General features: G+C 33.0%; 4 protein-coding genes across 5 annotated transcripts; all 4 read left to right on the top strand.

Moving 5' to 3' along the window:
* Positions 1-9217: 9217 nt before the first annotated feature.
* On the top strand, positions 9218-12627 carry LOC132720298 (uncharacterized). Its single transcript, XM_060704414.1, has 3 exons — positions 9218-9505; positions 10830-11141; positions 11337-12627. Exons 2-3 carry the CDS (start codon positions 10855-10857, stop codon positions 12625-12627), a joined length of 1578 nt encoding a protein of 525 aa, XP_060560397.1. The 5' UTR covers positions 9218-9505; positions 10830-10854.
* A 17348-nt stretch (positions 12628-29975) lies between these two features.
* On the top strand, positions 29976-32723 carry LOC132720297 (BTB/POZ domain-containing protein 1-like). The gene is made up of 2 exons (XM_060704413.1): positions 29976-30271; positions 30795-32723. Exons 1-2 carry the CDS (start codon positions 29985-29987, stop codon positions 32104-32106), a joined length of 1599 nt encoding a protein of 532 aa, XP_060560396.1. The 5' UTR covers positions 29976-29984; the 3' UTR covers positions 32107-32723.
* A 4111-nt stretch (positions 32724-36834) lies between these two features.
* LOC132720303 (BTB/POZ domain-containing protein 6-B-like) lies at positions 36835-40934 on the top strand. Its single transcript, XM_060704419.1, has 3 exons — positions 36835-36974; positions 38287-38598; positions 38801-40934. Exons 2-3 carry the CDS (start codon positions 38312-38314, stop codon positions 39156-39158), a joined length of 645 nt encoding a protein of 214 aa, XP_060560402.1. The 5' UTR covers positions 36835-36974; positions 38287-38311; the 3' UTR covers positions 39159-40934.
* A 2284-nt stretch (positions 40935-43218) lies between these two features.
* Positions 43219-48327, top strand: LOC132720302 (BTB/POZ domain-containing protein 6-B-like). 2 transcript variants are annotated; one of them, XM_060704418.1, is made up of 3 exons: positions 43219-44136; positions 45740-46044; positions 46598-48327. In XM_060704418.1, exons 2-3 carry the CDS (start codon positions 45758-45760, stop codon positions 47919-47921), a joined length of 1611 nt encoding a protein of 536 aa, XP_060560401.1. In that variant the 5' UTR covers positions 43219-44136; positions 45740-45757; the 3' UTR covers positions 47922-48327. The 2 variants fall into 2 exon arrangements, with proteins under 2 accessions (XP_060560401.1, XP_060560400.1); XM_060704417.1 differs by lacking the exon at positions 43219-44136 and having other exon boundaries at positions 45481-46044.
* The last annotated feature ends 23762 nt before the right edge of the window (positions 48328-72089 follow it).

The following is a 72089-nucleotide window of genomic DNA, read 5'->3' as shown; positions in this document are numbered from 1 at the left end:
TTTAAATATTTTGTGCTTTAACCCGCTTTATGTCAGACACCACTAAGTCATGTGTTTATCACTGTGATGTGCCCAAAAGAAATAATATAAACCAACGTTTTAAAAAGGTAATGGATCTCAGTCGATCTAAGGCCATTTTTCATTAGTATCAGTTTTGTGTCTTACATCAATTTTATACAGAACCTCTAAACTAACCAAAATGTTAATCAGCATAGGATGCTGACCAATTTTTTGGCTCTAGAAAATGATGAGTTTTTTTTTACGAAACATCTTGGCAACATCTTCAATTTTGTCGATTTGGCCGTTCTTTCTGATTCAGTTGTATTCTAATTTATTTAGCTGATGAACCTCAAAACTAATACAATGGCTTATCCGCAATGGAATTAGACAGGGTTTTTTTTTTAGCGGTATATTCCATTACTTGCGTGTGTGTGTTTTTTTTTGTGTTTTTTTGTGTTTTTTTTTTTTGTTTTGTGTGGGTGGGGTTGTTAGTTTAAAGAAAATAAAATGAAAGTTTTATTGATATATTTGAAGAGATCATGTTGAAAATTTATTGCATTTTCTGTCAGTAAATAAATTCTCTTTCAATTTTACATTCGTCTTTGTGTTACATGCGAGTCAATATTTAAGTGTACCTCTGTGAATAAAACCGACAATGAAAATGCACAATAAACTGTTATATTTCAATAACCTACGTACAAATTTGTATAGCTTAAAATGTCACGTCTGCTGTGTTAAAGGAACTACTTGGTTCATAACGCCTGAAACAATAATGTTTTAAGAATTTTGTACTTCACAACAGCAGGTGTCAAGTGCTGTGTGGCAGCCGTAAAAAGTTGCCCCGTACTTCACTTCAGTGTTGTTATATTTTCTGGTCCTTCAGGATCATTGATGCCAACACTATAAAGTGTTGAGAATTGAGTACCGCTCAAGCCGGTGCTAGGGGGCGTGAGGGATGTTGCACTTATTCATTATCCCTCATGTACAGACTCAATCAAACCGAGTCTGCAATTCTTATGTTATTTTGTTGTGATTAATGCTTCTGAGGGATCACTTTGTTTCCAGAATTTTGTACTTCACAACAGCAGGTGTCAAGTGCTGTGTGGCAGCCGTAAAAAGTTGCCCCGTACTTCACTTCAGTGTTGTTATATTTTCTGGTCCTTCAGGATCATTGATGCCAACACTATAAAGTGTTGAGAATTGAGTACCGCTCAAGCCGGTGCTAGGGGGCGTGAGGGATGTTGCACTTATTCATTATCCCTCATGTACAGACTCAATCAAACCGAGTCTGCAATTCTTATGTTATTTTGTTGTGATTAATGCTTCTGAGGGATCACTTTGTTTCCAGAATTTTAAATATTAACATACTAGATAAACCGGGGCACTTAAATCGGAAAACATCGGAACGAAAGTGAAACGATGATCTCATTATATCATGTTTAACTAAACTTCATGGAGTGATCAGTACCATTCCTTGTTGTGCACATCGCCCGCACGTTCCTCTTCGCTGCACAAAATGATGACCAGAGCTTATGATAGAAAAGTATTGTCCGGCCTTCACAGGTCAAACTAGTGGTTGGATTTCAACCAAACTTTTCAGGAGTGACCATACATTGTTTTGGGAGACATATGTTTTTGTGAAAGAAAACCTTCTAGTTTAAGATAATACAGTCATGATGTATCAAATATGTGTGTGGGCGGGGCCTCAATATACAGTTAAATGTGAACATATACATTTATATATGGTATTATTTTTACCAGAGTTCAAATTAGTATTATTTACAATATTTGATGATAATTGATCGATAATTTCTTTGCTGATATGAATATAAGTCAATGCTGCTCAGTTAATATACAAATTATAACTTATTAGATGGTATATTTAACAACATTCTCAGGTTAAAGGTTGTAGATATATATTCTTTAATAGATAAGAAATATTAAAATCATTTTTATTTTAAAATGTAAAATCGATAATTCTTTCTGAAAACTTTTATGAATGATTCAATATTTTACCAAGGTGTCTGTTTGCACTTCTTTGATGCAAAGCGTCTTAGTTATTTGCAAAAAAATAATAGAAGTCGGCTGGCAGTATGTCAATGCCATAAGTATGTATAGATCTAAATAAAACAAATAACGTTGAATTGAATGCAATCGCTTCTCGATCGAAATAATTTAGAATTCGTACGTAATAAGATATTGTGATTGTACTTTAACCTGAAATAAATCGCATTGCTTTTTAACATTTATACAATATTTTTCTATTCAATATTAATTATTTAACACATTTTTCCTTTTGAATGAAGAAAATAAATATTGATTTCACTTTTTTCAAGACAAAATGTCAATAGAAGGTTAAAATTGATGACATGCAAAATTGTCGTGCTTTAGTTACTTTGAATTTATTTATTCATATATCAACCATTTGCTCCTTTAGGTTTTTGCGCCAAATATTAAAATGTATTCGTTGTTTCCATTAACTTCCCAACCATTTAATTACCGCCACATACGTGTTCACGTCTTTCCATGACATCACTGGAAAAATAGAGAGGGTATTTTATGTTAAATATAATGTTTAAAATGCTAAAATTAATTATTATTGTAACAAATACAAAAAAAAAGAGAATTAAATTTAAAATAATAGTATATTAGTGCTCAGTAATGTACTGAAATATAATTTATTATATACTAAATTTCTTTTGCATATCTTTCAGAAAATCAGGAATTTTCACTTATGGTAATAATGAAGATAAAATTTACTGGTGTAGAACCTGATCTTCAATACTGCGTATGGTAACCAGACATGTTAAGATGAAATTAGATTTTCGGAAAATGCTACTATTTTCTATCTCATATGCACGTAGAGCAAGTTTAATCGTGTGTTTAACTATATCTAAATACTAAACCTATTTAGATATATTATGATTTTCGAAAAATACATGATAAGCGGCGGCACTGTCCCTTTAACATTTTGCATTGCGTAACTAGGTGTTTTTTTACATTTAACCAATATGTACATGTTGAAGAAGATTAAACACTCAGTTTAAGTAAAGACATTATCGAAAAAAGGTTAGTAGTTACTTCTCATTACTCATTTTAAACAGATAATTTTAATAGATGAAGTATCTATTTCTTGCTGATTTTGTCTTTAAAGTTTAAAATTGATTTTTCAAACGATTTTCTCTGAAATACAAATAGTATGCAAGCTGTTTAATTTGAGTTGCACGATATGTAATCGCTCATCTAATTGAGTGCCTGGTAAAATATACACATTGTGTTCTTTTAAACATTTCTGTCCTATTTTTCAACATCTTTAACAACTTAACATAACTAGGTCTATGCGTGTTATATATGCCTCTATAGTTAATAATGTAAATATGTTAACGTTATAGCTCATATTGTCATGTTATTCAAGAATTGAGTAAAGAAATAAACTTATAAACTTGATTACTATACAAATTACTAAACATTATAAATCTACAGCAATAAAATATACTTAAAACTTCGGTTTATAGAAAAAGAAACCTAAAACAAAGTGATGCAAAGAATAAAAATAATCTATATTGATGTGTAGTTTATCATAATGCAACTTAATGTTGCCAAAATATATTTTCTTATAGATTATGCACGCGTTACCCCACACACTAGTGCTAGTGATGAAAATACTAGTCAGCAATGATATTTTTAAAAGAATATTGAAGAGAAAAACAAGAATAATATCAAAAATTTTTTCCAAATTTCTTTTTTCCCTGAATCTTGCTTACTGTGTTCGTATGTTAGTCGAGTAAAGAAATTAAATTTCCCTTCTTGGAGACTTGTTTTAAAATATGTTCAGTATTATTTAATTCATAATACATCAAAGGCAATAGAAATTTATATTTCAATTTCTCTTTGTTGCATATGTAACAATGGATTTGTTATTACATTGATATTTCTTGAGAAAGCGTGTTCATTTTACCACGTCTGTGGTAACCTTGGAAACTGCAAGTTTACAATAAATCAAACACGTTAACATATATCTTTATTTTGAATTCACGATACAATTTTAGCGAACATATCAAAAATGTAAAGACTCTTTGAAAAATCTGTTTCGATATGTTTTATTTTTTACAAAAATCATGTTCGTTTTTTTTTGTGTCGAGTTCACAAACATGAAAATCCAATTTTTAAAAGAAATATGTCAGATTATTGTTTGTTCTATATACAGAATTATTAAAAAATGTCATCTTTATATAAAATTATGCTTGTTGTATGTATTAAGCTGTCTTTTACATTCTGTAATACACATTGTGGCTATTTGACACATTTGTGATATACGGTTACCATGGACACTGCCATTTTACAAATAATCTAGAACGTAAACATATATGTTTTTCTTTTTATTTTTTAATTCGTCATTAAATTTTATTTATAATACGTAAAATTTAGGAAGTTCCTTGAAAGAAATTATTCGATATCTTTAATTATTAACAGAAGTCATGTTTATTGTTCTCATCTTTTATTGAATAAAGAAACATTAAAAACTCATTGTTTAAAGAAATATGTTCAAGTTATTATTTGTTTCATACAGACTCATTAGATAATGTTATCTTTGTATAAAATTATGCTTGTTATGTGAATGAAGCTGTTTTATGTACTTGTTTTCATTTTTTAATACACTGGGTTGTACTTTTGACAGTTTTGAGATTACTGTTACCATGTTACTGCCATTTAAAAAAAAAACAAAAAAAACACGCCATTCAATTTAACTTATCATACAAAACATTTTGAAAATTCTATGAAAGGATTGATTAAATTTCCCGAAAACTGCAGAAAATGTCTTAAAATTATTCAATGGCTATTATTTTTCAAACTTTTATTTTCTTTGTGGGATAAAACATGTGAGAAACATTCTAATTCTGAAATAAAATATAAGATTTTAAAGTCATTGTATAGCCTAAAACACATTAAAAGAGATAAGTAACAAATAACTATCGATCAAAGCACAAAACAATTACACAATGTACTTTGGCAGGTAAAAATGTCAGATTTATTCATTACAATAGGCATACTTTTTGTAGTATATAGTTTCAAAATTGTCTATGACAATTATAATTGGATTATTGGAAGAACAAACAAAAGATTGGTATTCAAATTTAAAGTATGAGCTATTCTTATCAGTAAACGAATTAATGGTATATATTTAAAGCTACACCAAATTGAAAATATAGATTGTTCACATGATAACATTCTTTAAACAAGATATAAACAACCTTTACTCTCTTTTTTTACTCTTTTTAATGTTTTAATTTTCTTTATCATTTTTAATTCATTTTGGTATTTGTTTGTTTGTTTTTGCATAATTCAGAATAATATTGTTTTATTTTTCCCTAAGGCTCCAAATGTCCTCTTTAAATTTGCAAAGTCAAGTCAGTATTTCATACATAAAGTATATCTTATATTATACACTTGTATTGTTAAAAAACGTCTTCTATAAGGTTACAAATTGACAGAGTTGCCAGCTGCATGGCTACATAACAGGCTGAGGTCTATGAATGAAGCTAAGTAAGCAATGTTAAAATGTTACTAACCTGACTTCTAATAAAAGTAATTTTTGATCTACTTAAGACATTTACTATTTTTGGTTGCTTGGTTTGATTGTTGTTTATAAAGTCAGGCCCAATTTTTCATAAAATACACCTACTTCCTGTACAGGGTTCTAAATGACTTTAAAAACAATAACGTTTTGTTTGATAAAATAACTACCGGAAAACGGATGCCACATTTTTATACCTTTCCTAGATCATGACCGATGTATTAATTAGTAAATTGATTTTAGACAAATAGTACCGATAAAGTTAAAGACACTCGATACCCTATACATGTACAAATATTTAAAGAACCTCTCGTTGTAACAAGTTGTAACATGAAACGTGTAATATGAAAATTGACAAAGCAGACTAATGCTAACATTAATATACAGAACTATTTATTTATTTCATTTCCAATAGGCTGATAAGCCCATGAGGATAACACATTACAAACATACTATACGTATATGACATGAAAGAGTAATGCATGATAATGATAATAATACATCTCTTTTTGAAATATTTTAAATATAAGAGAAGGTTGAAACTCAACCTTAAAACTTTTCCAGTAGAGGAGAAAGAATTATTCAAAACAATATAATATATATGCAATCATGGAAATTGTACTCCAATTTACAGTCAACATTTATCGAAAACAAAAGAGAAAAAAGTTAACACATTGGCTATTTGTGAAACATCATCATCAAAATAACTGTAGAATTATTCAAATATCATTTATTCTTTTCTCTATTAAAGTTTTAGTATTGAATTTTATATCTTGAAAGGAGCACTATTTCCACTGCGCTGTGGCAACCAAAGAAGAGAAGAGAAATATATAGAGATTTGTACATTATTGCTCGTACATAACGATATTTCTAATAGCAAACGCGTTGTATACATATATTCCAAAATTTCTAAATATAATTTTGTTATCAGATTTAATCAATTCTAAAAACTTAAACATATTCGGTCCATTCCAATAGCAACTTTTTCCGTAAAAAAATGTAAAGACAGCATTCAATAGCAAATGAAATTCATCCTTCAATAAACGACATAAGTTACATTTCCTTTCATTTATAATTGCAATTCTTATTGGACGTACCCCATCTACCTGACTCAATTTGTAACCTGTGTGATAAAACACGCAATCTAGATACAGCTTGGCAAAATTTATTCATTAAAAAAAATTCAAGATGCAATGTTTCTGTAAAATAATGCTCTGCTTGAATCAATTAGTCTACCATGTCTGTTCTGAATAAATTGATACGTTAATTTTTGTTTAACTGAAGATAAAAAATAACTCAATATCACCAACATTTTGCTCTCACCAAGCATCATAAAAACCAAGGGAACATAATAGTTTTTTTTAACCATTGAACACTAGTTTACCTAATGCTCTTCTCGTACAAAAACTAATTTTAACATGCTATAGATCATATAGATATATTTATTTTCGCGTGCTCTTAATATCTTTACTCAGTTTTGAACAATGTTTATATGATGAATAACTTGTAAAGAGGCTCTTCCCAGTTCTCTATAAACGTAATCATTTTGAGTTGTCTTTTTCACACCACGAATTCTTTTACAGAATTGCAAATTAACACTTTCTATTGATATATCATTAGTAAAACCTAATATTTCACTACTATTATTTAATATTGGCAAAACTTATTTATCAAATAAATCGGGTTTATATCGATGTGGTATGTAAGTAAATTTATATAAGCATTTGTTTAACTAAAAAACTGCTTTCTGAGCTTGACCCGCCAGGGTACTTTGAGCTGTGCTTAATGACCCACCACAAGTAAACACTACACCTAAGTATGATAATTTGTTAACTATATCAAGTATTTCACCATTGTCATCATATTTCATTTTAGGAAAATGAAAGCATGTACTTTGTTTTACAAATGAATGTATTATTTTCTATACTGTCTTTTCTTTATGATATAAATACTTTGATTGTTGCAATATACGTCACCAACATTTAGTTTAAAATGTTTAACATAAAAATCACAGAGAGTTTTGTACTATTATTCTATCTCTGATCAACCCAGTAAGCATGCATTTTCTTTTCAATAAAATTGAAATTCCATCCATTTATGATATATACGAGGGATGTCTGGAAAGTTCATATACTCATGTTTTATACTATAACAATACATATGTTGTACAAATTTTGTCAGCACAACTATACATATCTAGCGAACACATTTATAAAAGATTACTGAACTGTGAGTTACATTTGTATTTTAACAGTAGTTACATACAACATATATACATTGTCATGGAGCACTTTGACAACGTCAACGGCGTCAAATTAACTTCATGTTTACAGATTATTCATTTTCTTCCGTTTTCAACAGCTATGGTTCCTGTATGGCGTATACTTAATACATGTTTGTTCCTTTGCCATTACCTTATGAATCTCTTATACTTAAATTAATTTAAAAACAAAGATTTCACTGGTTCCAATACAGTGTGTGTGTGAGATGCCTGTCTTTCCAAAGAATTTTATAACGCAATCTACGATATTTTGGCCAGGCTACTTATGGCCGTCTGGAGCGCTCTTTATCCTAATTCTATCATTACCGCTTGTTAATCTTGTTTAACATTAAAACACAAGTTTCTCTTGAACAATTTATGGCTGAATTTGATTTTAAGGTAACGGCTAAAATCTCAGTTGGTCCCGTATTAGAGTTGCTATGAAGTTAAATAACATTACGTTGCTCCGTCCTTAAATTTGACGTCATTTTACATCACAAAATTAACGCACCTTCATTTCCTAAAACCGTCGTTAACAAGCTGTTTATTTACGTATTACGCCATTTTTTCACAAAATAGAAAATATATGATATATACGAGTATGCTAATATCTCGCATTGAATCAAACGTCAAGAGCATTTAATCTACAATTTTGATTGTCAGAAATATTGAAAGATTGATTGAAAGAAGAACTAGGTATGTTTAAACTAACTAAGACGTACGATATTAAACTTCACCTTGAGGCTCAAAGCATTGCATTTCAAAGTTAAAGCAAACAATGTACTGGTGTAAGTGTTTTTACGATTAAATAGCAAACAATATACTGTTGTTTTAACGATTCGATGAACGAGAAAAACAGGTGTTGGTGAGCGGTCATTGGCGTTCTATGTTTAAACTTAATGAATGCTCTTATTGATGCCTAGGAATTTGATTACTAAGCCTTCATAAATAAACTTATTTTTAAAGTTAAATCTGATTCCGGCTCCTGTTTATACTTTTTAAAGCAGCACGCCTCCAGATTCATGGTTATTTTCGTGAAAATTTTGAAAATGTGTTTAAAAGTATTATTTACTTAAATAACCAAAAGGAAGCAATTTACAAATTATCAATGGCACTTACAGCCCACGTAAATTGCAAGAGGACAAAATATGCAAAAATGGTCCTTACTGCGTTAGTAACGCAGTAGAAATATAGTTATAAATACTGAAAACTGCAGTCATTAATCGCACATAACATGTAAATTATTACTTGAATCTTGAATATTTTTACTTTTCCTAAAATTTTAGTACATTTTTCTCAAATTTGATTTCTTGAAATATTTTCGCTCATCTGGAGGCATGCAGCTTTAATATACAAATTTAGTGTTGCCTTAGAAAGAGGATGTAGTAATAACTAAAATAAATTTCAGTACTTACAACGACATACTTATTACCTATGCATTTTCAGAAATTAAGTATAAATATGATCCTAAACAAATTCATATATAAGCTACTTTCTAGTGTTAAACCTGATAGTTGATATATAGGTCACACATATCTTGATAAACTTGATAAATTGTGAAAACCGATTTTCGAAAAATGATAGTCCCCACTTTCTATATGCAGTTACTAGGTTGTGTGTTGACTCAATAAAACGTCCTTACGGATTTTAAAGCACATTTTAAAGAAAAGGTGAGTGACAATTTATCGTAAATTAAAACAAATGTTTCATTCGTCCTTTTTAGTCTGACTTTAACAAAAAACAAAGTTACCCTCTTACCTAGGTTAACATTTTAAATTTCAAACATTAAATCATTCAAATGATATTAGTTTGTAAAACGAATGTTTGTCCAAACAGCAAGATTTTATATTTAAATATTTTCTTATTGGCTTTGTTTTTATCTTTTCTACTTCTTCTTTATTGTCATTCAAACTGCATCCGTTCATGTGTGTGAAAATTGCAACTTTCTGTTATCAAGACTTCTTTTAACGTACTCTGTAAATTAAATGGGGTCATCGATCTGGAAGACAACAAAAATTATAATGTAAACCAAAACACAACATAATGCTTGGCATCCTTATGTATAAGTTATCTGTCAAGTAAATGCCCCAAACTAGTTAAAACAAACTGACAACAAAATAAAACCAAAACAAGCCCGATGACAGGAATTTAATTACATAAAAATGTTTCAAAGATCTTGTTTAAAATGATTATATACAGTGTTTTTCTACATACACTTCTATAGGTAAAAAACTTAAACAACTTCAAAACAAGATTAGATGTTATGACAAACGATAGGTCATTTTAGTGCTTTCACTGATAAATGTTATATCATAAACATGAGATTTTTGTTTGCTTACCCCGTAAGGAATGTTAAGCGATAAAACCATCAATAAAACGTCACATGTATATGCAATCTTACATAATAAACTATATCATACATACAAACAGATGTCGTTTTTCATGCTTGAAACTCTATTGTCTTGTTTTAACTTTTAAGTGTTATATTTATTGAAAATAATATTAATATTAATAATAACTCTATTTCATTTCTGACAAAAAAATTAACATTACGTTCAACTTATATTTCTACATAAAATCAAAAGAAGTAATTTATGACCATCCCGAAATTAAGACCATCGATCGATTAAGACCATTTTTCAAAAGAAATGGACTTTTTGTTCTTTATGTCAATGGTCACATGATTCACGATTAAGACCACCCTGCATTTCCGCTATTAAGACCACATGATTCAGTTCCATTGCTTTATTTTTTTCTTTATTTGACCAACTTTTAAGACCACTGATAATTGAGTCAACACATATTAGACCACAAGTCTGCTTATAGTTTCTGGTTCAGTTTTGCTAGACATATGGCGTCAAACAAGGTACTTACACTGTTATAATTGGAATATTTTATACATTATACAATAATTAACATGTACTATTGATTAGCAATTGATCGAACTCTTTATTTACTGTATCATAAGCAAATTCCATGAATTTTCTTTTGCAGTTGTTACAACTTCAACAACCACGATATGGAAGGTTTTGTTAACGACCACAAGAAAGACGCTTTGTCTCAGGCCTGGCAAGTGGACAAGGACCTTAAAGCTTGTTTGAAAGAATTGTATGATAAAAAGCTGTGGACAGATGTCAAAATTCACTGCAAAGATCACATCGACGGTGAATGTATTCTTGCACATAAAGTTGTTCTAGCAGCAAGAAGTCCCGTATTTCAATCAATGTTCTTCGGTACCTGTGCTGATGGCAAAGATGAAATCTACCTGGACCAAGTAGATGCAAACATATTCAATCTATTTTTAAGGTAGATTTAATTTTTGATTCAAATTTTTAACAGGTTACTATTGCATGACTCAAAATTTATAAGTATTATGCACATATTTATGAGAACAGGGAAGAAAGATAAGATATAAATATTAAACATGTCAAAAGAAATCAGTTATAATGAGCATCAATAAATTCGACTTTTTCAAACAAATAATTTATCTGTTTTTCACAGGTATCTTTACAGTGATGATCTGACTTTGAGTGAAGAAAATGCGTCGTCAGTGCTGGAAATAGCACACTTTTATCAGGTATTAAACTTAGTAGATGTGTGTGCTGATTTTTTAGCTACCATTATAACGGCCAAGAATGCTTTTGAAGTATTAAATGTAGCAACATTTTATGAATTAACAACCCTGCGCAATGCATGTTATGCATTCATTGACACCCATGCAGACGAAATCCTCCAATCCGAAGCGTTTTTACAGCTTTCAGCAGATCGTCTACATTACATTTTAAAGGGGGACACTTTTTATACCGATGAAAAAATTATTTTCACGAAAGTCATACAGTGGGCGAAAAGAAAATTATTTGAGGAAGGCAAACAGGAATGCACAGGAGCAGAAATAAGATCAATTTTGGGTGCAACGTTCTACTTGTTAAGATTACCAACAATGGACTATGAGACATTAATGGAATGCATCAGAAAGAAGGGATATTTATCTATAGACGAATATGAGGAAATAATTGATTTTATCAATGGAATTCCTTTAACATCAGTGAAAAGCAACTCATGTGTAAAAAGGATACCGAGAGAAGATACTTTAATTCTGTCAACCATGGATGGAACATATTCTATCGGAAACAGTGTGTCAACTTCATTTGAAATGTCGGTGTCACGTGATGTTATTCTCACCAAATTTGTTCTTTCAAAAATATCCAACATATTTCAATACGACCATCAGCTTTTTTCAGCAGAAAATAGTAGAAAAATTCCTATTACGCACCCAAGTATAAATAGTTTCTTTAAAGAATATGAAGGTAATGCACTTGTATTAACATATCCAAATCAAAAACAAGTGCACACTCTTCAGAAAGTGGGTTCTAAAATACTCTCTGTGGAACTTGAAATACCCATATATGTACATTTCACAATAAAAGGTAAAAAAAGGCAGGAATTGAAAAAAGCAGAAGACATCAAGTCAGAAAAGTCCCAATTTAATCCTGTCGATAATACAGATGAACTTGGCAAAGGCAAATTACACGGTCTTGGTATACCAAGTTTGAATGTTAATACTAATGACAGCATTAAAGATAGTGGAACGGAGAAGAAAGATAGTGGAGCAGGGAGTGAAGATAGTGGAGATAAGGACAAATTGTTATATGAACAAAGATTACATGTGTTTGCCAGAAGACATTTCTCAAAGTACCATTCATTTTTAAACAAGGCCATTCCAAAATTATCAAAACTGCCCATCACGTACAAATTGGGAAATTTGGGTTTAAATTTTATTTTCGAAAATTAGCTGAATCAAACAAACCCCCCGCCCTTTTTCTAAAAAAGGGGCCTTTTTTGTATGGAGAAAACAAAGAAAAAGGGTATTAGTGCGCAGTTTTTTGAAATAAAATTTCCCGGGAACCCAAAAACCTTTGGTTTTTTGAAAATATACCCTAAAAGGCGTAAAATTCAAAAATTTGAACATACTTAAAAATTTAAAATTTTTTCCAATTTCCAGGGGTCCAGGGAAAAAGACAAAATTTTCAGCCAAAAAGCATAACAAGGGTTTTATTTTACTCCCTTTTTGGTGGTTATTTTTTTTCCCCCAAAAAATTCCCAAATGGGGAAAGGGAAATTGGGAAGGTTTTTTGGTTTTTTGTAGAACGGGTTTTTGATGAAAATTTTATGTTTTTTTTCTATTAGAACAAGTAAGCTTTGTGGAAAGTCGATTTTTGTCACGTAGTTTTTAATATTATTTTATCTCTAACTAGATCTGGGTCTAATTTCCATTGGATAAGAGCAGTCATGTGGTGACGCCCCTATATTTCCGATAGTCGTTTCAGTAGGCATGATACAACAAAAGAAAATGACTGCAAATCAAAAAAATTAAAAAATAAAAATATTCTAAGAGTGTTCAACAACTTTTTAAATCAAATACTGGCATTATCGTTTTAAGTGTCAGTCATATCAAACAAACCACGAAAGAATTTTATATTAATTATGTAGGGAAAGTGTGAGATAGTTTACAAATGATCCGATATTACATATATTAAGGATTAGTAGATAATAAATTGTTCTAGAAAAAATAATTGTTATTCATCATGTAAATGTTTTCTTTCTCTGACTTATCCTCGAGTAAACCAGGCTAGTAGTTACCGTATACATGTTATTCCAATGTAGTTAAACGGAAATGTTAAGGGGCGGTTCGTTGGCCGAGTGGTTAAGGTCGTTGACTTCAAACCACTTGCCCCTCACCGCTGCGGGTTCGAATCCCGACAGGAACTTTGGATCCTTTCATGTGAGGTAGCTATCCTTCGTCAGTGGTTTTACTCAGGTGCCCGTTCGTGCCTGAAATAATGCACGGAATTAAAATATTGTAATTCTGCTTTTAAATTTAAAAGGTCTGAAATGGCACATCCTGTATTGAAATCTAAAAAACAATTCTATTTGTCATGTTCAAAAGTGTAAGGATAACAGGAACTTACATGCAAATAAATAGAAATAAGTTTAAATTATTTAACTTTTTATTGTTATTATAATTCATCTCTTTTGAACATATTCATCTCCTGGTGTAACAAATTTAATGCAACACCAGATGTCAAATCCACACTCAAGCTTGAGCTAAAAGATACATATACTCCAGTAATTCAAACCCATTTAAGTGCCTTTCGCGATAAGGTAGTAATGAACGATAAGGGCCACAAGTGGGCATTGTAATTATACAAAAATACATAACCATAATCAGATCATCACTTGTCTAAAAAAACATGTAATAAGCTATCTGTTCTTTTTAATCATAATATGAATATATCCTACACAACGGTCAGGGATGGGGGAGAAATGGAAATGTCCTAAAATACTTCAGGTGATCTGAATGTTTAAATATATGTCATACTTTGTGTTCATGAGCGTATTGAATAAATATAAAGTTGATATTCTAAAACACTTTTTGCGCTATGAACAAAGAGCGCTGTGGAAATCGAGAGGCTGCATACGTATTAGCTGCTGATGCGGGTCCTACTTTGTTGATAAGGGAGTTAAATTTAGTCACGTGGTATTAGAAACGGGATATAGGTCAAGTACTGACGATGTAAACATCAAATCGAAAGTAGGATTAATTTAGATCTTGCATAAACCGCGTTTACTATGTAAACTTCAATTTATACTCAATCAAATTAAAACCACAAAACAAGTGATAGACTTATAAATCTTTATTTTTTGGCATAACTGTCTAAGAAACATCAGACCAAATGAATGATTATATGATAAATATAACTAAAACTGGAAATAAGACATAATACATGTTAAAACTATTAATTCCGGTGTAGTCCGAGCCAGCATGCCTCCTTCTTTCTTGGTATTGGCTTACGAGCCTAATCCCCAAAAGAACATGGATGATAGCAAAGCGTTTGCAACCATCCAGTGTTTATGTCCAAAAAAGAAGGGTACCTTGAAGAGCAATACAGTGTTTGTTAGCATAAAGTACTGAAATATTCAATATAAATAACATTTGTACATGTATATATTATACAGAATTACCAGTTATGACACTTAAGCGTGATAATGAAACATTAAATTATAGAGGGTTAAATATGTCGTGTTAAAAATACTTAATTTCAATTTATTATATAAGCAGACTTTAGCAAAAATGATCCTTTAAAGCAGACACCTATAGGAAGAAAGCAGACTTGAGATAAAATATTGCCTACGATAGCAGACACATACATGGATAGTCTACGATAGCAGACTTGAGATAAAATATTGCCTACGATAACAGACACATACGGGAATTATGCAATGGCATACTTGAGATAAAATATTGCCTACGATGGCAAGCATCTAGCAGGAATAGTCTACAATAGCAGACATGAGATAAATAGTGCCTACGATAGCAAGCATCAAACAGGATTAGTCTACGATAGCAGACTTGGGATAGATATTGAGACTTTAGATAAATATTGCCTAAGATAGCAGGCATCTCACAGGAATAGTCTACAATAGCAGACTTGAGATAAAATAGTGCCTACGATAGCAGAGATCTAACAGGAATAGTTTACGATAGCAGACTTGAGATAAAATAGTTCTAACGATAGCAGGCATCTAACAGGAATAGTATATGTTAGCAGACTTGAATTAAAATAGTGCCTACGATAGCAGGAATCTAACAGGAATAGTCTACGATAGCAGACTCGAGATAAAATAGTGCCTACGGTAGCAGGCATCCAGCAGACGTAGTCTACGATAGCAGACTTGAAATAAAAAAGTGCCTACGATAGATAAAATAGTGCCTACGATAGCAGGCATCCAACAGGAATAGTCTACGATAGCAGTCTTGAGATAAAATAGTTCCTACGATAGCAGGTATCTAACAGGAATAGTCTACGATAGCAGACTCGAGATAAAATAGTGCCTACGGTAGCAGGCATCTAGCAGAAGTAGTCTACAGTAGCAGACTTGAGATAAAATAGTGCCTACGATAGATAAAATAGTGCCTACGATAGCAGGCATCTAACAGGAATAGTCTACGATAGCAACCTTGAGATGAAATAGTTCCTACGATAGCAGGTATTTAACTGGAATAGTCTACGAAAGTTATACGAAAGCAGACTTGAGATAAAATAGTGCTTACGATAGCAGGCATCTAACATGAATAGTCTACGATAGCAGACTCGAGATATAATAGTGCCTACGGTAGCATGCATGTAACAGAAGTAGTCTACGATAGCAGACTTGAGATAAAATAGTGCCTACGATAGATAACATAATGCCTACGATAGCAGGCATCTAACAGGAATGGTCTACGATAGCAGAATTGAGATAAAATTGTGCCTCAATAGCAGGCATTTAAGAGTAAATAGTTTACAATAGCAGACTTGAGATAAAATAGTGCCTACGATAGCAGGCATCCAACATTAAATAGTTTACGATAGCAGACTTGAGATAAAATAGTGCCTACGATAGTAAGCATCTAACAGGAATAGTCTACGATAGCAGACTAAAGATAACATAGTTACCACGATAGCAGGCATCTAGCAGGAATAGTCTACGATAGCAGACTTGAGATAAAATAGTGCCTACGATAGCAGGCATCTAACAGGAAAAGTCTTCGATAGCAGACTTGAGATAAAATAGTGCCTACGATAGCAGGCATCTAGCAGAAGTAGTCTACGATAGCAGACTTGAGATAAAATAGTGCCTACGATAGATAAAATAGTGTCTACGATAGTAGGCATCTAACATGAATGGTCTACGATAGTAGACTTGAAATAAAATAGTGCCTACGCTAGCAGGCATCTAACAGGAATAGTCTACGATAGTAGACTTGAGATAAAATAGTTCCTACTATAGCAGACATCTAACAGGAATAGTCACGATAGCAGACTTGAGAAAAAATAGTGCCTACGATAGGAGGCATCAAACAAGAATAGTCACGATAGCAGACTTGAGAAAAAATAATGCCTACGATAGCAGGCATCTAACAGGAATAGTCTACGATAGCAGACTCGAGATAAAATAGTGCCTACGGTAGCAGGCATCTAGCAGAAGTAGTCTGCGATAGCAGCCTTGAGATAAAATAGTGCCTACGATAGATAAAATAGTGCCTACGATAGCAGGCATCTAACAGGAATAGTCTACGATAGCAAACTTGAGATAAAATAGTGCCTACGGTAGCAGGCATCTAGCAGAAATAGTCTACGATAACAGACTTGAGATAAGATAGTGCCTACGATAGATAAAATAGTGCCTACGGTAGCAGGCATCTAACAGGAATAGACTACGATAGCAGATTTGAGATAAAATAGTTCCTACGATAGCAGGTATCTGACAGGAATAGTCAACGATAGCAGACTTGAGATAAAATAGTGCCTACGGTAGCAGGCATGTGACAGAAGTAGTCTACGATAGCAGACTTGAGATAAAAAAGTGCCTACGATAGCAGGCATCTAACAGGAAAAGTCTACGATAGCAGACTCGAGATAAAATAAAGTTGTCTAAAGAATCAGTCATATAAACCATTTACACTACTTATTTCATTCACAATCATTATTCAATCAAAATAGCATTTAGATGAACAATACTTTAACAAGCAATTATCATAGTATTGCAAGCAATCCATAAGTCTCTTAACGTTTGGAACCCAAGCGTCATTCTGTTATACCATTGAATGAATGAACGAATGAATGAATGAATGAATGAATGAATGAATGAATGAATGAATGAATGAATGAATGACATCAATGAACGTAAATCTTTTGAGTTCTAAGTTTGTCTTTATCATAGTAATGTGTTAGTTTCTCTGCCAAGTAAGGAAATTATTTTTATAATTTCCCCTCCGGTTAAACCGGTAGGAACTAAAAAGCGCACAATGTACATGTCTATATCATGAAAACCTGATTTCAACTGAACACAAAAAAATGGTCTCATGATCTAAATGGCCGGAAATCTGGTCCAGGGGACGCTACTACCTTAATGATAAATTATAAACAATCGCAGATTGTGTCCCTGTAACATTTTTAACAAGGTTTCTCGTGACTTGTTTTTTTATCCAAGCCGGATAACGCATATTCATAGTCGTTTGTTAAACTATCTATATAATTATTTGGCAAAATTTGATAAACACAAATTCAAAATTGTAATTATTAGAATATAAAATGAAGATGAAAATGAAGATGAACGACAGACGACGTTCGCAAGATTGACTGACATGTGCTATTAGCTAACATAAATTTAAACTTAGTAGAGCTAAATCAAATTTGTTCTTATGTAGAAACATTTAACCGTATGAAAAATGCTTTCAAATGAGTAAAAAGGTAGTAGAAAAATTAAATGAATTTATGTTTCGCTTGTTTAAAAAGTATGAGGGACTCTTGTATCATTATGAATTTACTTTTAATGTTATATACATGTATATATTTCCATAAATATTGGTATCATGCTTAGAATAAGTACTTTCTTGTTGACAAGAATTACAATAACTGTTAATATTATTTTGAATAGCGCAACAATTGTTTTGCTAGAATGCAATTTTAATCGGAACAAAAACTTACTTTATGATATCGATTCTGCGAAATAGTTCTGTCGTGAATGAGGTACTCCTGTCACCCAAGAGACAGCTCTATAGTTATGAATTAATTTTAAAATACAATTTTTATGCACGACTTTTTTTTACTATTATTAGTTTTATTCTGTGTTTATGGTAGTGTTTTCTTTTCTCACTGGTGTGATTTTATCTCATATTACGGCCAACCATCAATGGGAAATACACGTGAAATAGAATTGATATAAAAATTACGTGATTTCAAGTCAGACATCTGGTAAACATGGGGTAGTTACTACTAAACATGGGCAAACAGAGATGATTAAAATGTTGTAAGTGTTCGAGGTGGTGTTTTCATATAATACTATATAGGCTGGGTCAAAATGATATGCATAGGAAGGTTTCGGTGGCCAAAGTTCTATAGGCTTTAAGTACAGCAAGTAGGAAAGCAAATGATCTGTTTGACTGTTTTTCGGGATTCAGTGTTTCACAGTACAGTATTCTTCGATATTTGATACAGAGCGTACAAAATATCTAATAAGACAACACTATACCTTTTTGAAACTACAATTCGGCGACATACACCGCTCGTAAGTAGCGATAGAGCGATATACCGACGATCCAAAACCGAGGTTAAAACTATGGGCCTTATAATGATGTACAGACAAAACTAATGCAAGGGCTTATCCACAACGGAATCAGGCAAATGGTGTTGTATCGGTTGGCTCAAGAAAGTCGAGTTTACAAAAGTTAATACAATTTACATTAAACTAAGAACAAATCGCCGATCAAGAAACGATCATTTCATGCGGGCCTCTCGAGGCAATTTCACTCGGATCATAGCTTTGTGCCTTACACGCTGCTGTTAAGAATCTCTAAACTTATGTAATGGTTCACCCGCAACAAAATCAGACAAATGGTGTATTAACAGTTGACTTAAGAAAATAGTATTTAATTTTCGAAAAATAGAACAAATTGTCTTTTTTTTAAAGAAAACGGCAATGACATGGGTTTGCTCCAGAAAATGGTGTTTTTATACGAAATTTCGAATACTTAATGTACATAAAGAACAAATCATTTGTCCAAAAAGCGAAAATACCACATGTGTCTCTCGCGTCATTCTCCTTGCGTTTAATATTTGAGCCTTATATTGCTGTAAAGAAGAATCCTCAATTTAATACTATCTACCCGAACACTTCTTCATATATATTTAAATAATAAATACTCTAACCCGTGATGTGCCCATTCGAAATAATATAAAAAAACAATCGTTTTAAAAAGGTAATGGATCACAGTGAAACATTTTGGTCGATTTAAGGACATACAAAAATAACAAATCGCCGATCAAAAAACAAAACAAACAAAAAAACGGCCATGCCATACGGGCCTCTCGATGCCATTTTCCTTTAGTTTCAGCTTTGTGTCCTACATCAATTTCAAACAGAACCTTCAAACTGACCATAAAGTTAATCAGCAAAGGAAGCAGATCAATTGTTTTGGCTCTAGAAAATGGTGAGTTTTTTAACGAAACATCTTGGCAACATTTTCAATTTTGTCGATTTGGGCGTTCTTTACAGATTCAGTTTTACTTTTGTTTGTTTGTTTGTTTATGTTTTACGTCACACCGACACAGTATAGGTGATTAGGCGACTTTCCAGCTTTACTGGTGGAGAAAGACCTCAGGTGCGCTTTCGTGCATTATTTTAGGCACGAACCGGCACCTGAGTAGAACCACGGACGTTCTATAAGCTAGCTGGATAGCTTCCTGTCGGGATTCGAACCCACAGCGGTGACGGGCAAGTGGTTTGAAGTCAACGACCTTAACCGCTCTAATTTATTTAGCTAGTAGGTTAAGATGAACCTCCAAACTAATACAATGGCTAATCCGCAATGGAATTAGACAAATTGTGCTTTTACCGGTAGGTTCCAATACTGTTGTGTGTGTTTTTTTGTTGTTTTTTAACAAAAGATTTCAATACTGATGATTTTTTTTTTTGGGGGGGGGGGGGTTTAAGAAAATAACATGAACGTTTTATTGATATATTTTAAGAGATCGTGATGAAAATCTATTGCATTTTCTGTCAGTTAATAAATTCTCTTTCAATTTTACATTTGTCTTTGTGTTACATGCGAGTCAATATTTAAGTGTACCACTGTGATTAAACTGATAATGAAAATGCACAATAAACTGCTTTATTTCAATAACCTATTGTTATGATATCAAGATCAGATAAGCATTTGCATGTTTAGTTGTACAGTTAATGGGATTACTTCCCTTTACTTGATATTTGTTAATGCTATGTTATATATATGATCATGTCTCTGTGATAACTGAGTCATTCTCACTTGTGCTCTGGTCTTAACAACATGTATTAAATGGTTATAATAAATAGAAGATAAGTTTGAATCTTGTTATCATCCATACAATATAACACCTACATACAAATTTGTATAGCTTCAAATATCGCATCTGCTGTGTCAAAGGAACTACATTGTACTTGGGTCCTAACGTCTGAAACAATAATGTTTTAAATTTTAACATACTAGACATTTATAACCAATAATAAAGAGCTGTTCTCATAATATCATTAAATTAAATATTTTGTACGATTTTTAGCAAGATAAGAGTTAAGGCGTTTACACTTTTTTCGTTTTGGGATCATTTTGCACAATTAAAATGATCATCCTTGATATACGGATTGAAATAATGATCTAAAATTTTGCACAGAAGTCATCGGTCCTGACCAACATCAAAAGGTACACTAAGCTGGAAAAAAACAACATTCTAGTCCCTTCATGTCAGATCTTTCATGTCTCTTTAAGAGGTAATGGATGCTTTTCGAAAAATTACAGTGACGCAAAACGTTTGTTCATGTCACTAGGCTGATTTAATGACAGTCGCAACTTGTTTTATAACAAATATCTAAGCGTTTCTAGTAGGACGTTTAACGAACAAGGATATAATGAATAAACGTGTAAGTGTATAATGTATTCTATATTAAATCTTTATCTCCTATTCCTTTACAAGAGTTATCTACAAAATTAAAACTTCATTTAGTACAAATTTAAAATAACAGTTTAAAATGGGTAAATGCTAATTTGAATTAAACAATATTTTTAAAAATTAACTTATTATAGTGAATAACAACAATAGAAAAAAAATTATTTTGCATAATCATGATATACGTATTTGGGGTCATATATTATAATTGATGTTATTAACATGCAAATTAAGGTAAAAACAATATATTGTTCTAAATGCATTCTCGATTTAATTGAAATATTTTGATTAACTGTCTAAGAATTTGTTGATGATTTAAGGCGCATTAAACAAACATTTAATTTCATATGATAAGTAAGATAAGGAACACCGCTGGCAAAATTACCAGGTAAAATATGATCAGATGGTAGTAAAATTCCGGTTAAATCGAAATCAATAATGTTATGTTGATATTGTTCTATTCATATTTTCAAGGGCGTATTCTATTAACACGTATTCCAGTGGATTAATATTCAGCTGGGTAGACGCGGCCAATGGCTTTGATCGTGTCCTTGTGTAACAATACCCGGTCCACTCGTGGTTATGGTCGCTTACGTAGTAAGGCTTGCACTAGTTCTCGTACAGTTTTGTCATATGTCTAACCTTTGAATTATAGTACTGGGCGTCACACAGTAGTAAGGGTTCTGGATTTCCCTGTAATAAAGAAAATGTTCCCTTTTTTTCGATGAACTCGCCAGTCATGCCTTCTTTAGAGTTGAAGAGCTGTCTAATTTCCATTCCCGGAATTTTTCTTAAATTTGTTTCAGGGTCGAACAGGAATGTCCAGTACCGTACCCTTTGGTAGTAACAATATGGTCAAGATAAATATCTTCATCCCAGCTGTTCTGTGCGAAAAACCTGCTCGAAACAGTCACTCTATTTTCCTTATGCGTTGGTGTCCGAAGTCTAGGACACCATCATGAAATAAGTTTCTTCACATTTAGATTGTCCGTTAATGTGCGGTAAACTTCTAGTGATTCTGGTGAGGTAACACACATTTCAAACGGTATTATCCCCGGTCTCTATCAATGCCGTCCGTGATCGCCCTCACGTCACAAGAAAGATAAATTTTATTTCCCGACCCTTATGTCCGGCCATCGATGAAATGCATTATACCACTTGAAAATTAATGCCTGGAAAACAAAATGTATTTTTAACAGTTTAATATTTTAGTATTGTTAATAAGACGCAGATGCATACCCTACAGACGGTAGGGTATGCATCTGCGTCTTATTAACAATACGATGTTCAGCATAATTCGTTGGAGATATTTTTAACCTGATTAACATAAGCAACATTTTTTTAGTTTTCTGGTAATGGATATAACGTAGTGTTTGCATTGTACATTAAAATGACATCATTTATGAACAAAACGACGTTAGGCTATTTATTTGTAAATGCAACACGGACGATATATATGATTGATGCTTACAGGAACATAACAAAAGTTGGACTATCCCGCCCAAAAGATAATTGTTAACAGGCGACGTGATTGTGTATATATTGCTTACGAGTAGAACAAAACATAAAGGAATTCAAATTTAAAAAATGTTTAAAGAACTTGTATGTAAAGTGAAGTTACAATATCCTTATAAAATCAAACATGACAAAAGTCTACGTAATTCTAAGGGACCACTCGTACAAATATTTTAAAAATGACATTTAATACAAAATAAGGCCACTTAAACTAGAATTTAAAGATATTTTCTTTTTAAATAGTTCCATGTAATTGTGCATCAGAAATGAATATTTTATTCCTTTCTTATAAAGAACAATCACGTTCAAATAATGGTTACAGATATAAGAAAGTAGAGAAGCACTGAATAAGTAGCAAAATGAAAATATAAAATAGTATTACGATTTCAATTAGAAATACTTAATCACTTTAACTGTACTTTTGGCAAAAAGCAATATCCGCAAAAGATGATATACGTAATTTGCCAACTAGTAACTTTTTGGAAGCTATTTGAGGAAACCAGCTGCAAATAAAAAGAAAAATAAAGATAAAAGTCTTAACGGGACTTAAAAAAATAAAGGAAGTTGTTGGTATAAACATAAATATACTTTAAACATCGGTGCATAATAAGGGTTCAATGTTATACGCGGATAAACAAGTAAGACATATGTCATACCTTGATGTGCGCATAATTATTTTTTACGAACAGGCGATGATATTTTGTGCATGCGATACGTTATTACCTTCGATATATTTCAAGGTTGACATTTTTACAGAAATGGAAAATTCAAGCCAATATCAGACTAATCAGAGCAATGAGGGAATGCCTGTTGCACGGCAACGCGACAAGGCTCTGGGTAAATGTACAATTGAACTTTATGAAAACAGTCTCTGGAACGACGTCAAGTTAAAATACTTTGACCACAACAAACAGGAGCTAATTCACATGCATAAACTTGTTCTTGCGGCAAGAAGCCCAGTGTTTCAGTAATTGTTTTTCGGTCCATGTCCAGAAGATAATGAAGACATTGTGCTGAACACTCCCGGAGCAGCAACATTTGATATCTTTCTTAGGTGAGTTCAGGGTGTGAAGACAAAGTTAACAATGTTTTAAATGTAGAAAACTATAATACCTTAGATTTTTTGTAAGGAACGCTTCACACATTTTATTTCGAAATTAAAAGTATCCTGCTTTAAATATTTTGTTCAGATATATAATTGTTTTTGTTCTTTTTTCACTTGTATCAGTTGGTAAAATTGTTCAAATCTACTACATGTGTATAAAATTGAATCAAGGCAATAATAAATTTGAAATGCTTCTGGTTTTATATTCATTATAAATACGTGTCAAATTATGTGTGGTAAAGTATTTCCGTTTGTTTTAAAAGTCATTGTTGCAAATGTTAAACATTATGATATGTTAACGTGTTTCAGGTTTCTTTGTACGGACGGTGTACTTGACCCAAGGCATAGCTCTAACAGTGCTTGAGGTAGCTCATTATTATCAGGTAACATCTCTGGTGAAGTTATGTGCTGATGTTATGGCTAAATGTAGAATTACATCATCTAACACTTGATACGTTATCAATTAGTCGTCGCTACGATTTCCTTTCCCTTTGTAATGCATGTTGCAGCTTTATTGACTAGAACGCTGATGAAGTGATTGACCCTGAAGGATTCCCCAAACTGACAGAAGAGTCCCTGACATATATCTTAAAACGTGATCTATTTTTTGCAGACGAAGTTGTTATATTTAAAATGCCGATAAATTGGCACAAAAGAAATAAGAGAAATACAACCTCAAGCAAAATGAGCAAAATATCAGAAACATTTTAGGTACGTCATTTTTTCAAGTAAAAATACCAACTATGACATCGGAAAACTTATTAAAATGTACTCGTAAGAAGAGTTATTTTACTATGGAGGAGTATGAGGAACTCGTAGTTGTATGAGCAAAACTTCTGATACAACTGTCAGCCACAATTCAAGCTTTCCAAGACTACCGTCTAAGGAGCATGTGTACTGATGAGCATGGCAAAAGATAATGAATACAGGTTTTCAAATAACCGTAAGCAGGGATGTGAAACTGAAAAAGATTGAGCTTGCGAAAATAAATACATGTTTGAGATATGATAAATTGTTCGGCGCCACTAGCCGCACAGTTCAGGTTACAAAAGATGAAATATTTTCAAGATACTCAAGCGTAGTCATTAAACCATATAAAGATACCCAAACAATAATTTTGTTTACTATATTAAAGTTTTTGGTGAAAATCTTTCAGAAGGTGTAAATGTGTGTTTATCAGGACAATTGAATGTGACATGTAACAAAAGCAAAAAAGCAGATAAAAAATTGTCAAAATAAAAAGGGAAGTGAGCAAAATTGATATCTGGTTTTCGAGAACGGTCTGAATTTTATTTCTTCGGAAAAGGCTATGTTATTAATTTTGAAGAGCCGCTTCTTCTTGAAGAGTCAAGATCGCCATATACTTCTAGGGTACACCTGGCATGTAGAACAGCAAGCTCATATAAAATGAAGACAGTTTGTAGTGAGAAAAAAATGTTCATCAAGCAATTACGGTGGTATTTCAGTACGGAACGTATATGGAGAATTTATCTGTATCCGCAGTCTCTGTTTTGAAAAAATATCGAATCGTGAATAATGTTTACAATATACACGCATAGTAAATGTAATTTTGCTGCACACATTGTGTGTAGAACGACCAGTTTACCGTTGTCATTGCATACTGTCTGAGTTAGTGCAAACATTGTTATCCATGTAATATTTATTTTAGGATATATACTCGTTTATATTATGTATCATACTAGTTTTTACAAGATACAATGCAAATGTACAACGTTTCTCATATACTTATATCAAGATCCTTAATATTTCATATAGGTTCATGACTCATAAGTCATGTTACAGTATTAAACAAATTATTTCATGAGAATGTAAATACTGTATTGTGTACATTTTATTGCAATATGCCAATGTCTAGCTTATCATGAATTATGAACTGAAAGTTGACATTTGCAATCATTGATTTCAACCTTCATATTATATTTTCAATCACATTGATGTCAGGATGTATCATATATGTGTTAGTGCTGGGGCATTATTATGCACTTGAATGTGAAAATACCCATTTACATTATAATATAATGTAAAGTTGTTCAAATAAGTATTTATAATATTTTTTGATAATAATTGATCGATTTTTTCTTTGGAGATATAAATCTAAAATTAAATGCTTTAAAGATAATATACAAATAATAACTTATGAGATGGTACATTTAACAACATTCTCAGATTAAAAGTTGTAGATACATAGACTTTAATAAATTAGAAATATCATTTATTTCTAAAATGTAAAATCAATTATAGATGTGTTTTACCAACGTGCCTATTTACACTTCTTTGTTGCAAAGCGTCTTATGATCGGGTGATAGTATGCCAATGTCAAAAAATATGTATAGATCGAAATAAAATAACTTATAGAACGCAATCGCTTTTCGAACGAAAAAATTTAGTATTCATTAGAAATAAGATATTGTGAGTGTACTTTTACCTGAAATTTATTGAATTGCTATTAATTAATATTAACACCTATACAATATTTTTCTAATAATATTTAATATTAATGATTTAAACGATTTTTCTTTTGCATAAAAAGTAAAAATATCGATTTCCCCTTTTCCAGAAAAATGTCAGAAAATTGAAGGTTAAAATTGATGACATGCAAAAATTCGTGCATTTATAACTTTGAATTTAAGATATTATTGCTAACATAAATACACTTCGCTCCAATTGATATTATCAATTCATTTATTTATTTATCACCCTTTCGATTTTATCTTCCAATTGCTCATTTATTTTCCGCGCCAAAATACAATACAGTAACTATAAATTGTTTGTTTGTTATTATTAACTTGTTTTCACGTCTTAAATTTGAAGGATAGGGACCGCATAGTTACAGAAAGAGTATTTAGTTAAAAAAGATTAAAATATGCCATTATTTTAATAACAAATACAAAAAAACAATTATTATGATAGTATTTTAGTGCTCAGTTATGCACTGAAATATTTATATTTATTATTTACTTACTTTCTCTCACATATCTATATGTCACAGGGTGAGAAAAATGTGCAGCCTGACCGGGACTCGAACCCGGGACCCTCGGAATACCGTTCCGCGGCTCTACCGACTGAGCTATCCGGCCGCTTACACATCTTCTCCGCTAAATAGTGAACAGTTCTGAACCGTGACATACTTCACCACAATATTGAAATTCGTCCTCGAATTTCACAAAGCTACAGAGCAATGCTAATTGAACTCTGAGCTATAAGCAGTCACGACCCCACGTTGGGCGCCAAATGTCACAGGGTGAGAAAAATGTGCAGCCTGACCGGGACTCGAACCCGGGACCCTCGGAATACCGTTCCGCGGCTCTACCGACTGAGCTATCCGGCCGCTTACACATATTCTCCCCTAAATAGTGAACAGTTCTGAACCGTGACATATAAGTAAATCAAGAATTTTCACAGATGTTAATAAGAAGCATATTTTTTTTCACAATAATTGTGAATTATAATGAAGATAAAGTTTAGAGGTGTACAACCTGATGTTCAATACTACGGCCGGTAGACATATTAACATAAAATTAGATTTTCGGATAACACTAGTAAAACATATCGCACATGCATGGAGATCAAGTTTAGAAGTGTTTAACCGTATCAGCAAAACTACATCTATTGATATATATTAAAATATATATAATCAAAAATACTTGATAAGCGGCGGTACTTTCCCTTAACCTTTTGTATGCGTTACTAGGTGGTTTGTTTACATTTAACCGATCTGTACATGTTAAAGATTTAACAATAAGTTAACGTGAAGACATTAGAGAAAAAAGGTAAGTAAATATTTTACTGTATCTTTAACACAGATTATTTTGATAGATTATGCCAACTATTTATTTCTTGCTGATTTTGTCTTTAAAGTTCAAAAGGATTCAATTCAATTCACCTGGGCAGCGTTTTACTAAAATTGCGTAAGTTTTTCGTAAGTATTTTCGTAACTTTACGCTTACGTTTAAACTTACGTAAATCGTAAGTGTGTAACTGTTTCACAAAACGTTCGTAAGTTTTTTTCTTAAACTTACGTTAAAATAGTGCATAACTCTTGAAAGAAGTTTTCAGAATAATTCCATAAGGATGCGTTTTAGTAATATTTAATAACCGCAAACATTTTTGAAAAAGGCTAAACTGGTTTTTCGTAGAGTCATCTACGGACTCTCATGAATGTTGCTGAGCAATACGTATTTTTAAGTGCATATTGTGCCAACGGCCATCCATCAAACAGGGGTTTCTCCCGATTTTAGTACATTTATAGAGTAGAAAGGAAAATCCCATATGATCCATCATGGAAGATATTTAAAGGGTTTTTGTTTGTTTTGAGGAGTGAAAAAAACTGTAATGTCCGCAAGTGCAAATATGGATTTTTTCTCATTTTTATATGACCGTAATTGTGATCTTAATAGTGTTTAAACTATCATTTTCTCGATCACTTGTTTTCAGAATTTGATATATTTGTCTGGTCCTTCACAATAATTGATTCGAGAACTTTAAGTGTAGAAAATTGAGTACCGCCCAAGCCGTTACTAGGAGAAGTGAGGGGTGTTAAACTATTTTAATTAACCCTAATGTACAGACTCAATCAAATCATGTCTGTAATGTTCATGCTATTTTGTTGTGACAGGTATTGTTGTGACTGGTGCTTCAGAGGAAATATTTTTTACAGGAAACGAATAAATTCAAGTGGTGGTTAATATACTAAATTATTCAATAAAATATATTTTAATGTGATAAAACATGTGAGGTACATTCTAATTATGATATGAAATATGAGAATTTAACGTCATTGTATTGCCTAAAACACGTAAAAAGATAAGTAACAAATAATTATTGATCAAATCACAAAAGATTGATACATTGTACTCGTACTTTGGCAGATAAAAATATCAGATTTTCTCAATAGGTATACATTTTTATAGTATATTATTTAAAAATTGACTATGACAAATTTAATTGGATTATTGACAGAACAAACACAAAGATTTGTAATCATATTTAAAGTATGAGATATTCTTATCAGTAAACGAATTAATGGTATATATTTGGGCTACACCACATTTATACTATAGATTGTTCACATGATAACATTCTTTAAGCAGGATATAAACAACCCTTACCCTCGTTTTTCTCTTTTTATGTTTTAATTTCTTAATCATTTTTAATTCAGTTTGCTATTTGTTTGTTTGTTTGTTTTTGCATAATTTAAGATAATATTGTTTTATTTTCCCCAAAGGATCCAAATGTACTCTTTTGCAAAGCCAAGTTAATATTTCATATATTTAGTATATTTATGTTATACCTTTGTATTGTTAGAAACGTCTAACGTTTATTGTTAAAAATTGACGTAGTTGCCAGCTGCATGGCTATATAACAGACTTAGTTTAAACATTTCTATGAATGAAGCTATGTAAGGTATGTTAAAATGTTACTAACCTAAGTTCTAATAAAAAGTTATTTTTGATCTTATTAGAACATTTACAATTTTTTGTTGCTTGATTTGATTGTTGTTTATAAAGTTAGGCTCAATTTTTTTATAAATGACATGTTTGATAAAATAACTACCGGAAAACGGATGCCACAGTTATATAACTTTCTTAAATCATGACCGATTTATTTATTAGTAAATTGATATAAAGCCAATAGCACCGATTAAAGTTAAAGGCACTCGATACCCTATAAATATGTTTAAATAACTTCCCGTTGTAACAAGATGTAACAGAAACGTGTAGTATGAAAATTGACAAAACAGACAAACTAAAGATCGTTATTTTAACATAAGTATATATAAACCCATAATAGTAAAGCAATCAAAGCAAAAGTGACGCTATAGAAAATTACAATTGTTAAATTGACATAAGTTTTCAAATAAAATTTAATCGACATTCTTGTTAAAATGGTAAGCAAACACAAAGGATATATTAAATGATTAAGATACGGAGTTTTTTATAACCATTTCTTAAAAAGATCTATTTTTCTATCAGGTAATAGACCAAGATGGAGGCTTGTACTGGAACACAATCGAGTCAGGACTTACCCGCTGCTTGGCAACACGACAAAGCGTTGGGTGATTGTATGATAAAACTCTATGAAAACAAACTGTGGACAGATGTCAAGTTCAAATGCAAAGATCATGGCGACTATGAAAGGATTCATGCGCATAAAATAGTTCTTGCTGCAAGAAGTCCCGTGTTTCAGGCGATGTTTTTTGGTCAATGTACAGAAGAAAAAGAAGACATTCTACTTGATAGTATTGAAGCAGAAACATTTGATTTATTCTTGAGGTAAGGTATTATTGTCACAAAACATCAGACAAAGATATAAGATAATAAAAATTACCCTTAACATGAAATGTGATGAAATCAGTGGATCTGCTGTGAATAATACAAATAAAAACAAAATGCATTTGTACTTGCAAACTCAAATCATTTAAATCGAGTTTGCAGTGTCAAAGTATTGCATGAAGGTCGAAAACTTGCTGTCATACATATTGGCATTGTTCAGTAGACAAACTCCTCAGTATTGCTTTAATTAAAATGCTAGGCTGATATTGATGTTATACATACGTGTTATTACTAAATCGTTTTGCTAAGGCCTAAATTACTTTTATCAACCTACAATTGCCAGGCTAAATGAAGAATATATAAAGTAATGTGCATTTCAAATGTTACGCTAAATAAAAATTGCAAACAGCCTTTAACAAATTAAACTATTAGCATCTTAAAATGTTTAATCCACATTTGATAAAGGTTATTAAATAGTTTATGTCACTGAGAAACTGTGAGTACGAAAAATGATCTGTTTTAGATATACTTATATGGACAAAGTGACCTTAACAGAAGATTTGGCTGCATCGGTTCTAGAGACAGCTCACTATTACCAGGTGACTAATCTTGTGCAATTGTGTGCCGACTTTCTGGCTTCGTGTGTCAGGCATGACAACGTTTGTGGTATTCTATCGCTGGCACAGCGTTATGAGGTCAGTTCTCTTTGTAAAGTATGCTGCATTTTTATTGACGAAAATGCTGATGAAGTGATGGAATCTGAAGGCTTTCTAGAACTTTCAGAAAATGTCCTATCATTCATTTTGAAAGGAGACACATTTTATGCAGACGAGACAAATATATTTAAAAAAGCAGAAGAATGGGCAGAGAAGAAACTGAAAGAAAGTCAAATTGAAAACAATGGGCAAAATATGAGAAAAATATTAGGACCAACATTTTATAACTTGAGACTACCCTCTATGTCACTCGATGAATTTCTGAAATGTACACGTAGGAAAGGTTATTTTTCTATGGAAGAATATGAGGATATTGTTGATTTCATCAACAGAACGCCTGATACAACCGTCAATAGCAATTCATGCATATCTAGGCTGCCAAATGTAGAAACAATATACTGTTCTGATGAACAAAATACTGAGGTTGCAAGTGACACAATGCAGACAAGTTTTTATGTAACTATTCACAGGGATGTGAAATTAAAAGCAGTGGAATTGGCGGAAATATTTCCTTTTTTGGAATATGATAACATTTTATATAGTAATATAAATAATAGGTCTGTGTACTTTAATTCATCGGATTCAGTACAATATGCGTTATCACAATATACTAATCAAGTCATTGAACTAGTTTCAAGCCATCGTCTGTGTAAACTTGAGAAACAAATAGGCCAGGACCTGCCAGAGGGTGTAGAAATTATTATAACAGGAAGTTTGAAATTGTCATGCAAGAAAGAAAAAATCGAGACGGTAGCAGTTGATGATGATGATGTAGATAATGGAAACAATGATGAAGATGATGATTCTGGCAATGATGATGATGACGGGAAGATATATCAGGTATTTCAACAAGATTTGCGGCTGGCTTCCATGGATAAGGCAGAACGCAAAATTACTCTTGAACAGCCGGTAATTCTTGAAAAATCAAGATCGCCGTATATTTTTACGCTTGATCTAAAGAACGAATATTCACGTTCAGTTAAAATGAAGACAGGACTAAGTTCAGAGAAAACTTTCACAAGTTATTATGATGTCTTTGAAGTGGAAGATATAGAGGGAGAATTTAGAGGGGTCCGAAGTCTTTGTTTTGAAAATATATCAAATCGTGATGAGTGTTAGAACAAGTTAAGCAAGTATTTAAAAAAAAATTCTGTGGACACAATGCATCATGGAACAAGCGTTTACACTTTTACTTTTTAGGAATGCGTAAATCTATGTGCAATGTACTTATTGTAAGATGTATGAACATGAAGATCATTAAGCTATGAGTGAAGTTTATTTCAATATTCATAACTAGCTATAAGTAATCATATAACCTCTTTGTTTTTGTTGGATACTAGTTAACCTATCTTATGAAAATAACATAATCATATTTTTCAGGTTGATAAAAGGGATCTTTATGCTTTATTACGAGTCTTTTTTGGGGGTGGCGTGTTATTTGTTGTTATTTTTGTGTTATGTTTGTTGTTTTTGTTTTTTTTTCTAGAAAATGGTTCGCTACTTATATATAATACATTGGTTACATCGTCCCCGAATATTATGAGAGACTGTACTTTCAAGGTCTCTCTTCAATCGATATTGTTAATTTTCACTGTCAGTGGTGATATTTTTTCAATTGTGTTTTTAGACCTCCAAGTTGATTTTCGAAATTTATTATAAAGCAAACAGTTCTTAAATATGAATAGACAATAAAACAGTTATGTACTTGCTGTTGTTGTTTCGATTATTGTTGTTGCTATTCACAGAGCGTCAATACGATTTGGAAGGAGATGAATTAAGATGGTTTTAATTAAAGAAAAAATGGACTGCTTTAGGGGTATAGCTATCTAAGTTAATTTTTACTACCCTTGTTTGTGCCTATTATTTTTTATTTTTAATATTGTGAATTTTTTTTTAAAGTTTTAAAATCATATCCTACCCTTGCGGCAAGAATGAAATTTTTAAAAAAATTATCAATGATATAATAGTGAAAAGAATAAATTTTAAAGTGTAAAGCAAAAAGTAAAAAAAAAATTTTTTTGAAAAGCTTTTTATATTTTGTTTTAAAAATTTTCTATTTCAATAAAAATAAAAAACAAACGTTTCAAACGGCCCAATTATGTAAAAATTTATATATATATATTAAGTGAAATATATGTAAAAATTTTAAAATAAATTTTTTAAAAACTAAACGCCAAAGATTTTCTTCTTTAAGATGTTTGTTTTTATGGAAAATTGCTTTTATTTTGATTTGCTTGTTTTCACAATTTCTTTTTTCGTATATTATAGAGTAATATTTACACAACAATGACAACCAGGACAGTTAGCGCCATGGACCTTTTCTCGAGAGTATTTAAAAAGACATTGAAGCTGTCGTATATTTCAGCTAATTTAACGACCCTTTTAAACAGCAAAACATATATTAAAATCGGCCTTCAGGGCGGTCGGGTTTTCTGGTGGCATCAATTACTGCATTCATTTTGTAATGGAACAATAATTTTTGCTACATACATTGTACATGAGGGATTATATTTTACACAAATGTTCAAACCTATTATGAAGCGGAGCTTTGTAGTTCAAGGTAAAAAAAATATGAAAAGTGTTCGAATATTCAATTTTTGAAGTATTCCCCTTTACCCCTATTATTTTTTCCCTTTTAATTTACCCCCCTTCCCCGTTCTCCTGTCCCCCCCCTGTGCGCTGTTTAACTTTGTGGGCCTATTATATTTATCATTTGTTAGTTTTCTTTGAGTTCCTCGTCAGTTACAAATTAGTTCTTATTATTTGATCAATTGATTGTTTTCTTTGAGTTCCTTGTCAGGTACAACTTTTTTTATCAATTAAATGATTACCTATCCGTGCTTTGCCTTGTGTCCTGTCCCTTTTTTGTTTCGGGTCCGCCTGGGCTGCTTGCCACTGGTACTTGTGGGGGTTGCGTTCATTGATCGCCACCTTTCCTTGTTGGCATTGTTTATCATTCTAAATTGAAATATTATATAATTAGACATTTCCAAGCATGAGACTGGGTATTGTAAGCATTATTCTGGTCAATGTAGGCAATTCAAGTTAAATTGAGGAAATTATAATCTATACGCATGTTGGGATTATAGTAATACTTGACACAATTCTTCACTTAATTTTGGACATAGTATTACATTTATGAACCAAATCTCATAGGTCAAAGTCACATTCAGCGGTCAGAGAAAAATACTTGTCCGTAATTAAACTTCAACTGACATTGTAAAGCATAGTGTAATGCGTAAAATATAGGTCTTTTTGACCATTATTGCATGCAAATGAAACTAGGCAGTCAGTATTATGAGACTGAACATTTGTGACGAGCGAGTCTTTTTACAAATTGGCACACTTGCAAAATTTGACATCATACCAAGATTGTCAGGTAGAAACATATCATGTAACACATGTCGTGTTAGAGACAATAAATCAATGTTATATACGTTCGTTTTATAAGTTATTAAACTGAAATTTTCTAGGATGACGTAATCATATTAGCAGAGGGTGTCAACGTAATATTGTGTTGTCACATAATCAGATATTTGAAATATATGTAATTTATTCAAGCATATCCATAAGAAAATGCAGAATTTTGTCGTGCACCGGGAACTAAGGCATTTTTCGTTAATATTTAGATTTTTCAAGTAACAAGAGTAGATATTTTGTAAATAATTTAATGTTATTTGAAATAATACATTTATATGTTATATATGTAAATTATTATGTACTGGCGTTAAAAATGAAACCTACTTTAAGATTTGTCACGGACATTTGGAACAACTAGTACGGTAGTACGGTAAATGGACATGCCCGCCAAATTGTGAACAGTACATGGTCAATGGGAGTGAACAGTACATGGTCAATGGGAGATAACCAAGATAGGGTCCAAAATAGAACAAAAAATAAAATGTTCAAGTAAAAAAGTGAAAAATAATAACTTGCCTATCATGCAATCAAATAGATGATAGGAAATGTAGAAATTTTTATATTTCAGAAGATGAATTCCACTTTAATCTAACATGTTATCTTTATGCTGAACTTCGAAAAAATATAAAGGAACACATTTAAAAAAGACAAAATATACCTAAATTTATTGTAATTACGAGTTTACAAAATGCAACCGAACGTGTATATTATATACATATATTTACATGTTAGTTTTCTGTTAGTGTACTCCTTGATAGGATGGTGTTTCTTCTTAGTATTCATTTATTTGCAAGATCATGATATTTCAAGATATGTTAATTTATTTTGACGTTAATAGTTAGTATTAATAATTAACGTTTTCTAATTGCTAAAAATATAATAAAACTTCATGATATGTATTTAATATAAAAGTTTTTGACATTGACTTTTTGACTATATCAAATGCTTCTTGTTTTAAGGTACTGTGTACGCATGAGGGTATAGCCCAGATGTATTTTGAAATAAACTCTTGAAACACTTGTAAGAAAATAAAGGGAATAGCAGTAGTAATTAATATACATCTCATTGTTTGTAAGTACTTGAAATATCATATAGTTTTACATGTACAGTTTTAAAAACTTTGAATGAATCATACACATGATATTCTTATCATCATCTCCAAAAATGAAAAGACAATGTGTTTCATAATGGAAAGTAAATTGCTTACTATTTTAAATTAAAGAATAAAAAGAAAAAGTATCTGATTCCATCCATTGAAAAAATTGAAATATACATTCTAGTTTACATTTGATGTTACCTTTTACATTTGACAAAAAAATAATGAATCATGATTATTTTAAAACATTTGGCAAATATAAAATAAGATTTTTTTTTTCGTATTCTTTCGCCTTATTAAAACAATAATTAAAGCAATCGTCATAATTGCGCTATTAGAAAGGGTACTTTACTACAGGTAGCAACTTTTTTTAAAACTCATACTTTAAAGATTGCAGTTTAACAGATTGTCGTTCTGTCAGAGATAATTGGGGTCATAGTCAAGTCTAGAAAGCAGCTTCTATAGGCACAATACCAAAGCTCATGATCGATACCGATGAGTCATAGAATCTTATAAAAAAGTAAAATTGCATTGCATTCGATGTTTATGGCTTGAAGACATATAAAAACAGATCTATCTATGTAATCAAAACGACTAACAAAACTTTCATACATGAAGCACACAAAATTGATATATGCATGTTTTAATATTAGCTTAGATATTTCAAGTAAGCATGCACTTTGTTGTACAAATGAATGTATTAGTTTCTTTGCCGTCAATCATTTTATGATATCAATTATAGCTAATATCTCGCATTGAAATATACGTTAAGAAAATTTAATCTAAAATTTTGATTGTCATAAGAAGGAAGAGCTAGGTTTCTTAAAATTAACTAAGACGTACGATATTTAACTTCACCTTGAAGCTCAAAGCATTCCGTTTCAAAGTTAAAGCAAACAATGTACTGCTGTAAGTGTTTTTACGATTAAATAGCAAACAATGTACTAGTGTTTTAACGATTCGATATACGAGCAAAGCAGGTGTTGGTGAGCGGCCATTAACGTTCTTTGTTTAAACTTAATGAGTGCTCTTATTGATGCCTAGGAATTTGATTCTGAGACGTTTTACTAAGCTTTCATTAATAAACTACTTTTTAAAGTTAAATCTGATTCGGCTCCTCTTCTTGCACTTCTGTTTATAACTTTTTAATATACAAATTTAGTGTTGCCTTAGAAAGAAGATGTACTAATAACTAAAATAAATTTCAGTACTTACAACGACATACTTATTACCCATGCATTTTCAGAAAATAAGTATAAATATGATACTAAACAAATTCATATATAAGCTACTTTCTAGTGTTAAACCTGATAGTTGATACATAGGTCGCACATATCTTGATAAACTTGATAAATTGTGATAACCGATTTTCGAAAAATGATAGTCCCCACTTTCTATATGCTGTTACTAGGTGGTGTGTTGACTCAGTTAAACGTCCTTACGGATTTTTAAATCACATTTTAAAGAAAAGGTGAGTGACAATTTATCCTAAATTACAACAAATGTTTTATTCGCGATTTTATCTGAATTTAACAAAAAAACAAAGTTTACGGTTAACATTTTAAATTTCAAACATTTTATCATTCAAATGATATTAGTTTGTAAAAATAATGTTTGTCCAAACAGCAAGATTTTATATTTAAATATTTTCTTATTGAGTTTGATTTTATCTTTTATACTTCTTCTTTATTGTCATTTAAACTGCATCCGTTCATGTGTGTGAATATTGTAACTTCCTGTTATAACGTACTCTGTAAATTTAATGGGGTCATCGAACTGGAAGACAACAAAAAAAATTATAATGTAAACCAAAACAAAACATAATGCAAGACATCCTTATGTATAAGTTATCTGTCAAGTAAATGCCCCAAACTAGCTAAAACAAACTGACGACAAAATAAAACGAAAACAAGCCCGATGACAGCAATGTAATTACATGTTTCAAAGATCTTGTTTAAGTGTTTTTCTACCTACACTTCTATAGTCAAAAATCTAAAACAACTTCAAAACAAGATTAGATGTAATGACAAACGATAGGTCATTTTAGTGCTTTCACTGATAAATGTAATATCATAAATATGAGATTTTTGTTTGCTTACCCCGTAAGAAATGTTAAGCGATAAAACCATCAATAAAACGTCACATGTATATGTAGTCTTACATAATAAACTATATCAAACATACAAACATATGTCTTTTTTCATGTTTGAAACCCTGTAATTAAACTCATGTATTGGCTTTTTTAACTTTTAAGTGTTATATTTAATGAAAATAATATTAATATTAATAATAATTCTATTTCATTTCGGACAAAAAAATTAACATAATGTTCAAGTTATATTTCTACATAAAATCAAAAGAAGTAATCATAATTATGCTTGTACAATAGAAACCCTATGTATGACCATCCCGAAATTAAGACCATCGATCGATTAAGACCATTTTTCAAAAGAACGGGACTTTTTGTTCTTTATGTCAATGGTCACATGATTCACGTTTAAGACCACCCTGTATTTCCGCTGTTTCAGTCCCATTGCTTTATTTTGCTTTTATTTGACCAACTTTAAAGACCACTGATAATTGAGTCAACACCTTTTAGACCACAAGTCTGCTTATAGTTTCTGATTCAGTAGACATATGACGTGATCAAACAAGGTACTGACACTGTTATAATTGGAATATCTTATACAGTAAACAATACTTCACATGTACTACTGATTAGCAATTGATCGAACTCTTTATTTACTGTATCATAAGCAAATTCCATGAATCTTCTTTTGCAGTTGTTACAACTACAACAAAAACGATATGGAAGGTTTTGTAAACTACCACAAGAAAGAAACTTTGTCTCAGGCCTGGCAAGTGGACAAGGACCTAAAAGCGTGTTTGAAAGAATTGTATGATAAAAAGCTGTGGACAGATGTCAAAATTCACTGCAAAGATCACATTGACGGTGAATGTTTTCTTGCACACAAAGTTGTTCTAGCAGCAAGAAGTCCCGTATTTCAGTCGATGTTCTTCGGTACATGTGCTGATGGCAAAGATGAAATATACCTTGACAAAGTAGATACAAACGCATTCCATCTATTTCTAAGGTAGGATGAGTTTTTACTTCAAATTTTTAACATGTTGTTATTGCATGACTCACAAATTTATAAGTATCAATCACATATCTATAACAACAGGGAAGAAAGAGATTAGATATTATTAAATAATGGATATCTCAAAAGATATCAGTTATAATGAACATTGAAAGTTTCGACTTTTTCAAACAAATGATTTATCTGTATTTTACAGGTATCTTTACAGCGATGATCTGACGTTGAGTGAAGAAAATGCGTCGTCATTGCTAGAAATAGCACACTTTTATCAGGTATTAAACTTAGTAGATATGTGTGCTGATTTTTTAGCTACCATCATAACAGTCAAGAATGCTTTTGAAGTATTAAATGTATCAACATTTTATGAATTAATAACACTGCGCAATGCATGTTACGCATTCATTGACACCCATGCAGACGAAATCCTCCAATCCGAAGAGTTTTTACAGCTTTCAGCAGATCGTCTTCATTACATTTTAAAAGGGGACACTTTTTATACCGATGAAAAAATCATTTTCACGAAAGTAATACAGTGGGAAAAAAACGCTATTTGAGGTGGGGAAACCATAATGCACAGGAGCAGATATAAGATCGATTTTGGATGCAACGTTCTACTTTTTAAGATTGCCAACAATGGACTATGCGACTTTGATGGAATGTATCCGAAAGAAGGGATATCTTTCTTTAGACGAATATGAAGAAATTATTGATTTCGTCAATAAAATACCTTTAACATCCGTAAAGAGCAACTCCTGTGTAAAAAGGCTACCTAGAGAAGAAACTTTGTATCTGTCAACCATGGATGGAACATATTCTATCGGAAACAGTGTGTCAACTTCATTTGAAATTTCGGTATCACGTGATGTTATTCTCAACAACTTTGTTCTTTCAAAAATATCCAACATATTTCAACACGACCATCAGCTTTTTTCAGAAGAAAATACCAGAACAATTCCTATAACACACCCGAGTATAAATAATTTCTTTAAAGAATATGAAGGTGATGCACTAATGTTATCATATACAAATCTAAAACATGTACACACCGTTCAGAAAGTGGCTTCTAAAATGCTCCCTGTGGATTTTAAAATACCTATATCTGGACATTTTACAATAAAATGTAAAACAAAGCAGGAATTGAAAAAGTCACAAGACATTAAGTCAGAAAATATCCAGTTTAATCCTGTCGATAGATGAACTTGGTAAAGGCAAATTACAGGGTCTTGGTATACCAAGTTTGAACGTTAATACTAATGACAGCATTAAATATAGTAGAACGGAGAAGAAAGATAGTGGAACAGGGAGTGAAGATAGTGGAGATAAGGACAAATTGTTATATGAACAAGATTTCATGTTTTTGCCAGAAGACATTTCTCAAAGTACCATTCATTTGACAAGGCCATTCCGATTATCAAAACAGTCATCACCGTACACAATTGAAATGGGTTTAAAGTTATGTCACAATAGCTGCATCAAAATAAAGGCCGTCTGTTCTAAAGATTGGCCATTTGTAAGGAGCAAACATGGACAGGTAACAGTGCGCAGTATTTGCAATCAATTTGCTGGAATCCAAAGCCTTGGGTTTGAAAATATATCTCAGCGTGAATCTAATGAACATACTTAATTAATAGAATTATTCAAGTCCAGTGCAAAATGCAAAGACATAAATTATCAGCAGAAAAACATAACAATGGTTATATTTACTCCCTGTTGTGGTTACTTTCACATCCTAATGTGTACGGATTGAAGGTGTAGGTTTTGTAGAACTGTCTTGATGATAATTTATGTTTTTTTTTCTATAGAACAGTAAGCTTTGTGGAAGTCGATTTTGTCACGTAGTTTAATATTATTTTATCTCTAACTAGTATCTGGTATTTCCATTGGATAAGAGCAGTCATGTGGTGACGCCCTATATTTCGATAGTCGTTCAGTAGCTGATACAAGAAGAAAATGACTGCAAATCAACAAATTTAAATAAATTAAAACTATTCTAAGAGTGTTTAACAACTTTTTAAATCAATACTGGCATTATCGTTAAAGTGTCAGTCATATCAACAAACAACGAAAGAATTTTATATTAATAAAGTAGGAAAGTGTGAGATATTACATGATCCGATATTACATATATTAGGATAGTAGATAATAAATTGTTCTTGAAAAAATATTGTTATTCATCATGTAAATGTTCTTTCTCTGAATTATCCTCGGTAAACCAGGCTAGTAGTTACCGTATACATGTATTCAATGTACTATATACGGAATGTGTAAGGGCGTCCATGGCCGAGTGGTTAAGATCGTTGACTTCAAACCACTTGCCCCTCACCGCTGTGGGTTCGAATCCCGACAGGGACTTTGGATTCTTTCATGTGTGGAAGCTATCCTGCTAGCTCACGGAACGCCGGCGGTTCTACTCACGTGCCCGTTCGTGCCTGAAATAATGCACGGAAGGGCACCTGAGGTCTTCCTTCACAAGTAAAGCTCAAGCGTCGCGATATGACCTATACTGTGTCGATGTGACGTAAAACCCAAAAACAAACAAACAAACGGAATGCGTTCCGTGGGTTTCGACGATGATTAAGAATATCCAAATGATACATTTCTATTATTTTTATGAATATTTGAAATACTTATGGGAAAATTGCCCAATGCTATAAAAATATTGTAATTCTGCTTTTAAATTTAAAAGGTCTGAAATGGCACATCCTGTATTGAAATCTAAAAAGCAATTTTATTTGTCATGTTCAAAAGTGTAGGGATAACAGGAACTTACATGCAAATAAATAGAAATAAGTTTAAATTATTTAACTTTTTATTGTTATTATAATTAATCTCTTTTGAACATATTCATCTCCTGGTGTAACAAATGCAACACCAGATGTCAAATCCACAAATACACACACACGCTTGAGCTAAAAGATGCATATTCTCCAGTAATTCAAACCCATTTAAGTGCCTTTTGCGATAAGGTAGTAATGAACGATAGCTGCAATTCCTTAAGGGCCATAGGTGTGCATTGTAAAAATACAAAAATACACAACGGTTACCATAATCAGATCATCACTTTTCTAAAAAAAAAACCTTTTATTAGCTATCTGTTATTTTTATCATAATATAAATATATCTTACACAACGGTCAGGGATGGGGGAGAAATGGAAATATCCTAATCTACTCCAGGTGATCTGAATGTTTAAATATATGTCATACTTTGTGTTCACGTGCGTATTGGATAAATATAAAGTTGATATTCTAAAACACTTTCTGCGCTATGTTCTGGACAAATCATTAGGAAAATAACTAAAATATTAAAGGGCGATTATCATTCTTATACACTAATCACGAATAAGATCTGTCTACCTGAGAAGTTTCAAAATGATATCTCAAATACTTTTTGAGTTATGTTCCGGACAGAATTAAAGTTAGCATTTAAAAACAAAGAGAAATAACTCAAAGATGAATGTGGGCATAGCTATCACTATTGTACACTGAACACCCCTTCAATGGGATATATCGACCTAAAAAAGGTTTCAGTTGATATCTCATCTACCTTTTGAGTTATGCTTCGGACGGAAAGAATCATGAAACAATTTAAAAGGGCAATAATTTAAGGTATTGTGATAGGTAGAGTTATCATTCCAAACCTTTGCTTAACTTCTAAATGTCACTTATCTTCCTATGAATCTCGAACTAAATATCTCAAATACTTTCCAAGGTATGCTCCAAACAAAGATTTAACATAAAGTAGAATATAACAAAACAATTAAGCATGCTAAACATCAATGGGCAATAACTAAAGATATATGAAAGGTAGAGTTGTTTTTGTTTTGTTGTTGTTGTTTTATTTTGTTTTGTTTTTTGATAACTGACAATAAAAATGATCATAACTAAAACTAAAGAGATGAAAAAGCTTACAATACTAATAATGCTGACAAAATGTTAACGTTAAACAAACAGAAAATACAGTGTAAATAAGGAAACTAGTCACAGAGATATTTAATGACTGTTATCTAGTAAGCAAAAGAGAAACAAGATACAAATGTGTTACAAGGCAAGAGATGCGTAGACATTACGTTACTGGATGTCTTTCTAAAATGACAATGCTCTACATACATCTCAAGACTGCTTTTTTCTTATATACAAGTTATATAATTATTTTCATTGTATACATTTTATAATCATACATGAAATGAAATTGCTCTCTCAACAAATGACAAAGGTCTATAAAAAAGGCTAAAAAAGTAAATAACTGTGTAGTGGTCTATCGTTCAACAAGAAGCAGACATTTTTAACGAATATCTTGAAACATTTCTTGATAAACATTTGAGTAAGGATGGTAAACCTTAAGCGTTTAAACGCTTCTCACTCAAATCAGGCTAAGAAAAAACATAAAAGTACGATTTTCAATTTATTTTAAAGTACCTTTCTTAACTATCTTTGCATATATTTCTGTTTAAAGTACCCAACTCATTTATGTAAGAAATTCAAATGTTATGTTTTAGGCTTTCAAACCTCAGTTGAGTCTCTTTTAAGAGTTGTAATAAAAAGTGAACTATGGTCTAGAATCGTATAAACATCATATGACGGTTCTATTTATTATGCCTAGTTTTTTTTGTAACTAAAACTTCCACTAAGTCTACTTTCACACTTTTTGTAACCCTTACATAGCGCATATAAATGTGATTTACAACGTTTACTGTTTTCTGTGTTTCAAAGTGCTTTTGATAAAAATTTGAGTTCAGCAATCCTTTTTCCAAAGACTAATAGAGATTCTTATTCAATGATTGCCCAGTCAGTTGTTTCCTTTTTATGTGAAATGGCAAAAGCATTGGATATTAATGTTTTGTTAACAAGATGATCGGGCCCGTAATTGCAGTCATCCATTTTTTACATTGCGCCTAGATTCACGCATATTCAAAATGTGCAACAATGGCGTGTGCACGCGTGTTTTGCTCCGTTGATGATCTGTTTTCGTGTAAAATGTATACCTAAGTTTGCTTGTTTTATTCAATCACTAGAAATAAAGTATCACTTTGCAAACGGAATTGTAATGTTAATGATCTATACCGATAATAAGTAGTAATGATAACTAAAACAGTGTAGAACACATTGTCTGTAAACAGTGCTTCTACTTTTAATGCCTGTTTAATTGTATTCATAATTTGTAAAGATTTTTTTAAATCAACATGAAGCGAAACATATATTGATACAAATAATGATTTCTTTTGGAATAAATCAAAGCTATTGATAGAACTTTGGTATGTTTTAATGGATAGCTTTTTTGAACGATTCCGTGGCCTGCGATAGCGATCTTCTCTTTATCGTTATCATGCAATTTATTCTTCAAGGATTTCATTTCATAAACCTCGTGTATGCTATAATTCATTATTTTTAGATAAAGTTCTCCTACAATTGAACAATTGAAATAAATTTGATTATCGGAATACTCGAATTTAAAACATTCAACTTAACTTCGTACATGCGGTTACTAGGTGGTTTGTTGATCTGTTTAATCTAGAGAGATTTTTGAGAAAAAGGTGAGTGAATTATTTTACTGTACATGTTTTTAAAAGATTTTATATGTTGTAATGAAAATGTTAATGTTTCTTTTCAACTTTTTACAAAAATAACACAAGACACAAATATAACATCACATATTAACTGAGTACATTTGAATTACTTTGTTCAATTTTAATAGCAAAAAAAAAATGTTCTGATGTAGAATAAGAGAATATAGGATTAAATCTGGATTAGCTTTTTGTAGCGAGACATTTAGGAAAGATGTTTTATAGAAAAAAAAAAGAAAAAAAAAATCTTTTAAATATGATTTATGTATAATCATGATATTACGTGACTTTTAAATTGCATAATTCAACATCCAACCAACCAACCCCAACCCTATCCCCGTCAAAAACAAGTTTTGGAAATTTATTTCTTTCTTTTATTATCTGTATGACATTTTAACTTCATTTGTATAGAGGTCTTTTTACCAAAATATATCAATAAAACAGCAATTGTTATAAAAAGTACACTTAAAAAATCATCAGTTTATCTATTATTCTATGTCTATGTTCTCTAAATAACCAAATATGAGATCGCCTTATTATCTTTAAACGACCTGACCTCTAAATGTTATTGATTGATAACCTTGAAAAACAAGTTCAATTATAGTTGGTTTATGTAAATATTTCAGTCAGAATTGAAAATATTAAGCAAGATTATAGTTTTTTTTAAACTTTCCCATTTAATTTATCATTTTCAACATTCCACAAAGAATAATATCGCCTGAATGTAAAATATAAGAAATATTGATTTAATCGTACTTAAGTATCAAGTTACTTAGATCTAAACCTATGTTGAATTAGATACGTTAAAGCATATTAAATAAAGTATAAATTATAATTATATGGGTAGTGGAAAATGTTTAACTATACATTACATTTAATTTGTTTACAACTAGAAAAATTTCTCCTAAAACCATTATAGGTCTACTACCAATATTTTGATATTTTCTTTCTGTTTCGTAAGCAAAACATTATATGATGATTTTTACAGAAAGATTTCACAGTTTAATTTAGATTATTTAGATCAGGTCCATGGAGTGTATTTATTGGAAATGATTGTCCTAAAACTGTAAGTATGGCATTTCTCTGTGAAACAAAAAATGATAATTCAAATGCCTCAAACACATTATTGATAAATAATGATAGATTAACGCAGAAAAGGGGGAATAAACGTACTTGTACTTTGGAGGGTAAAATGTAAGATTTGTTCCAAAGCTATACTTCATGTAGTAATGAAACATGAAACTGTACTTGGAAAAATGGCATAACACACAAGATGATGGTCCTGATAATATTAAAAGATATTCATATAAGTAAATGAATAAAATGTCAGTAGGGGCTTTACCAAATCGAAACTAGAATGTTCCTTTCGACATGTGTATTGTTCAAATATAAAAAAAATAAATATTGTTTAAAATATGCAAGGAAGTTTCTTTTGAAAAATGCAGGACAAACTATTTTTTTTTTATTCTCAGAGCAAGTGTACCTTTCTACTGATCATGTTAAGGTATTTCATATCAACAGTACACAATATATATCTAGATTATTTCCCATTAAAAAGAAAGTTCTCTTTAAGGTTATAGAATTGACAGAGATGGAGGCATCTTATCATACACAATCAAATAAGATATTGCCTGATGCTTGGCAACACGACAAGGCTTTGGGTGACTGTATGATAAAACTCTATGAAAACAATCTGTGGACAGATGTCAAGTTCAAATGCAAAGGTCATGACGGAAATGAATGTATTCATGCGCATAAAATAGTTCTTGCAGCAAGAAGTCCGGTGTTTCAGGCGATGTTTTATGGGCCATGTGCAGACGGAACAAACGATATTGTACTGGATAGCACCGAAGCAGAAACATTTGATTTATTCTTAAGGTAAAGTATACTTGTTACCAAAAAAAAAAACTTAATAGGATGAATTAGAACTTCGCTTTAAAGAATTAAGATAATGCTACCAGCCATAGTTTAACGTTCTCTTAAGGATTCGAGGCACATAAACAATAACATCATTTGTCGTTTTCCAAATATTTAGGAAGAAAGGGGATTGATGGAGAACAAACAAATTAGCGTTATACTTTAAAACTGCAAACTCAATTTTATTTAAGTTATTGTTACACTGGAAAACTTGCTGTTAAAACACTTAAGTTGAACAATAAAGAATGATGATTGAAATAAAATACTTTCACTTAAAGTTCAACAAAAAATTATCAGATTTTTTTATAGCCAACACACTTAATCTTTAATCTCTACATTGCTTATAATACAAAGATTGAATTGAATGAAATATCGGGATTATCTTTATTGAAAAGATGCGTGTTATTATACACTTATTCAAATCATGATACTGAAAATATTTCAACATAATTTCTTGACAATCAAACCAAATACTAGGCTTGACATATAGTAACATATGTTTATATATGTTCAGGTATATCTATATGGACAAAGTAGACTTAACCGAAAGCATTGCTGCATCAGTATTAGAGACAGCTCACTATTATCAGGTATCAAATCTAGTGGAGTTTTGTGCCGCCTTTCTCGCTACATGTCTCACAATTGAGAACGTTTGTGAAATATTATCGCTCGCTCGATGCTACGAAGTCAGTTCTCTTTGTACAGCATGCTGCATTTTCATTGACCAGAATGCTGGTGAAGTAATAAAATCTGAAGGCTTTCTAAAACTCACGGAAGACAACCTTATGTATATGTTGAAAGGAGACACATTTTATGAAGATGAAGTTGTTATATTCAAAAAGGCTGAAGAATGGGCGCAGAAGAAATTAGAAGCAGAGAATTGTGAGAAAAATGGACAAAATATCAGAAAAGTTTTTGGATCGTCATTCTTTTACGTAAGACTACCTACTATGTCATTGGATAATTTGCTGAAATGTACTCGTAGGAAGGGTTATTTTTCTGCGGAAGAATATGAGGATATTGTAGATTTTATTAACAAAAGTCCGGACAGAGATGTTGACAGTAATTCATGTATATCAAGAGTGCCAACAAAAGAACATTTATTTTGTTCTGACGAGGAGCAAGGAACAGAAGAATCCAGTGACGGATTGAGGACATGTTTTAACGTAACTGTGCGCAGGGATGTTAAACTAAAAACAATAAGACTTGCCGAAATATGTAAATCCTTGAAAGAAATAGTTTATACCAAATTTGTACAAGACGTATACTCAAATCCCTACAGTTCTTCTCGCATTTCTTTCGAACTAAGGGAACCCTTTGAAAAAGATCTGTTCAAAAATTTGCATGCAGTTTTGTTGGGAACGTTGAAAGTAACATCTTTTAAAGACAACAGAAAAGGATCTTCTAGAATAACCAATGTACGGGAAAATTTTGATATCAAAATAGGGGAACATTGGGTTGATGCTTTAAGTAGCGGTAATGCAATGTCTGATGGCGGTGTCAATAATGCTGGTGCATGTCTTGATAGTAATACTGAGAAAAAAAAGGAGAACGAGAATGAATATCTGATATTCGAGCAAGACTTAAAGTTTTTTACTGAGGATGAAACGCAACGCATTATTAATCTAAAAGAGCCAATTTTACTAGAAGAATCAAGATCGCCGTTTACCTTCAAGGTAAACCTGGACTACAAAGATGGAAGCTCATTCAAAACGAAAGCGGTACGTAAGTCGAAAAAAGTGTTTACAAGCGAACATGGTGTAATGTCTGTAGAGAACGTGTCCGGAAACCTTGCCGGAATTCAAAGCCTTAGTTTTGAAAATATTTCAAATCGTTAACAGTGTTAAAAATGTACACGTATAAGCGTTGTTGCGGTGGATACAACTAAGATGAACCATATACTGAATCATTGCATGTTTGTTTTAATGCGTGTTCGTGCTTCTGCAGATATTTATGCACGAAAAAGGGAGCATTAACCATCTATTGTATCATGTTTGTCTCATTTTATTTGCAATTTTGGTGATTTTACATAGATGTTGTGACATTTTTGAATGATATAAAATTATTGACCTCGTTTTTTTTACTCCACGTTCAACAAGGAAATACACGGATGCAATACAAACAAGTAGTCCGTCACTTTGTTTAACATATAACGTATTTGATGGAGTAGGAACGAATTTTTTGTATTAATTTTCTTCAATTGAAAATGATTGTATTTTCAAAAAAATAAAATATATAATAAAATGTAGCTAGCTTAATATTTTTATATGTATTATTTTTAACTTATGATTCCTTATTTTTTCATGGATATGATTATAAAATATAATTATATATAGTTTTATAAACAAAGTATTATCGTAGAAATGATAAAGAACGTTTTCAGTTCATAAATTTCAAAGACCCTTTAAAGGGACAATTCAGTACTAATATGAAAAATGTATTATTAACATTGAAACATTGTAAATATGTTTCTAGAGCGACCATGTATAGCTCTTTCTTTCTTTTTACGTAGTCAGCAATATGTGAAAATGGTCAAAAGTCATTCAATTATTAACCGCTTCAATGAAACATTTTTTTTATTCTACGGTGGAAAACAAATAGCATAAGACCTAAACATGTTTTAAATCTACGGCGGAGAACAAATAGCATTAGACCGTTAGTTTTTCTGTAAGGAATTTTCGGTGTATTAAGGACTCAAATAAGTGATAAATAAAGAGCTGTTCTGAGATTCAAATTTTATTCGTTACAGTTTCCCTTTTGCTGGAGATACTATTTTTTATTGATGGTAATTTTACATATTGATTGGTTTAAACATATGTAGCATGTACCGAGCTTAAATATACGTATTTGTATTCAATATATTATATTAATAATTTTCCTCTAGGTTTCCTTACCTAAATAATTGAAGACCAATGATTTCAAAATAATTGGAATATAAATTAATCAACTTGAATTAAACAAATATTAGATAAACAATACACAATATTGATATATTTGGTTACAATCCCAATTCTTTCCTAGTCTCTATGCCTAGTCTCGATGCCTTTCTAACATACAGTATAACCCGTCTCGATGCCTACCAATTATACTATGCTCGTATTTCCTATGTTTCATTTTTATTTATCTCCAAACAATTATCCATCAAATATCCTGCAGCTCGGTTTACTTTCTACTATATAAAAAGCTGCAATCCTCTCCGTTAGCGTTGCCCTTTAGAGAACACGGATTACAGACAATATACAGCAGGTATAACTTCAAAGCTCAAAGATTAGATGTCGACAATCTGACTTCTATAAACACAAACCAAAACTCACTTTTTTTTAATGCGTTTATTTAAGGTCGCCGCCGGAAAGCCATATGGACGACCGTACACTCAAGTCGGGCCATCTAGAGCGTCCCGCCGAGATTTTTTCGTCGATTTTTTCCAGCTTTATTGGTTGAGGAAGACCCCAGGTGCCCCTCCGGGCATTATTTCAGGCACTAGCGTGCACCTGGGTAGAACCACCGACCTTTCAGCTGGATGGCTTCCTCACATGAAAGAATTCGACCCGAGTGAGGATCGAGCCTACAGCGGTGAGGGACCTGTGATCTCAAGTCAGCGACCTTAACCACTAGGCCACGGAGCCCCCCCCCCCCCCCCCAAAGGCCCCCCCCCAAAAAAAAAAAACTCACCTTGAATACCTCTGCTTATATATGCTTTGGCACAACAACGCCCTCTTGCGGCTATTTATGATTGGCTAATCAACTTACAATACAAATATACAGAAACGAGCACCTGCTTATAATGTTATATAGATCATATAGTCTGCATTACAAATAATGACAATTAAAAAATTGTAGTAGAAACTATGTATACATTTCATTAAAATTACATAAAAGAAATACTCGCATTATTATTCACAACAGAATAATAGCAAACTAATCTTTAAAGAAAATATAGTCTCCAGTGCAACCTATTGTTTATGTATATTTACCTGCAAATGGCGTTCCTGTACTAAAGGGCCGTAACTCGTTATTATTGTTACACATATTTATTAAAGCTCAATAGCGAAACAAGTTCTTGCAACTAATATTAATCACTTTCGAGAACCAACCAGTACTGGTGTCATATGAAGAAACATGGTCGTGACCCGAATAGGGCTCGAACCCATGATCTCTGGGTTGAGAGGCAGACACATTAACCACTAGGCCACCGCCCGCCTTGATATTGATTCCTAATACTGGCGAAATAAATAGAGAAATTTGAATGAGTATAAGTTAAATACTGATTTATTGAACGAGTTGGATAACAAATATAATGAGCGAGCCTCTGACGAGCATGACATTATTTTATTCAACGAGTTGAATGAATTCAGTAATGAACTTACACGAATTTAGTATTCTATGTTTCACATACATATCAAAGGACCGTTTGAAGTGAAAAAAATCAGTTTTCATTAACATGCCTATAGTATAACGCTAATATTTTGCGCATCTTAACGCTATGCATATAACGCAAATTACGTCACGTCAAAATATATAAGTCTAGTCCGCTCATTTTATAGAGTATATGAAACTTTTATAACTTAATCACAGGAACGTATCATTTCAAATGTTTGAAAGAATAGCATCCGCAAATATAATTTTCACAAAGAAGTCATATGTTGTTACTTATTTGTATGTCCTCTAATTCGTCCGGCGACAGTATGCCATCAACTTTATATCGAAACTATACACAAATAAAAGCGTTGACGTGTACTTACTTCTAGAAACTTGTTATTTCTGTATGTATCTAACATGAAGGCCGATGCCAGTCTCAACACCTACGAATTGATGGGTCAGTCTACACTGATTACTTTGTATATTGAGCATTTTTAGAGATGTCCGCGTTATTCTAATCAGAAACATAATTTGAAAAATTGCCATGGATATATAACAATGCAAATTTATCGGAATAACTTAAGTTTACAATGAACGTGCATGAAAGTAATAAATACGTGTAACTAGATTCTGCCAGTTAATATTCCAACTGCTCAACTATGATTTTTTCCTGTATTGTCATTCTCTCTTTGTAGATTTTCCTAACAAAAGTATCAACATACAGAGTTATTCTCATATTTGATCACATAAGCATGTCCTCGTGATGCACTTGATCAAAGTTCTATTCCGAACTAGAGCTTAGACTCCGATACAATGTGTAACAAATTAACAATTTGATTTTAAGTAATGTCATTTTATTTTAATGAAACTTGACAGTTTCTCTGCAAACTTAACAAACAACAATCCATGTTATGGTTCAGTATATAAATGTAAACATTACGATGACATCACCGTTGCATTGCAATTATTAAGGGAGCTCCATTGAGATCCAATAGCTTAACGCATGAAATTTGAAAATCTAACATATATTAACTACCGCACCTTAAACGGAAAAAATATAATAATGAACAAAATAATAAACAAATCAGCACTGAAGGGTAAAATCGATCGATATTGGGCGCAGTTATCAGTCGGATTTCACGTAAAACGTTAAAAAACGCTTTTCATTATTGTCTTTTTAACAATATAATGGTAAGTTTATAGAAACGAAGTGAGCGAATGACCTAAATATTTGCACACAAGTTATTGGTATACAAGTACATCTATGGAACGCCGTGACTGTCTTATGTAATCAAAGTTTTTGTTATTTTGTGAAACGATGATATTATTTTGTCTTTTGAGCGTGTTAACATGTGCAATTTACATCATGTCTTGTCAAAGGAACATGCTGACTTGTACAAACAACATTTTAACTTGTCAAATGATTATGATGACATGTGCAGACAACATCCTAACTTGTCAAAGTATCGTGATGACTTGTGCAAACAACATGTTAACTTGTCAAAGTATAATGATGACTTGTGCAAATGACATGGTAACTTGTCAAAATGTAATGATGACTTGTGCAAACGACATGTTAACATGTCGAATTATTGTGATGACATGTGCAAACAGCATGTTAACTTGTCAAAGAATCGTGATGACTTGTGCAAACGCCATGTTAACTTGTCAAAGTATAATGATGACTTGTGCAAACGACATGTTAACTTGTCGAATTATCGTGATGACATGTGCAAACAGCATGTTAACTTGTCAAAGTATCATGATGACTTGTGCAAACAGCATGTTAACATGTCAAATTTCCATTATGACTTGTGAAGACAACATGTGAACTTGTCAAAGAATCGTGATGACTTGTGCAAATGACATGTTATCTTGTATCATGCTGACATGTCAAAACGTACTGTTAACTTGTCAAAGTATTATGATAACTTGTGCAAATACCATGCTAACATGTCAAAACTCCATGATGACATGTGTAAACAGCATGTTAACTTGTCAAATTATCGTTATGACATGTGCATACAGCATGTTAACTTGTCCAGGTATCATGATGACTTGTGCAAACGACATGTTAACTTGTCCAAGTGTAATGATGACTTGTGCAAATGCCATGTTAACTTGTCAAAATTTCATGATGACATGTGCAAACAGTATGTTAACTTGTCAATGTGTCATGATGACTTGTGCAAACGCCATGTTAACTTGTCAAAGTATAATGATGACTTGTGCAAACGACATGTTAACTTGTCGAATTATCGTGATGACATGTGCAAACAGCATGTTAACTTGTCAAAGTATTATGGTGACTTGTGCAAACAGCATGTTAACATGTCAAATTACCATGATGACTTGTAAAGACAACATGTGAACTTGTCAAAGAATCTGGATGACTTGTGCAAATGACATGTTATCTTGTATCATGCTGACATGTCAAAACGTACTGTTAACTTGTCAAAGTATTATGATAACTTGTGCAAATACCATGCTAACATGTCAAAATTCCATGATAACATGTGTAAACAGCATGTTAACTTGTCAAATTATCGTTATGACATGTGCATACAGCATGTTAACTTGTCCAAGTAACATGATGACTTGTGCAAACGACATGTTAACTTGTCCAAGTGTAATGATGACTTGTGCAAATGCCATGTTAACTTGTCAAAATGTCATGATGACATGTGCAAACAGTATGTTAACTTGTCAAACCATCGTGATAACATGTGAAAACAACATGCTATCTTGTCCAATGGTGACTTGTGAAAGCGACATGTTAACTTGTCAAAATTTCATGATGACATGTGCAAACAGCATGTTAACTTGTCAAGGTATCGTGATGACTTGTGCAAATGCCATGTTATCTTGTCAAATTATCATGATGACTTGTACAAACAACATGTGAACTTGTCAAAGAATCGTGATGTCTTGTGCAAAACACATGTTAACTTGTTTAGGTATTATGAGCATGTCATCACGATAATTCGACAAGTTAACATGCTGTTTGCACATGTCATCATGACATTTTGACAAGTTAACATGTCGTTTGCACAAGTCATCATGTTATTTTGACAAGTTAACATGTCGTTTGCACAAGTCATCATGATACTTTGACAAGTTAACATGTTGCCTGCACATGTCATAATGATTATTTGACAAGTTAACATGCTGTTTGGACAAGTCAGCATTGTCTTTAGACAAGATATGATGTAAATTGCACATGTTAATATGCTTAAATGACAAAATAATACCATCATTTCAGAAGATAGCAAAAATATTTATAGCATAAGACAGTCAAGGCGTTCCATATACATCGAACTAGAAAAAAGTCAAGATCTTAAAATATTTTTCCAGTTCCACCATGCTGAAAGACCTCAGTGGAGTCGATTTAACATATTTTATATGCATGAGCGAAAAGGCACTGATCTGGTGTCCTGGTGTATTCAGATAGACCATATTTCCAGAAACTGCTGTTGACACTATGTTACTTCCTTTACACGTTTTAGATTATTACTTACCGATATGTGAATACGTACGAATATATTTAACCGTCAGTTAATGAAAAGACATTTGGAAAATGATTAATGAAAAGTTACTATAATTACTAAAACAATCTGTCTCTCTTGCAGGAAAATTAATGCGCGTCGGAATATTAGTAAAAGGTGAAAAAGTAAGTCCAGAGACTTTTATATAGTTCTTTCACATTCTCGTTTTCTTTGTTCTTGATTTTTTTATAATAACATTCTTTTTATAAAGCAATGGAATCAGCTTGCATTTGAAATACTTCTATTTCATTATTATCCCTTCAAAGAATTGGGGGTATATTGCTTTGCATTTTTCTGTCGGTCGGTCCGTCGGTCTGCCGATCCGTCGGTCCGCCAGTCCGAAGACCAAATGGTTTCCAAGTGATAACTAAAGAACGCTTGGGCATAAGAACTTCAAACTTTGTATTGTGATTGTTCATGACCACTTTTGATTTTGGGGTCGAAGGGTCAAGGTCAATGTCACATTGACCTTGAAGGTAAAAACAGTTTCCGATCAATAACTAAAAACACTTAGGCCTTGGTTTGATGATTGTTCATGACCAGCAGATGATCCGTATTAATTTTGGGGTCAATATGTCAAAGGTCAAGGTCACATTGACCTTGTAGGTAAAAACGATTTTCGATCAATACTGAACAACCCATTGGCTGTGTGCCCTCAAACTGGGTCGGTAGATTGGACTTGACCAGTAGACGACCTTAATTGATTTTGAGGTCAAAGGGTACGAGATCAAGGTTGCATTGATCTTGTGACAAATAACCCCTATTGATTAAAGGGTCAATGGTCAATGTAATATTGACCTTGTATGTACATACTGTTTCTGACCAATAGCTCAAAGACTCAAGTTGCCGTGGTTGATATTTTTGGTCACTAGGTCAAAAGTCAGTCATAATAACCTGATCACATGAGTAATTGGCTGCCGATAGGTTTTACAAAATTTTACATGTTTTATAGATATCTTTTTTAACTCTCTAGCGGGATATTTAGCATGAAAGATCGATTCTAGGACTTAGCCACGGAGAATTTATTGATGTCTTATAGGTGATATAATTTACTTGGCACTAGGGGTGCCCGAGGACTTCCTCCAGCAGTAAACTTGGAAAGTCGCAGTATATATATACATATTTCCTAGAGATTTTCATCGTGGCATGGTCGTTAATTGTTCCGGCGATTTGTTCTTTCTCTATACAAATTGTATAAAAAAACACCATTTTCCTGAGCCAACCGTTTAAACACCATTTGTCCGATTTGAATGCGTATTCGATTTTGTACTAGTTTAGAGGGTATTCTGTGCACAATATAAGACTCAAACCCCTAACCCAAGAATTATGTACTAAGGATTTCCGCTTGGTATGTCATATTTTGACCGTAGACTCGCTTTTTTCTCTCTATAACCGTAAATCGACTAAAAAAGCAGCATCTTAGTGACGTTTGACTGATTTCTATGCGGATTCGATTTTGAACAAGTTTGGTGGGTTTGTTTTCCTTTAATATAAGGCCAAAGCCCCGCATGGCATGGTCGTTTTTTCGACTCGTGATTTGTCCTTTCTGTAAATAAATTGTAGAACATTTCGTAAAAAAGACAATTTTCACGAGACAACCGTGAAAAATATATTTGCCTGTTTCCAATGCAGATTCGATTTAAGACATTTTTAGAGGGTCTGCTTTGCACAATATAAAGCCCAAAGCTCTAACCCAAGAAATATGTCCGGGATATCTCCCAATGGATTTGTCTTTTTTTGGACCGGCGATTTGTTCTTTCCGTAAATAAATTTTATATATTTTCGGAAAATAACAAATTTTCCAGACCCAACTGTCTAAACATTATTTGTCCGATTTTAATGAGTGTTTTCTGTGCACAAAATAAGGCTCAAAGCCCTAACGCAAGAAATATTTCCTAGAGATTTCCGCGTGGCATTGTCGTGGCATTGTCGTTTTTTGTTCCTGCGATTTGCTTTTTTCTCTCTAAATAATGTGTATAAAAACACAATTTTCCTGAGCCAACCTTTTTTACACTATTTGCCCGAATTAAATGCGGATTCGATTTTGTACTAGTTTGGGGGGTCTTTTTGCACAGTATAAGACTGAAAGCCCTCATATGTAATAGAGATTTCCTCGTGGAATAGTCTTTTTTTGGACCGTTGATTTGCTTTTTTCTCTCTATAAATTTAAATCGACTTGAAAACCGACATATTTGTGACAGCCTCCTTCTAAAAGTAAGTTGAGTGCGACAACAAATGCATATATAAGAACTTTTTCTACAGAATTTGAGATACTTCACAGTAAGCGTTTGTATAATGAATGCTACGTACTTATTATAAAGTAAGAATTCTGTCCAGGAGATTTCCGCATGTCATGCTCGTTTTTCCGACTTGCCATTTGTTCTTTCTGTGTATAAATTGAAGAAAATTTCTTAAAAAGACAATTTTCTCGAGACAACCGTGAAAAGTTCATTTGCTTTATTCCAATGCAGATTTGAAATTATACAATTTTAGAGGGCTTTCTTTGCACGATATAAAGCCCAAAGCTCTAACCTTACAATTACGCACTTTTGATTTCCGCATGGCATGGTCATTTTTGCAACAGGCGATTTGTTTTTTCGCTATATCAAATTGTGAAAAAACACATCAATTTGAAGAGCCATAACCCAAGTAATATGTCAAGGAGATTTCCGCGTGGCTTGATCATTTTTGCACCGTTCAATTGTTCTTTTTTTATATCAATTTCGGAAAAAACATCAATTTTACGAGCCTACCGTTCAATAGCCATTTGATCAATTCGGTTGCAAATTTGATTTTGTACAACTTGAGAGGTTCTTCTTTGCACATGAAAAGGCCTAAAGCCCTAACCCAAGTAATATGTCCAGGAGATTTCCGCGTGGCTTGGTCATTTTTGCACCAGGCGATTTGTTCTTTCTTTATATAAATTTCGGAAAAAACATCAATTTTACGAGCCAACCGTTCAAAAGCCATTTGATCAATTCCGTTGCAAATTTGATTTTGTACAACTTGAGAGGGTCTTCTTTGCACATGAAAAGGCCTAAAGCCCTAACCCAAATTATATGTCCAGGAGATTTCCGCGTGGCTTGGTCATTTTTTGCACCAGGCGACTTGTTCGTACTCTATGTAAATTTCGGGAAAAAACATCATATTCACGAGCCTTCAATTCAAAAACCATTTGATCAATTTCGTTGCAATTTTGATTTTGTACAATTTGAGAGGGTCTTCTTTGCACATGAAAAGGCCTAAAGCCCTAACCCGAGGAACATGTCCAGGAGATTTCCGCATGGCTCGGTCATTTTTATGTAAATTTAGGGGAAAAAATCACATTCACGAGCCTACCATTCAAAAACCATTTGATTAATGTCGTTGCAATTTTGATTTTGTACAATTTGAGAGGGTCTTCTTTGCACATGTAAAGGCTTAAAGCCCTAACCCAAGGAACATGTCTAGGAGATTTCCGCATGGCTTGGTCATTTTCAGGAAATTTGCCCTTTCTGTATATAATGAGTATAAATTTTCGAGAAAAAATCACTATTTCGGGCCAACCGTTCATACAGTGGTCTTCTGACTTCATATAAATGTAAATCAGTGCTGGTGTGTGTGACAAAAAAACGCGCTTGAGAGAGTTTGATCTTGCAGGAATTTATCTCATGTACAGAATGAACGCTACGTACTTAAAAAAAAAGAAGAAAAAAAAGAAGATTGTATTAGTTAAGAGGGTCTTCTTCACTGCTCTATATAAGGCTTAAAGGCACAGAGATTTACTTCAAGGAAAATAAGAGCAACTACTCCACGTTCAATAGTCGCTATTCGGACCTCCGATTTGTCTTTTATTTGTAAAAAATCTTAAGAAATTTCGTAAAAAGCGCATCATGTTCTCGTGTCAAATGTTATAAAACATTCGCCAAAACCGTTGCAAATTCAGTTTTGTACAACTTTGGAGGGGCTTTTTTGAACATGAAGAGGCCTAAAGCCCTAACCCAAGTGATATGTCCAGCAGATTTCCGCGTGGCTTGATCATTTTTTGCACCGGCCAGTTTTTCTTTTTTTATATAAAATTCGGAAAAACATCAATTTTTACGAGCCTACCGTTTAATAGCCATTTCATCAATTCCGTTGCAAATTTGATTTTGTACAACTTGAGAGGGCCTTCTTTGCACAAGAAAAGGCATAAAGCCCTAACCCAAGTTATATGTCCAGGAGATTTCCGCGTGGCTTGGTCATGTTTGTACCAGGCGATTTGTTCTTTCTTTATATAAATTTCGGAAAAAACATCAATTTTACGAGAAAACAGTTCAAAAGCCATTTGATCAATTCCGTTGCAAATTTGATTTTGTACAACTTGAGAGGGTCCTCTTTCCACATGATAAGGCTTAAAGCCCTAACCCAAGAAACATGTCCAGCAGATTTCCGCATGGCTAGGTCATTATCCAGCAACTTGCTTTTTCTGTATTTAATTTAGGAAAAAAACATCAATTTTACGAGCCTACCGTTCAAAAGCCATTTGACCAATTCCAATGCAAATTCGATTTTGTACAACTTGAGAGGGTCTTCTTTGCACATGAAAAGTCCTGAAACGCTAACCCAAGTAATATGTCCAGGAGATTTCCGCGTGGCTTGGTCATTTTTTGCACCGGCGATTTCTTCTTTCTCTATGTAAATTTCGGGAAAAAACATCATATTCACGAGCCTACCATTCAAAAACCAGTTGATCAATTCCGTTGCAAATTTGATTTTGTACAACTTGAGAGGGTCCTCTTTCCACATGATAAGGCTTAAAGCTCTAACCCAAGAAACACGTCCATGAGATCTCCGCATGGCTAGGTCATCATCCAGCGACTTGCTTTTTCTGTATTTAATTTAGGAAAAAAACATCAATTTTACGAGCCTACCGTTCAAAAGCCATTTGACCAATTCCAATGCAAATTCAATTTTGTACAACTTGAGAGGGTCCTCTTTCCACATGATAAGGCTTAAAGCCCTAACCCAAGAAACATGTCCAGGAGATTTCCGCATGGCTAGGCATTTTCCGGCGATTCGCTCTTTCTGTATATAAAGTGTATAAATTTTCGAACATAAATCATTATTTCGAGCCAACAGTTCATGCAGTGGTCTTCTGACTTCATATAGATGTCAATCAGTGCTGATATGTGTGACAAAAACCCGCTTGAGGGAGCTCAATTATCTCATGTACAGAATGAACGCTACGTACTTAAAAAAAAAAACAAAACAAAAATAACATAAGAGAATTGAATTAGTTAAGGGGATCTTCTTCACTGCTTTATAAGGCTTTTAAGGCACAGAAATTTACTTCAAGGAACATAAGAGCAACTACTTCACGTTCAATAGTCGCTATTCGAACCTGCGATTTGTTCTTTATTTATATACAGTATTAAGAAATTTCGTTAAAAAATTCATCATTTTCTCGTGTCAACTGTTGAAAAACCATCCGACCAATATCGTTGCAAATACGATTTTGTACAGCTTTGGAGGGTCTTCTTTGCACATGAAAAGGCCTTAACCTCTAACCCAAGTAATATGTCCGTGAGATTTCCGCATGGCTTGGTCATTTTTTGCACCGGCGATTTGTTCTTTCTCTATATAAATTTCGGAAAAAACATCAATTTTACGAGCCTACCTTTCAAAAGCCATTGGACCAATTTCAATGCAAATTCGATTTTGTACAACTTGAGAGGGTCTTCTTTGCACATGAAAAGGCCTTAAGCTCTAACCGAAGAAACATGTCCAGGAAATTTCCGCATGGCTTGGTCATTGGTCAGATTTGTTCTTTATCTATATAAATTTCGGAAAAAAACATCAATTTTACGAGCCTACCTTTCAAAAGCCATTGGACCAATTTCAATGCAAATTCGATTTTGTACAACTTGAGAGGGTCTTCTTTGCACATGAAAAGGCCTTAAGCTCTTACCCAAGTAATATGTCCAGGAGATTTCCGCGTGGCTTGGTCATTTTTTGCACCGGCGATTTGTTCTTTCTCTATATAAATTTCGGAAAAAACATCAATTTTACGAGCCTACCTTTCAAAAGCCATTGGACCAATTTCAATGCAAATTCGATTTTGTACAACTTGAGAGGGTCTTCTTTGCACATGAAAAGGCCTTAAGCTCTAACCGAAGAAACATGTCCAGGAAATTTCCGCATGGCTTGGTCAATTTTATGTAAAATTCGGGTAAAAAATCAGATTCACGAGCCTACCATTCAAAAACCATTTGATCAATTCCGTTGCAAATTTGATTTTGTACAACTTGAGAGGGTCTTCTTTACACAGGAAAAGAATTAAAGCCGTAACCCAAGGAACATGTCCAGGAGATTTCCGCATGGCTAGGCATTTTCCGGCGATTCGCTCTTTCTGTATATAAAGTGTATAAATTTTCGAACATAAATCATTATTTCGAGCCAACAGTTCATGCAGTGGTCTTCTGACTTCATATAGATGTCAATCAGTGCTGATATGTGTGACAAAAACCCGCTTGAGGGAGCTCAATTATCTCATGTACAGAATAAACGCTACGTACTTAAAAAAAAACATAAGAGAATTGAATTAATTAAGGGGATCTTCTTCACTGCTTTATAAGGCTTTTAAGGCACAGAAATTTACTTCAAGGAACATAAGAGCAACTACTTCACGTTCAATAGTCGCTATTCAAACCTGCGATTTGTTCTTTATTTATATACAGTATTAAGAAATTTCGTAAAAAAAAACATCATTTTCTCGTGTCAACTGTTGAAAAACCATCCGACCAATATCGTTGCAAATTCGATTTTGTACAACTTTGGAGGGTCTTCTTTGCACATGAAAAGGCCTTAAGCTCTAACCCAAGTAATATGTCCAGGAGATTTCCGCGTGGCTTGGTCATTTTTTGCACCGGCGATTTGTTCTTTCTCTATATAAATTTCGGAAAAAACATCAATTTTACGAGCCTACAGTTCAAAAGCCATTGGACCAATTTCAATGCAAATTCGATTTTGTACAACTTGAGAGGGTCTTCTTTGCACATGAAAAGGCCTTAAGCTCTAACCCAAGTAATATGTCCAGGAGATTTCCGCGTGGCTTGGTCATTTTTTGCACCGGCGATTTGTTCTTTCTCTATATAAATTTCGGAAAAAAACATCAATTTTACGAGCCTACAGTTCAAAAGCCATTGGACCAATTTCAATGCAAATTCGATTTTGTACAACTTGAGAGGATCTTCTTTGCACATGAAAAGGCCTTAAGCTCTAACCCAAGTAATATGTCCAGGAGATTTCCGCGTGGCTTGGTCATTTTTTGCACCCTCGATTTGTTCTTTATCTATATAAATTTCGGAAAAAAACATCAATTTTACGAGCCTACAGTTCGAAAGCCATTGGACCAATTTCAATGCAAATTCGATTTTGTACAACTTGAGAGGATCTTCTTTGCACATGAAAAGGTCTTAAGCTCTAACCCAAGTAATATGTCCAGGAGATTTCAAATAAAGTCTTAACCCAAGTAATATGTCTTGGAGATTTCCGCGTCGCCTGATCTTTTCTTGCACCGGCCATTTGTTCCTTTTTGTATATAACTTTCGGAAAAACATCAATTTTTTACGAGCCTACCATTAAATAGCCATTAGATCAATTCCGTTGCAAATTTAATTTTGTACAACTTGAGACAGTCTTCTTTGCACATGAAAAGGCATAAAGCTCTAACCCATATCATATGTCCAGGAGATTTCCGCGTGGCTTGGTCATTTTTTGCACCCGCGACTTGTTTTTACTCTATGTAAATTTCGGAAAAAAAAACATCATATTTACGAGCCTTCAATTCAAAAACCATTTGATCAATTCCGTTGCAAATTTGATTTTGTACAACTTCAGAGGGTCTTCTTTGAGCATAATAAGTCCTAAAGCCCTAACCCAATTAATATGTCCAGGATATTTCCGCGTGGCTTGGTCATTTTTGCACCAGGCGATTTGTTCTTTCTTGATATAAATTTCGGAAAAAACATCAATTTTACGAGCAAACCGTTCAAAAGCCATTTTACCAATTCCAATGCAAATTCAATTTTGCACAACTTGGGAGGGTCTTCTGTGCACATGAAAAGGCCTAAAGCCCTAACCCAAACAATATTTCCAGGAGATTTCCGCGTGGCTTGGTCATTTTGTGCATAAGCGACTTGTTCTTTCTCTATGTAAATTTCGTGAGAAAACATCATATTCACGAGCCTTCAATTGAAAAACTATGGATCAATTCCGTTGCAACTTTGATTTTGTACAACTTGAGAGGGTCTTCTTTGCACATGAAAAGACCTAAAGCCCTAACCCAAGGAACATGTCCAGGAGATTTTCGCATGGCTCGGTCATTTTTATGTAAATTTCGGGGAAAAAATCACATTCACGAGCCTACCATTCAAAAACCATTTTATTAATTTCGTTGCAAATTTGATTTTGTACAATTTGAGAGGATCTTCTTTGCACATGAAAGGCTTAAAGCCCTCACCCAAGGAACATGTCTAGGAGATTTCCGCATGACTTGGTCATTTTCAGGAAATTTGCCCTTTCTGTATATATAGAGTATAAATTTTCGAGAAAAAATCACTATTTCGGGCCAACCGTTCATACAGTGGTCTTCTGACTTCATATAAATGTAAATCAGTGCTAGTGTGTGTGACAAGAAAACGCGCTTGAGAGAGTTTGATCTTGCAGGAATTTATCTCATGTACAGAATGAACGCTACGTACTTAAAAATAACAATCTAGAAGATTGTATTTGTTAAGAGGATCTTCTTCACTGCTCTAGAGACACAGAGATTTATTTCAAGGAAAATAAGAGCAACTACTCAACGTTCAATAGTCGCTATTCGGACCTGCGATTTGTTTTTTATTTGTATAAAATCTTAAGAAATTTCGTAAAAAGCGCATCATATTCTCGTGTCAAATGTTAAAAAACATTCGACCAATACCGTTGCAAATTCAATTTTGTACAACTTTGGAGGGTCTTTTTTCAACATGATAAGTCCTAAAGCCTTAACCCAAGTAATATGTCCTGGAGATTTCCGCGTCGCTTGATCATTTTTTGCACCGGCCATTTGTTCCTTTTTTTATATAACTTTCGGAAAAACATCAATTTTACGAGCCTACCGTTCAATAGCCATTTGATCAATTCCGTTGCAAATTTAATTTTGTACAACTTGAGAGGGTAATCTTTCAACATGATAAGTCCTAAAGCCTTAAACCCAAGTATTATGTCCAGGATATTTCCGCGTGGCTTGGTCATTTTTAGCACCTGGCGATTTGTTCTTTCTTTATATAAACTTCGGAAAAAACATCAATTTTACGAGCCCACCGTTCGAAAGCCATTTGACCTTTTCCAATGCAAATTCAATTTTGTACAATTTGAAAGGGTCTTCTTTGCACATGAAAAGGCCTAAAGCCCCTAACCCAATTTATATTTCGAGGAGATTTCCGCGTGGCTTGGTCATTTTTTGCACCCGCGACTTGTTCTTACTCTATGTAAACTTCGGGAAAAAATATCATATTCACGAGCCTTCAATTCAAAAAACATTTAATCAATTCCGTTGCAAATTTGATTTTGTACAACTTGAGAAGGTCATCTTTGCACATGAAAAGGCCTAAAGCCCAAACCCAAGTTATATGTCCAGGATATTTTCGCGTGGCTTGGTCATTTTTGCACCAGGCGATTTGTTCTTTCTTTATATAAATTTCGGGAAAAACATCAAAGAGGGCCTTCTTTGCACATACATAAAAAGGCCTAAAGCCCTAACCCAAATTATATGTCCATGAGACTTCCGCGTGGCTTGGTCATTTTTTGCACCCGCGACTTGTTCTTACTCTATGTAAACTTCGGGAAAAAACATCATATTCACGGGCCTTCAATTCAAAAACCATTTGATCAATTCCATTGCAACTTTAATTTTGTACAACTTGAGAGGGTCTTCTTTGCACATGAAAAGGCCTAAAGCCCTAACCAAAATAATATGTCCAGGAAATTTCCGCGTGGCTTGGTCATTCTTTGCACCAATCGATTTGTTCTTTCTTTATATATTTCGGAAAGAACATCAATTTTAAGAGCCAACCATTCAAAAGCCACTTGACCAATTCCAATGCAAATTCAATTGTGTGCAACTTGAGAGGGTCTTTTGTGCACACGAAAAGGCCTAAAGCCCTCACCCAAATTATATGTCCATGAGATTTCCGCGTGGCTTGGTCAATTTTTGCACCCGCGGCTTTTACGAGCCAACCGTTCAAAAGCCATTTGATCAATTCCGTTGCAAATTTGATTTTGTACAACTTAAGAGGGTCTTCTCTGCACATGATCAGTCCTAAAGCCCGAACCCAAGTAATATGTCCAGGATCTTTCCGCGTGCCTGGTCATTTTTTGCACCGGCCATTTGTTCTTTTTTTATAAATTTCGGAAAAAAACACCAACTTAACTAGCCTACAGTTCAATAGCCATTTGAGCAATTCCGTTGCAAATTTGATTTTGTATAACTTGAGAGGGTCTTCTTTGCACACGAAAAGGCCTAAAGCCATAACCCAAGTAATATGCCCACGAGATTTCCGCGTGTCTTGGTCATTTTTGAACCGGGCGATTTGTTCTTTTTCTTTATATAAATTTCGAAAAAACATCAATTTTACGAGCCAACCGTTCAAAAGCCATTTGACCAATTATAATACAAGTTAAATAGTTCAATTTTGTAAAACTTGAGAGGGCCTTCTTTGCACATGAAAAGGCCTAAAGCTCTAACCCAAATTACCTGTCCAGGAGACTTCCGCGTGGCTTGGTGACTTTTTGCACCCGCGACTTGTTCTTACTCTATGTAAATTTCGGGAAAAAACATCATATTCACGAGCCTTCAATTCAAAAACCATTTGATCAATTCCGTTGCAAATTTGATTTTGTACAACTTGAGAGGGTCTTCTTTGCACATGAAAAGGCCTAAAGCCCTAACCCAAGTAATATGTCCAGGAGATTTCCGCGTGGCTTGGTCATTTTTTGCACCAGGCGATTTGTTCTTTCTTTATATAAATTTCGGAAAAAAATCAATTTTACGAGCCAACCGTTCAAAAGCCATTTGACCAATGCTAATGCAAATTCCATTTTGTACAACTTAAGAGGGCCTTCTTTGCACATGAAAAGGCCTAAAGCCCTAACCCAAATTATATGTCCAGGAGACTTCCGCTTGGCTTGGTCATTTTTTGCACCCGCGACTTGTTCTTACTCTATGTTAATTTCGAGAAAAAAACATCATATTCACGAGCCTTCAATTCAAAAACCATTTGATCAATTCCGTTGCAACTTTGATTTTGTACAACTTGAGAGGGTTTTCTTTGCACATGAAAAGGCCTAAAGCCCTAACCAAAATATTATGCCCAGGAGATTTCCGCGTGGCTTAGTCATTTTTTGCGCCCGCGACTTGTACTTACTCTAGGTTAATTTCGCGAAAAAACATCAATTTTACGAGCCAACCGTTCAACAGCCATTTGATCAATTCCGTTGCAAATTTGATTTTTTACAACTTGAGAGGGTCTTCTTTGCACATGAAAAGGCCTAAAGTACTAACCCAAATAATTTGTCGAGGAGATTTCCGCATGGCTTGGTCATTTTTTTGCACCCGCGACCTGTTCTTACGCTATGTAAATTTCGGGAAAAAAGAATCATATTCATGAGCCTTCAATTCAAAAACCGATTGATCAATTCCGTTGCAACTTTGATTTTGTACAACTTGAGAGTTTCTTCTTTGCACATGAAAGGCCTCAAGCCATAACCCAAGCATAATGTCCAGGAGATTTCCGCGTTGCTTGGTTATTTTTAGCACCAGGCGATTTGTTTCTTCCTTACATAAATTTCGGAAAAAACATCAAATTTACGAGCCAACCGTTCAAAAGCCATTTGACCATTTCCAATGCAAATTCAATTTTGTACAATTTGAGAGGGTCTTCTTTGCACATGAAAATGCCTAAAGCCTAAACCCAAATTATACGTGCAGGAGACTTCCGCGTGGCTTGGTCATTTTTTGAACCGCGACTTGTTCTTACTCTATGTAAATTTCGGGAAAAAATATCATATTCACGAGCCTTCAATGCAAAAACCATTTGATCAATTCCGTTGCAAATTTAGTTTTGTACAACTTTCCAGGGTCTTCTTTGCACATGAAAAGGCCTAAAGCCCTAACCCAAATTATATGTCGAGGAGATTTCTGCGTGGCTTGGTCATTTTTGCACCAGGCGATTTGTTCTTTCTTTATATATATTTCGGAAAAAAAACATCAATTTTACGAGTCAACCGTTCAAAAGCCACTGTATCAATTCCGTTGCAAATTTGATTTTGTACAAATTAAGAGGGTCTTCTTTGCACATGATAAGTCCTAAAGCCCTAACCCAAGTAATATGTCCATGATTTTTCCGCGTGCCTTGTTCATTTTTTGCACCGGCCATTTGTTCTTTTTTTACATTTTACATAAATTTCGGAAAAAACACCAATTTCACGAGCCTACTGTTCAATAGCCATTTGATCAGTTCTGTTCCAAATTTGATTTTGTACAACTTGAGAGGGTCTTCTGTGCACATAAAAAGGCCTAAAGCCCTCACCCAAGGAACATGTCCGGCAGATTTCCGCATGGCTGGTTCATATTTATGTAAATTTCGGGAAAAAGCATCATATTTACGAGCCTTCAATTCAAAACCATTCGATCAATTTCGTTGCAACCTTGATTTTGTACAACTTGAGAGGGTCATCTTTGCACATTAAAAGGCCTAAAGCCCTAACCCAAGGAACATGTCTAGAAGATTTCCGCATGGCTTGGTCATTTTCAGGCGATTTGCTCTTTCTGTTTATTATTTCGGACCTGTGATTTGTTCTTTATTTGTATGAAATCTTAAGAAATTTCGTAAAAAGCGCATCATATTCTCGTGTCAACTGTTGAAAAACCATTCGACCAATACCGTTGCAAATTCGATTTTGTACAACTTTGGAGGGTCTTCTTTGAACATGATAAGTCCTAAAGCCCTAAGCCAAGTAATATGTCCAGGAGATTTCGCGTGGCTTGATCATTTTTGCACCGGCGATTTGTTCTTTTTTATATATATTTCGGAAAAAAACATAAATTTTACGAGCCTACCGTTCAATAGCCATTTGACCAATTCCAATTAAAATTCTATTTAGTACAACTTGAGAGGGCTTTCTTTGCACATGAAAAGGCCTAAAGCCCTAACCCAAGTAATATGTCCAGGAGTTTTCCGCGTGCCTTGGTCATTTTTTTGCAACCGCGATTTGTTCTTTCTCTAAAAACACATCAATTTTACGAGCCTACCGTTCAAAAGCCATTTGATCAATTCCAATGCTAATTCGATTTTGTACAACTTGAAAAGGTTTTTTTTCGCAAAGCCCTAACACAAGGAACATGTCCAGGAGATATCCACGTGCCTACGTCATTTTCCGGCGATGTGCTCTTTCTGTATAATTATAAAGATTATAAATTTTCGAGAAAAAATTATTTCAAGCCAACCGTTCATACAGGAATTTATCTCATGTACAGAATGAACGCTACGAACTTTTTGTTCTTTCTCTATATAAATTTCGGAAAAAACATCAATTTTACGAGCCTTCCGTAGGCTACTTACTTCACAAATTTCGAAGCGTCAGAATGAAAAAATCATGTTAAGATAAAGTTCAACATCTTAAGTAATAAAGATCACGATATTGAAAAAGGCGTGGAATGATCTAAGGAAGTGCTACTGATGTATTTCCGACGATTTTCATGTTTGTATTATCTTTAGTTTTCTTTAGGCTATTAGGCTGCCAATTTCAGGCTGCTAGGCTGCCAGGCTTTTAGGCTGCCAGGCTGTTAGGCTGCCAACTTCAGGCTGCAAGGCCGTTTAGCTGCCAACTTCAGGAACATTAAATGAGGACCTAAATACTGCGCTATAAATGCAAATGAAAATATGACACTTTACGTTGTGTTATGTTTGTTAGGCTTCAGTCTGCGTTACCTATTTGTTGCATTTGTTATGTAAACAATGGGTCACGTTATCATCCTCAGAAAGTAGATCAATCCATTTACAAAAGTATTTTTAATCAGATGGTGAAATGTACTTAATATGTTCAGACATTTACCAAATATTTATTGTAATTTAATACCACCAACCAACTTATCAAGAATATAAATCTTGTGACATTAAACGGTAGTGTTGCGATATTCAACTGCAAAGGAAAATCTTGCGACATTGAATCTTAACATTACGGCATTTAACGTCAGAAGATTTTGCAACATTTAGCGGTGGTTGCGATATTTAGAGGCAATTGTGTGACATTTAGCGGTGATTTCACATACAACGGTGCCATAGAGATCTTTCATTCTTAATACCTTTGATTTAGTCACCATTCCTCCCAGCAACGAATTTATATGCACAAATGCTAAATATTTTAATTGATAATTTTTAATTTTGATAATTAATTACAGGCAAAGCAAATTCCGATTAAATTTAATTAGTGGGAAAATGTCTCTGCTTATTTTTTGCATTTTTCATTTAGCGTTGCATATTGGGGGGAAAAATGTCGTTTTTCGTGCTGGTTAAAACACAACTGGGGCTTTTTAAGGGCCATTCGGGTTTTACTTTGGGAGCGAAAATTTTTTTTTCTAGTCCGACACTAAAAAAATGATTTGGGTAAATTTCAATAACTAAAGGATGAAATTGTTACCGAAATAAAAGACTTTTTTGATTAAAAGTTAAGAGATTTGAAGAAGGATTTCAGGGAGGGAACTGAGTGGAACAACGAGAGTGTTCGTAAAAAGGTACGTGCTGACGATTAAGTTTCGTTTAGCAGTGCTGGGAATAAGAAGCAATTAAACTTCAACACTGAAATTTTTGACATTTTGGATACTTCTAAGAGGGCCATTGAATTAAGAAATGCTTCTAAAACTGTAGGTTATATTCAAAAAGCTCAGGATAAAATCAAACATAGAAATAAGATCATAAGAATTGCAGATAGCGCTTCACCTGGCTAGCCTGTTGTCGCTGAATTTGAGAAATATGATATTGCCAGCGACAGTGATGACGATAAAAAGATCCGTCGTGCAGAGGACCGAGCTTGTTCCAAAAGAAAGCTAGGGAGAATTCTGGCTTCAATCACCAAGATAATAGGGTAAGCATATACCGTTTATGTACATGTTTGAATAATCGTGAGATTTACCCTGAAGTTATTCGATTTAATGTTATGTTTAAATAATTACGTAACTTTTGTTTTTGCCTTAGCTATACCGTGGTACCTATAGTGGTAACGGTATTTTTACTGTATTTTTATCTCTATACTCTACTTTGTTTGTATTGTAATTACTGTTAATCATACTATTATAACAGTATATGGTCTGAATTTGCGAGTGTGGATAAATTTGTATTTGTTATTTTTATTTAACTAAGAATTTATCAATTACAGTATCGTATAGAAAGTCATTAAATTTTTGTCTTGCTTTACAATGTATCAAGATAAGCATTGGTGCAACTGGAGCTTATTTAAATGTTAATCATTTATCTTGGTGTTTCTTCTAAGTCTTTTCGCAGCGTCCGTGACGCTAAAGCATTCAGTTTCGGAAGATCTTCCATGGAGAACCATCGCAGGTACCAGCGGGATGTCGTTGTCTGCTATTCTCGCGGAGAAGAGGGTCACTTCGCTAACGGATGTCCGGACGTCTGGCGTTGAAAGTTTCGATCTATGGCTCCAGGAACTGTCCCCAAAGCCACCGCTGGGTATGCAGCTGCTCAGAACGCAGCACGCCCGAAGTCTGAACAAGGAAGCGCTTCCTTCGGAAAACAGTGATTTACAATGTGAGCATGAATATGATAAGTATTGGGCATTATCAGACATTTTCATTGGTGTTGTAAGCATTGACTTTCGGGAAAAATTTTGTAAAAAACTTTTAGAATTCTTATTCTTTATCAGATAGTTCTGTAAAAGGAAAATCAAAAGGTAATATTGATTTTTAAAAACATACCATAGAAGCTAGTGATTACATTATTTCTATTATTGAAAATGGATATGTTATATCGTTAATTACTAAACTTCCTTTTTGTCTGCATAATAATTCGTCTGCTTTAAAAAATAAATCAATTGTTGATAAATCTATTTTTCACTTATAGAAAGGCAATATGTTTATGAAGTGCCTTTTATTCCTCATAACGTAAACCCTTTGTCTGTAGCAACGAACAATGCATCGGGAAAACTTAGATTAATTCTTGATCTTAGCGTTTTGAACCCTTTTGTTCATAAAGATAAATTTAAGTTTGAAGATCATAAAGTTGCTAAAGAATTTCTTATTCCTAATGGTTATAATTATGTTTAAATTTCTTATTGTTATCATTTAAAACTTCAGGATACCATCATTGTTCTATTAAAAGACCCATCATACCTATTTGGGATATTTTTGGGTTTTGAATGGAACTATAAAGTACATGAATTTTTTTTCAGTTTTACCATTTGGTTTGAGCTCGGCTCCTTACCTTTTTTCTAAAGGTTCAAGACCCCTAGTCAAATATTGGAGAAAAATGGGCTTAGATTGCTTTTGTTTCTTGACGACGGTTAGTGCGTCAATGCAAACTTCGAACTTGCACTTAAAGATTACAAATTTGTCTTTAATACTTTAAAGAAAGCTGATTTAGTTGTTAATATTGATAAGTCAGTATTTGAGCCTGTGCAGTCTTTAGAGTGGTTAGGTTTTTGTGGGATTTAAAAAATGGCAGGCTTCTTATTCCAGAGCGGAGAATATGTAATGTCAGAGCGTTTATTACTCAGATTCTTACTGTTTTTCCTATTTGTTCAGCTAGGAAATTAGCACAGTTGGCGGGTAAAATAATTTCTATGTCGCCTGTTTTAGGTAATGTTTGTTTGTTTCAGACTAAAGCGTTTTCCGTTTAATAGAGAGCAGATTGTCTTGGGACAAGCAGCTTTACATTCATGATATTTATGATAACTTGGTATTTTGGCAAAAGGTATTTAGTAATGAATTTATTTCATAAAAGTTTATTCAATGATTATTTGCCTACAGTGTTAGTATATTCGGATGCTTCAGCAGTAGCCGGAGCCGCTTATAATTATACAATGTGAAGGTGCTGTTGCTCACAAAGTTTGGACGGATGACGAGAAACAACAAAGTTTTACATTCAGGGAGTTATTAGCTATTAAGTTTGCTCTTTGCTCATTAGAAATAGTTTGTTCGCGGAAAAAAGTGATTTGGAATACTGATAGTAAAAACTGCGTACATATCATTGAAAAAGGTAGTATGATAAAAGATCTTAATCGTATGGCTATTGATGTAGGTTCTGTCTTTGCTTCGTTTTGCATATCATTTGAACCAAGGTTGATTGAGAGATATTCTAGCTGACAATTTTAGTGGAATAGTAGATTACGATGACTATGGTGTAAGTGATAATTTTTTATCAGTATGTTGATGATTTATATGGTCCTCATAGTGTCGATCGTTTTGCAAATGATCAGAATAGAAAATTACCTCGTTGTAGCTCATTATTTTGGACCCGTAGATGCATTTTTGGTTCATTGGGGAGGTGAAATTATTGGTTGGTTCCGCCTACTTTTGTTGTCTAAAGCTTTGGATTTTTTGCTGTTTTGTAAAACTATGGGTACTGTTGTTGCTCTATATTGGCCTTCCAGCCCTTTTTTCCCGCTCTTATTTGCAGATGCTTCTGTTTTGCGCCTTACATAAAGTATTAACTTTTAAGGAAGCTTCTATGATTTATGTACAAGGCCAGTATAAAGGATCTATATTTGGCTCAGAAAGATTTTCTAGTAAAGTTATGGTTATTCGTTTAGATTGTAGAAATTAAACAGTTTAATCATAAACTTATAGATAATCCATTGTTTTAAATGTCTCTTTATATAAATTTTTTTTTTATTTTGGTGTGTTAATTTTCTTTTTAAACATAACTGAGATAGTCCCTAGTTACACCGTGGGAAAATAACATTTTATTCATTTTTAAGAATTTTTGAGGTTTTTTCTTTCTTTTTTTATATATTCGGAATTTTATACATTGCATTTTGATTTGATTTTCTATGTTGACATGGTTGATTACGAATATTGTTTTATAT

The sequence above is a fragment of the Ruditapes philippinarum genome, unplaced genomic scaffold, assembly GCF_026571515.1.
Source record: "Ruditapes philippinarum isolate M1 unplaced genomic scaffold, ASM2657151v2 ctg460_1_1_1_1, whole genome shotgun sequence".
Lineage (NCBI taxonomy): Eukaryota > Metazoa > Mollusca > Bivalvia > Venerida > Veneridae > Ruditapes > Ruditapes philippinarum.
Note: the sequence above shows the minus strand (reverse complement) of the source record. Positions and strands in the feature narration are given on the sequence as shown.

Bases quoted from the DNA above. Each gene is read 5' to 3' on its own strand.
- LOC132720303 (XM_060704419.1), top strand. From the start codon at position 38,312: ATGGAAGGTTTTGTAAACTACCACAAGAAAGAAACTTTGTCTCAGGCC. The intron at 38,599-38,800 runs GTAGGATGAGTT...TGTATTTTACAG, and splicing joins GCATTCCATCTATTTCTAAG to GTATCTTTACAGCGATGATC.
- LOC132720298 (XM_060704414.1), top strand. From the start codon at position 10,855: ATGGAAGGTTTTGTTAACGACCACAAGAAAGACGCTTTGTCTCAGGCC. The intron at 11,142-11,336 runs GTAGATTTAATT...TGTTTTTCACAG, and splicing joins ATATTCAATCTATTTTTAAG to GTATCTTTACAGTGATGATC.
- LOC132720302 (XM_060704417.1), top strand. From the start codon at position 45,524: ATGTTCCTTTCGACATGTGTATTGTTCAAATATAAAAAAAATAAATAT. The intron at 46,045-46,597 runs GTAAAGTATACT...ATATATGTTCAG, and splicing joins ACATTTGATTTATTCTTAAG to GTATATCTATATGGACAAAG.
- LOC132720297 (XM_060704413.1), top strand. From the start codon at position 29,985: ATGGAGGCTTGTACTGGAACACAATCGAGTCAGGACTTACCCGCTGCT. The intron at 30,272-30,794 runs GTAAGGTATTAT...GATCTGTTTTAG, and splicing joins ACATTTGATTTATTCTTGAG to ATATACTTATATGGACAAAG.